The sequence below is a fragment of the Mya arenaria genome, chromosome 7, assembly GCF_026914265.1.
Source record: "Mya arenaria isolate MELC-2E11 chromosome 7, ASM2691426v1".
Classification (NCBI taxonomy): Eukaryota; Metazoa; Mollusca; class Bivalvia; order Myida; family Myidae; genus Mya; species Mya arenaria.
The window spans coordinates 45,249,044-45,312,021 of record NC_069128.1 but is presented as its reverse complement, the minus strand read 5'-3'; the positions used below and the strand labels follow the sequence as shown (position 1 = coordinate 45,312,021).

At 34.1% G+C, this 62,978-nt stretch overlaps 1 protein-coding gene across 1 annotated transcript; it reads right to left on the bottom strand.

Annotated features, from left to right (window-relative positions):
- Positions 1–16,624: 16,624 nt before the first annotated feature.
- LOC128241177 (uncharacterized) lies at positions 16,625–40,474 on the bottom strand. The gene is made up of 5 exons (XM_052958140.1): positions 39,587–40,474; positions 35,821–35,883; positions 28,591–28,653; positions 19,679–19,872; positions 16,625–16,763 (listed from the first exon to the last, which is right to left on the bottom strand). The coding sequence occupies exons 1-5, from the start codon at positions 40,472–40,474 to the stop codon at positions 16,625–16,627; spliced, it is 1,347 nt and encodes a 448-aa protein (XP_052814100.1).
- Between the last annotated feature and the right edge of the window lie 22,504 nt (positions 40,475–62,978).

Sequence of the window (62,978 nt, the reverse complement as noted above, 5' to 3'; positions counted from 1 at the left end):
CCTAGTTCCCCGACTCATGAAGAAATAGGAACAGATCTTGGTGTTAAAATCAACTCTTATAATTTGCTTTATCTTGAATTTTACGAGTGGAATATAATAGGTTTGGGTTTGACTAAGCATGTGCGACATTCCAGCGTCTTTGCGAGAAAACTATTGGAGAATTACACTATAGAGAATGTTTACCTTTCATAGCTGATATTCTGATTTTTTCCAGGAACTTTGATGAGCATGTGAAGCGTTAGAAGGCAGTATTATCAAGGTTATCAGACAATGGATTAAAGTTAAAACACTCCAAATGAGAAGTTTTCATGTCTATTTCTTATCTAGGACACACAATTTCTGCCGAAGGAGTTCATACTAATCCAGAGCTTTAATTGTTAATCCTTGAAATGCATTGCTTAAAGGTTACAGTCTTAACGGCAAGAGAAGTAAAAGGCGCAGAAATAGTCCTGTAGTTTGGAACTGGGGAAAGGAACAACAGTTAGCTTTTGATACGCATGTCAAGAAATTGATTACTGCTCCTGTACTGGCCTTTGCAGATTAGTCCAAGCAATTTATCCTGCATACCGACAGTTCAGGATATGGTTTAGGTGCTGTCTTATACCAGAAACAAGATGATGGTACAGAGCAGGTCATAGCCTATGCTTGTCGAAGTTTGAAGTCAACTGAGTTGCTATATCCTGCGCACAAACTTGAATTTCTTGCTTTGAAATGGACTGTAACAGAAAAGTTCAATGATTATCTGTGGGGCAATACTTTTGAAGTAGTGACTGATAAAAATCCCTTGACATATGTTATCTGTACAGCAAAGTTGGATGCAGCCAGTCACCGTTGGGTTGCGGCTTTATCAAATTTCACCTTTTCATTGCGTTACAGGCCAGGCAAGTTAAATGCTGATACTGATGGACTTTCAAGAATTCCAGAAGTATTGTCTGATGTTTTCCAAGCTGTCTGTGGAACTGCTATAAGAGATGTACCACTTGTTTCTTGTATTTCTACAGGTTCTGAATCTCCAGTGGACAGTGAAGAAGAAGATATTAACAGGCAAAAGATCCAATAATTTCTAGGGTGGTTGATCTGTTGCGCAGTGGTTCTCGCCCTAGGGAGGAGGTGTACCAGAAGCAGTCACTGCAAGTTCAGCGTTTCCTTAGGGAATGGAACCATCTCATTTTAAAAAAAAAATGGGTTATTGTATAGAACCACTTCACAAGACAGTCAGCTATGCAGACAGTTAGTTCTTCCAATTTGTTACAGGAACATAGCTCTCTGCAAGGTATACATGATGATGTAGGGCATCCCGGTAAAGAGAAAACCTTGAGGTAATCCAGGCACCGATTTCACTGGCCAGGACTTGAAAAAGGATGTTAATTTCTTGGTAGAAAATTGTGGACGCAATATTCGCAGGAAGTCGCCTATCCAAAGAGCTGAATTAGTAAACATAACAACCACTAGGCCTATGGAACTTTTTTGTACAGATTTTTTGACTTTATAAATGTCAAAGGGAGGTTATGAGCATGTCTTAGTAATAACAGATCATTTTATCAGGTATGCGCAAGCAGTGCCATGTCGCAATAAGACAGGACATACAACATCCAAAGCTCTTTATGACAATTATTTTCAAATTTTATTCATTTCCAGAGAAGCTCTATAGTGACCAGGGCCGCAATTTTGAGAGTAATGTTATAAAGGAATTAAGCAAACTCGTTGGTACAAAAAACCTCACACGACACCCTATCATGCGCAATCAAACCCTTCAGAACGGTTTAATCAGACCCTTATCAAAATAGTAGGTACCTTAGAAGCAGAACAAAAAAAAATGATTGGACGACATACTTGGCGCTTTTTGTTCAGGCATACAATGCTACAAAATGTGACTCAAATATTTCTTCTCCTCATTTTCTAATGTTTGGGTGGCACCCAAGATTAGCCATTGATATTTATTTATGTACTGGGTCCAAAGAAGGGTTAGCTGATCGTCAGACTGATGTTACAAAATTGAGCGAGAGACTGGAGTTTGCATACAAACTAGCTTCAAATGAGGCCGCCAAACAGGGCGCAAATGGTAAAGGCTGTTAAAATAGGAAAGCGAAGGCTTCCAAATTTGAAATAGGAGATATAATTCTTGTTTTGTCAGTAGGTCATCAGGGTAAACACAAGTAAGCTGACCGTTGGGAGGAACATCCTTACATTGTAGTGGGCATCCCTAATGCGGATATCCCAGTGTATGAAGTGAGGCGTGAAGATGGTCAGGGTAGGACACGTACTCTGCATCGTAATATGTTATTGCAATTTAATTGTCTACCAAGGGAGTCTGATGTCCAATGTCCGCGGAGAGCTTAAAGAACAACTAAGTCCAAGTATGTGGTACTTAAACAGCCTGAGTCTGAGTCTGACGCGAGTTATGAATCCTCTGAGCATTATGTCATACCCCAAAGGAGAAAGCCTATCCGGTATATTAATAGATTGAAATCTACTGTTAGCACAAATACCATATGCGGTTTTCAGGCCGAAGACACTACTCGACTCAATGGAACTCAATCTCGTGATCTAGCTGAACAACAGTCGCAGCAGACTAACATAGCGCTATACGATTACATGCCAGAATAATAGGAAGTTCTTTTTTCCATTTGTTTCAGAACAACCAGGAGAGATAGTCCCCAACATTTTAGTTGAAGTATTCCCCAATAGTCTAGCTGAGGTACCCCAAACAGGCCAACCAGAGTCCGTAAACCCCAGGAACGATATGGGAAGCGGGTGTATCAAGTAGCAGCTGAGACTCCTACAGTTTTTTTAAGTCTTAAACTTTAGAGGAATTTGTTTTGCAGATAATGCATTTGGTTTTTCTTTGACGTGTTTTTCTTGTCTTTCCTGTTTGCTCATTATGTACATTTTGTACCTCATTGTGTATAATGTCATGTTTAGGTTTTTTGAGCTCAGCTTTCAATGTTCTATGGAATTTGTACTTTTCCTAATTGTTTCTTTTTTTAGTTAGGTATTATGATAAAATATTTTAATGTATAAGTTCATATATTTTGTAATGCCAGGAGTCTTTTATTCCTTTGGGAGGGAGTATGTTACACAGGTTTCATAGTCATATTTTAATAAGTTAATCCCTTAAGGAATATAGCAGGTTTATTAAACATGTGAACTCAAGTGTGACTGAGTGGTCAGTTGTGTTGTACCTGTATTGTGCTGTCCACTGTCCTCATGGCTATATGTGTATGAGAACTAGTTTTTCAAGTAATTCATTTTTATTAATAGACACTAACATTTTTGCATATTTGCCGCTCATATTTTTACAAATCACTTTCGAGTCAGGTTTTGATGTGACAACATCTCAAAGATAACTTTTCATATTTCATTCCAATGCCCGGTAAGTTTTTGCTTTTCAGTGTTTTGTATTATTAGAAATGTATTGTTATTGCATTTTGGATTTATCTTGTGCTTGATGTATCAGATAATTATTTATTTTATTTGAATTGTGTAATTTATTACCTTTACATGTATTAATAACTTATTTGATTATTTTGTACATGTAGGATATATTCAAAGTCAAACCTTTGGAGTTTAAATCAAGTGTGAATCTGAAACCGTACCCTTTCTTCTAAATTCTAAGAGATGGAACACGGGTAACGTATGCATATATGTACTAGAAGCAAGGAGGAATGATTGAAAATTTAAATTTTACTAGTTAACAAAAAAGCTTCCAAAAACTGTATGTATTATTCGAACGGCATGCCAAGTAGGTTATTACACAATGAATTAATAAACATTTTTAATTATTTGATTTATTGCATTATTTTACGTGTGTGGTAGTCCATATCATTAGAAACATCATAAACCAGAAATATTTACGTGCTATTTATTTCACATACGACAATCTCACTCCTAGGTACTGCTACATTAAGTGAGTGACGATATTACAGTACTACGCAATAAAATAATGCGATAAACGAGCATTTGCAATAAATGCTTCAGTATCGTCGATTGACATTTTTGTATATTACTATATATATATTTTAAATCTATTGATGTGTGCTCATGGGCCTTTGGCATTTTCGCATTTGAATAAACTATGAAACTATATCGCAAAGCAGATCAGGGCGTTTTATGCACATGCTATTTCGGGTCGATGTCAAAAAAGAATACGATATCACGCGCGCTTTCGTGATATTTGTTTCTCAATGTCCGTATACTAATGTTATCCCTTGTAACAATAATAAATGTTTAGACTTTATATAAAAATGAAGCTCTTTTATATGCTAATTTTAAACGTATTTAGTAATCAACATTAAATGCCCGAAAAAGTTTAACTGAATAAGATTAAGACTGAGGTATTCAAGCACCTTCAGGAGTACTGACATCTTAAATACTCCCTTCCTTATGTGTCTTTTAATACTTGCGATCGCTAGAGTAACTAAGGCAGTAACCTGGCATCGGTTATCATTTCTGCCAACAACAACCTTACCTACACTAAACATGTATGGATAGTTTGTACAGTTTAAGTATAGATTAACATGTAAATCATATTTAGTTGAATAAATAAATTCACCAATGGTTGGAATAAAGAACACCTTATAAACAACTAATAACGCAATTTGCAAAAAACAATAATACAATTGAAGTAATTCCGTATGATACATTTGAACAAAAATAAGAAACCATTTGTTTGTAAAGTCTGCAACAAGTTCGATCCTAGTATTTACCCCATAGCACAAATACCTGATTGGGTGTTATTGGTTCAAAAGACTGAATATTATTAATAACACAAAATGTGTACAAAACGTGACGTCCCTTATTGACCCAAAAGTAATAAATAAATAAATATTAAAAAATAATAATAATAATACTGATAATAATATAAATCATTGGTCATAAGAGTTTTGCGTGCACGATTGATTGGGTCATTGTGCGTAGAATCATTGTACCTATGAGACGATAGTAGATCACAGTCAATCTTTTAGCATATTTGTTTCAGTAGAATGCATTTTTGTTATTTCTGTTTTATATCGCAATTACGTATTTAAATGTCACTCGTGTAAACACTAATCATGAAAAAATGTATAAATGACTAATTTGTCATCAAAGTTATTATCTGTTAAGATGAATGTATATCAAAATTGCTTATGAAAACTTCGATATCATAATATGGATATTTGAAAACGAGTGGCAAAACGGGGTATTTCAGCATTGTGTGTTCATGAATATTTGCATGGTGTATATAAAATTTAGTTTACAGTTTACTCGAATTTGTTAAGCATAATGACCACAGCTAAAAACTAAAACTGATTTGAAGGTGTAAGCTCCATTCCATGGGTACACTTTAGTAAAGAAGTACTGCCATCTGAAATATTATCTTCATCATGTGTCTTTTAATACTTGCGATCGCTGGGGCAGTAACCTGGCATTGGTTTGATCGTTAGGAGGAAGGGATTGTCCCACCTCTGCAACTGCATCGGTTATCATTTCTGCCAACAACAACCTTAGCTACACTAAACATGTATGGATAGTTTGTACAGATTAAGTATTGTATAACATGTAAATTATATTAATTAAATAAACAAATTCACCAATTGTTGGAATAAAGAAAACCTTGTAACCAATTTAGAACGCAAATTGCAAATAACATTAAGAAAGTTTAAGTTATTCCGTATGATACATGTGGACAATAGGAAGAAATCATGTGTTTGTAAAGTTTGCTACAGTTAGATCCTAGTATTTACCCTATATAACAAATACCTGATTGGGTATTATTGGTGCAAAAGACATCTTGATTAACACAAAATGTGTACAAAGTGTGACGTCATTTATGAAGGAAAAAGTAATAAATAAATACATAATAATAACAAATAATAATGATTATAGAAAAAATAATTAGTAATTAGAGTTTCGCGTGCACGATGAAGTGGGGCATTGTGTGTATTATCATTGTACCTAATGAGATGATAGTAGATCACAGTCAATTTTTTAGCGCTCCCCAATGATTTTTTCTTCGTGTTCAGCTATACAATAAACTGATACGCCATTTCCAAAATGACGCTACGTTCCAATGCAAAAAGGAAGGTTTCAAAAATACAATAATACGTCATTTTACAACATTTTAGGTACAAAATAAAATTGAATTTGTTTCAGCAGAATGCATTTTTTGTTTTTGTTTAATATCCCAATTTATTTCACTGTGTGAGCAATTAGTCTATGTATTACCTAATATGAACTAAGGCGCTGCCTCTACGGGCTTGAAGTGTTATTGCCGGAATCGTAGTTATTTTTATGAAACACATGTTGTACAATACATCGCGGCCGGCATTTTTGGCCTCTCGGGCCATCAAGAACAACTAGCTGTTTTATATAAACAAGTCGCAAACTTTTCAGTACATGTTCTTTCAAGTTAAGCACAGAGCCTTAATTTATGAATATTCATATGGCAAGGACGAAGAGGCTTTTTTGGATGTGCTTTTCAGCTGAATAATTATTTTGATATCGGGTCTACAGTCCAGTACAGGTCATACTTTCAGTGTGTGTATACCACGTGATAAAATGCGTCATAAATGCTACATCGGTTGGCAAAATTTTGATTTGAAAAAATACTTTAAACAAAGATAACTTTACTATTTCTTCACCATTGTAAATGAAACATAGCGCAGTCTACGCCGATAACGGAGCCCTACCTTCGTTCTTTAACAACATTTTGATTGCGAGTTTAGTTTCTTAAAACCCTTCGACAAACCTTTTACAAAATAGCCTCCTGACGGAGCACTGTCAAAACATTATTTTGGAAACAGGTTTGTCGAAGTGTTTGATAAAATTAATGACCTAATCAAATCTCGAAAATAAACCAAATGCGGGGCTCTTAAAGCGGCATAGACTGCCCTTTGTTTCATTTCAAATGGTGTTGTAAATGAAAAGTTATCTTTGATTTAAGTCTTCATTTTAAGCATTTTTGCCTTCCGAAGAAGCATATATAAGTTAATTTATAACGTGGTATATACACACTGTACTTTGCATGGTCTCTTAGTATTTTGATTAGTAATGCACCGGTCAATTGTAACCACGGCTCCCCCAGGTCCGGGGAAAAGCGGGGAGGTTGAATTTCGGTCCAGCCAAGCCCGGCTAAAATCCCCGCCCTGCGGTTACGAACAGATGGTAAAATCCCCGGCAAATGCCCCCGTACCCTAGGGACCCTAGGCAATGCCCATTTCCCGCTATATTAAAAGCGAAGACAAAACCACCGCATTCAGCCGCCACTCCGGGGCCACCCGAAAGGTAAAAACACGGCCCATTTCTCGGGCTATCCCCGGTATACACCCGGACCTGGGGGGCGTGGTTACAATTGACTGGTGCATTATTAAGACTAGTATCCATTTCATAAAATATGTCGATTTAACTGCAACATTAGTAAAACATTCCTTTGAACTAATACACCCGAAAGGTAAAAACACGGCCAATTTCCCCATTATACCCCGGACCTGGGGGGGGGGGGGGGCGTGGTTACAATTGACTGGTGCATAATTAAGACCATAGTGAAAGAAATTGGCTAAGTAGTGTGAAGAAAATGGTTCCTATTACCAGATTTAAATCCTTATTGGTATTTCACACCTTCCATAAAGCAAGCAAAAAGTATTTCACAGTTTATTTATGAGTCCTTAATTTACATAGATACACTATCTACACACATTTATAAACTAAAGCTATAACATATGAGATAAATATGCACATGGTCATTTTAAATGAGTAATGTGAAATGCATACAGTTATGTTGCAGTAGACAAATTATCAATTATTATAAACAAGAACTAGGTAGCATATAATTATAATAAGGATAAAACATAAGCATTCAGCTGATACTGAAGACATTTTAAAAAAAGTAAAAGATGAGTATATATTCTTGTAACAATTACATTCAATACTCATATTTGAAGATTTAACTTCAACGCTATCTATTTCATAAAATATGTTGATTGAACTGCAACATTAGTAAATCATTCCTTTGACCAAATGCATGAGTATAATCCCTGATTAACAGTGGATACAACAATTATTATTAATATCACATGTCAAAAGCATTATCACATTTGAAAACAAGAGCTGTCACAGAGACAGCGCGCTCGCTTTTCAGTGTTAGGATTGAAAAGTTTTGGCGAAACATGCATGGATCACTGTTAGATTAGATTTCAATGCAATACATGTTGTGCGGAGATATTAACATAAATGTGGTTACATGCAAAATTTTAACCAGAATTTTTAAGTGTAAAAATAAAGGGCCATTATTTGCAAAACACAGTTATCTAACTTGATTATTTAATTAGGTTGGGTGGTTGAGTACCATTGTATTAAGTCTCAATGCAATACATCAAGTAGTTGCTGAGACATTATCCTATGTTTGCTAACATGCAAAACCTTAACCAGAATTTCTAAGTCGAATTATAAAGGGGCAAACATTATATAATATGAAAGGTAGAGTTATCTTACTTGATTAAATAAGAAGGTTAAATGGTTGAGAGCCTGTGTGTAAAGTTTCAATGCAATACATGATGTTTTTGCTGAAGCATTGACTTAAAAGTGGTAACATACAAAACCTTAACCATAATTTCTATGTTGAATAAAAAAGGGGCCATTATTTGAATTTAATGGAAACTAGAGTTATCTTACTTGGTTATTTGAGTAGATTGGATGGTTAAGTACCATTTTATGAGGTCTCAATGCAATTCATCCAGTAGTTGCTGAGATATTAACCTATGTGTGCTAACATGCAAAACCTTAACCAGAATTTCTGAGTCGAATAATAAAGGGCAATTATTTGCAATAAATGCAAACTAGAGTTATCTAACTTGGTAAATTAAGTAGGTTGGATGGTTAAGTACCATTGTATCAAGTCTCGATGCAATATCTCAAGCAGTTGCTGAGATATTAACCTATGTGTGCTTGCACGCAAAACCTTAACCAGAATTTCTAAGTCAAATAATAAAGGCCAATTATTTGCATTAAATGCAAACTAGAGTTATCTTACTTGTTAATTAAGTAGGTTGGATGGTTGAGTACCATTGTATCAAGTCTCGATGTAATACCTCATGTAGTTGCTGAGATATAAACCTATGTGTGCTTGCACGCAAAACCTTAACCAGAATTTCTAAGTCAAATAATAAAGGCCTATTATTTGCATTAAATGCAAACTCGAGTTATCTAACTTGATTAATTGAGTAGGTTGGATGGTTGAGTACCATTGCATCAAGTTGCAATGCAATACCTCAAGTAGTTGCTGAGATATTAACCTATGTGTGCTTGCACGCAAAACCTTAACCAGAATTTCTAAGTCAAATAATAAAGGCCTATTATTGGCATTAAATGCAAAGAATAGTTATCTAACTTGGTTAATTAGGTAGGTTGGATGGTTGAGTACCATTGAATAAAGTCTCAATCCAGTACCTCAAGTAGTTGCTGAGATATTAACCTATGTGTGCTTGCACGCAACACCTTAACCAAGGGGTGACGCCGACGCCGACGCTTGGGTGAGTAGTATAGCTCTCCTTATTCTTTGAATAGTCGAGCTAAAAAATATATTGTTTACACAGAAAAAAATACAAATAAAATAAAAGTTAAGTAAGTTTTTTATAAAAAATATGAATGCAATAAATTGCCTGAGGGAAGGGTCAAACATAAGAACATTACTCAACTTTTATTAAAACTTCATTTTTTCAAACCAAAAGATTTAAGGGGTTTACTTCCATTTTCAAAAAACTAGTAACTAGTATATTTTTAAAGCACATTTCAATATCTGCAATATATTTCCATCACATAAGTGTTTCGTTTATAGTATAATTGTAGAATAAGTCTGTAATTAGAAAATGAATATATAAAAAAGTAACAGAAAAAATGCATGACTTTTTTTTAATTGAAAATGAAAACAAAAGTGAGCCTTACAAGTTTCAACTGTTTTATCATTTGAATGTGGAGGGCAACATAAGTGAATGAATAAGTTAATGCTAAAATATATTTAAGGCTTATACTAAGAATAACTGATAATCTATTGAAAAAGAATGGATTGAAAGTTACTACTACATGGTCTTAATTAAGCAGTGTAATGTACATGATTGTCAAGTTTAGAAGTTGTTAATAGCAAAGCAAGTACTTTTTGTTTTTGATTGTTTTCCTTTAAAGCATTGATATAAAATAAAGAAAAATCCACTTCTTTGAGGTTGTCATTTCTGCACACATTTGATTATGGAGGAAAATATCAAAATGCAGTAAAAGTTTTGCTGTTACTTAAAGCTGCACTCTCACAGATTTACTGTTTTGACAACTTTTATTTAAATTTTTGTCTTGGAATTAGATTTTTTTGTATAAATATACCTCATTACCAGTGATGGAAGACTGCTGAGAAAAGATCAGATCGCAGATTTTCATCTTTCAATTTCAAATTTAATGTTTTATGGCTTAAACCGTTACTAACGGTTTAATAAAAATGCATAAAACATTGTTTTTGGGACAGAAATATGAAAAGCTGTGATCTGATCTTTTGTCAGAAGTCTTTTATCATTGGTTTGCAGATATTTTCGCAAAAACTGGTTCGTTCGAAGACAAAAAATAAAAAAAAGTTGTCAAAACGTTCAATCTGTGAGAGTGCAGCTTTAACATCAGAAATCACAATAAATAAAAAAACAGGTATCACACATGTCAGAAAATAAATTACATAAAAAGCTGTTTAATTTCTGATAAAAATTGGATAGAAACTCTATCCCTAAACTATGACAAAAACAGTGCTATTACTTTGATATAAAGTCTTCTTAAGCATATATGTACAATGTTTTTGTCCTGAGTAATATCCCAAAATATGTCATTATATAAATATTGACCCAAATGTTGACAATATGTACTGTCACACTGGAAGCCATGCAATATTTAGTTTATTATATCGAACACAGTTACATTTATATACATATATAAGATTTTTACCATAACACAACTTTCAAATTTGATCAATTTACTCTGTAATTATTGTTTGTTCACATTTAATAGCTGTCATTTTGTTGCAAATGTCGTTTAGAAATAAGACAAACACAGATTGTAACCAGATTTTCCATACATTATAATAAGCGCTTACCACCTCGACTTGGGGAAACCAAAAAATGCCTTTTAGAAGCGCATGCTATGTGGCGTGAGACCACGGTTATTTTTAATATATGTTTCATTTAGACACTAACCTGGCTTCCCAATTGAAAAACAAGTAACTGGCTGCTGTAGAACAATCCAAAACACAAAATTTAATCACAAGAAAACATAGGGTGGACTATTGCGTTTTCTCACAACATTGAGTAGTAAGACATGACCCTGATGTCAAGATGGAATAAGGCTACAAACAACCAATTGACAAAGTTCCACAGGCAATGATTTTTCCAATTTATACACTGAAAACTATCAGTTTTTGCAATACAGTGTCAAATTATGTTAAGCTCTATGCAAAAAGGCCTCCTGTTTCTTCTCTTTCATTCAAGTTTAATAAAATATTGATACTTGAACACAAGCACTCTTTTTTCTATATTCACGTCCGGATCTTGGTCAACGGGGGGCAGATAACTGTGGTCTTGAGCCTATTTAAGCAACATTTTTTTCAGAAACAGACTTCAAAACTCCTATAGTTCAACTTAAGGCTATATGCAACACATACTGAAAGTTTGGAAATGATATATTAAACACTAAATGAATGAGACAAGTATTAGCACCTGTGTCAAAGTAAATCAATCCAAACCAATCAAAGTATGAATTACTAAATATTTGATTTCATTGTTTGTGCTGAAGTGGTTTTTCTGTAATTTCATTCATACATCTTTATCGCTTAAAATATTCGTGAGTTATCTGCCCAACTCCGCCATGACAAAAAAACAATAATTCAATAAACATTTTTAATTTTTCAACTGGGTATAATTACACTCAGGTTACCCACAATCGTGGCAGCAGTAAAAGAGCAGGAGTGTCTACATGTCGGCCTAAATGGTTAAAGGGACTGTGTCACAGATCGTAGTCTAAAAATATAGACGTGTTATAGGGATTCTTCCAATCCCTAACGTGAAGGATTTGCCATATATCAAAAAACGTAAAAAAAATCCGTAAACGTTCAATTATTTGGACTATCACAGATCGATGCCAAATTTATGATTTTTTTCGACAATTTTCTTTTTTTCCCGCTAATTTATTATCTGTGAGACAGCCCCTTTAATGGACGGACGAGTCTAGTCAGTGTGAGTTGGAACCAGCTGCCCGTTTAACTCAGTTGGCAAGAGCGCCGTGCAAGTGTTCCTGTGGCTGTGGTCGTGAGTCTGAGCCCCACACCAGGCTCACTTTTCTTCTCAGGTTTACCATAATCATGCACGTTAAATCCGTGTTATTGCATCATGATATTGATATATGCAAATCATTGTTTACATCAACTGTCGTAAAATGCGCATAAATACATTTATCTTAATCATTTAGATATCCGGTTTAGACGGTATTTTTTAAGATGTGGGGTAAAAAAAAACAATTGTTATCACAAACCCTGTTCGTTTTGTATTATTATTGCAGAGTTATGAAATATAATTTCCGGTCAAAAGAAGTACTCTTTAGACATGTATTTATTATATGTGTTCTCCACTTCTTTTATGGAAGTGCCGAAGGTGGATTGTACATGTACCTCGGGTATTTCCGTATTGATTTTCATTGGTTAACGGAGGTCAAACCCCGCCCTAAACATGTACAATTTGCTTGCCGGCATGCACGCGCTTTATATGAACAATGTATGACGAGCTTTTCTGGTTCTCATTTTCTCGGTTCAGTGGTGCCCAAATTTTTTAATGCCTATCACTCCGGCAAAAAAGAAGAAGTCCCTTGCATACACGTACAAACCGTAAGAGGGCTTGTACAGACAAACGCAAAGCGTTTGTCTTCAAGCCCGTATTAATATTAATTATGTATTTAAATGTCACTCGTTTAAACACTAACCATACAAATGTATAAATAGCTATTTTGTCTGAAGACATGAATGTATATGAAAATGCTAACGAAAACTACGATATAATAATATTGACATTTGAAAACGAGTAGAGGAAGACAGCTAAAACTTAAACTGATTTAAATGTGTAAGCTCCACCCCATGGGTGCAAATTAGTAAATTAGTCGTGTTCAAAAGGGAGGAAGTGGGTATCAAGCCCAACATATGTGAGAAGCTGTCAAGTTCATCCTCAATCTTTTCGTAAGATATCACTAAACACTCAAGCATCAATCAGATAAATTCCTTGTATATTTATAAAATAACTTCATTAAAAATATAAAGAAACAAAAGTTGTTAGGGCTTTCACCTACTTTTACGCATATGCAAGGTTCAAGCCCCCTATTGAGCCGGTTGTTGATTATCACTCTGGGTTGTGCCCCCAAGTGACATTCCCTTTAATATTAAGGCCTGGAATAATTCAGTTCCACACAACTAGAGTATAATACGACAAACTGTTGAAATGGTGGGGATAATCCAGCTTTTATATACTTCACATTCCTATTATAATGTACAAAAAAAGATGAAAGTTGTTCTAGTTATCAACAATACCGAGTTCGTCCAGTTTTAGTATGTTGCCACGACAGCAAAAAGGGTGTAGTTTTATATTGACACTAATACAACCTGTTTTTATAGGAAATAAAAACCTATACCGTTGGTATTGGACGCCTAACAGCGGAGGTATTCGGGTGATTGTAATTACATGTGCATGTGTATATTAGAAACAGGGGGAGGGACATGTCAAACAGATTGGATACAGATCTATCAATTGAAACATTGAACTAACATTTTAAAAACAAGTAGGTGTTTTAAAATTCAAGGTCAAGCTGGAACATCAACAAGTTAACTATATCCGTCTTTATTTTCCGATTAAAAGCTTAATTTTAAATGCAAAATATAATATCTAGTTATACAAAGCATTTTCACAATTCACATCCATTTTGCAAACAAAGTATCACAATGACTAGATTTACGGAACAAATTTTGACAGCTACAATACATTGAATACAATACCATTGATATCATACGACTGAAATTGATACTTGCAGCGCTTCCAAATCTGTTCAATGCAAGATAAGATAAAAAACGACATTATATTGATCCTCAGTACAATTGATTGTATCGTATTAAAAAGCAGTATGTTTGTATTGTTTAACATAGATTGTGACGTTTTATTCACATTTACCTCGCAAATGTTTACTAGTAGTACTTCCTAACTTAACTATTTATTACAGTACACTGATTGGACGTAATTAATATATCTTAAGTTAAACAATGTATGTTTGTGAATGTAAAAAATGTCGTTCCTAGAGTTTAACCTATGCAATCACAATTAAAAGTGATATACACGATAATACATGCATTGCATTAAGTGTGTAAGAAACCTTTTTATACATAAAAACACATTGTTCAACAAACATCTGCATTATGCATACTAATATCTCTGTAATCTCTTTTGTAACGTAACACATCTACAGCTTTGTAGAGTAATACTACTGCAGGTTGTTTTAAACACAAAATGCCTTTTCATCAAATTGAACTAATGAAATTTAAACAACAGGAACAAGGCTTTTAGTCAAATAATTGAGCATCAACCATCTGAAAGGGCAAACAACCACGGTCCAAAATACACCAAACGAGATACACAAATCGTACGAACATCACAGTTCGACTAATTAAAAACGTTATTGAAACATGTAAGAATTACCGCCTTTGATTGGTTAGTTAAATGCAACAACATCTATCATAATATAATCATATTAATTCCAAGCTCCAGGCAAGGGGGGTTATAGTTCCAAACACGTTTAATGAGTTTGTATGACTCGCTTCCGCACCTAAATGTCCGTTTATATTTTTTAAAACTAACACATTACGTTATGGATTGTTTTTGTCAAGCATTCCAAATTTGGCCCGAGGTCTAAAGTAAATTCCTTTTTACTCACATTTGAAAGAAATGTGGACCAATCATATATTGATATTAAAGTATTGATGTAAACAACTCATGTGCTGTTTTTGGACTATGTTTATTGATATTGTATCTCCGAAAACGGTCATAGGTGAGGTATTGACTGCTTCTCACGTGACTGTAGATACCATTGTAGCCCTGTTATGAAACAATATAGCGTTTTTAAATGTGAGCATTCTACGCAGGACAATCTAAACATGTACTATATATGTGTGTGTATTAACGTCTTCTATGTGGGAAGATTTATAAGTGTTGTTATATTTATCCATAATTGTTAACATTTAAACTTTTTAAAATGAAACAATGACACACGCAAGGACAATTATAACATTCTACAAATAAACATAATAATATAAAATTCTTTGTTAAAGACAAAATATAGTTTAACATAACCATTAAGAAAAACACAGATATAACAAGATATTATTAACTAGGAAGAGACGATTGAACGATGGCATATTCTATTGTCGTACCAAAATTACAATGAAAACTGCAGTGTAACTTAAGCTGACATGCAAATGACGGGTTATGCTTTAAGAGTCACAAAGATAAATCATAACCGATTCTGACAAAAAAGCCCATAACATCATATAACAACATAACAGAACTTTCACACGAATCAATACAATTATCTTGATAAATTTGCTGGACTAAATAATACACATTTTGGTTAAAAAGAACATTGACAGTACATAATATTGATACAACTATTGTACACAAATTGTAATCAAACTTGCTGGTATTATTAAAATTGTATGCAAAGTTTATTCTTGTTGTGTTTTCAAACGCAAATGACTTCGACATATGGCTTCCAATTTCTTTTCATTGGAACACTACTCGTCTTAACGCTTATTTACCAACAAAAGAATAATCATTAAATGTAGAAATTCTTACGAAAGTAAAAACATTTCAATTATGGCCTTAGATTATTTGAAACAACTACGTAAAACTCGCAAATTTCATTTTTTAACACGAGTTCATTGGAATATATGATATCCAAAACAATTGACCTAGGACAGTATATGGACAATCGACCGAAAACGACTGTTTTCAAGTTCCCGTCAGGTTCAACATTTCGCTTTCTTATGCCCTTGAATGGCAACCTACTTTCATATCATTACAGAACTCAGCGCAACTTCGAACCTGAAGTAATTAAACATTTTAAATGAACTTCAATCATAACAGTGAACAAAACATGAACATGGAAAATGCCTTGTCTGCTTACTGATTATCATATTGTATTATCTAAAAAAATCAATCGATATTAAAACAAAGGTACTACATTTATCATGAACTACTGTTTCGTGTTCAACACTTTGTGAACGACATATATCCGGATACATATATATAAATACAAATAGTTCATGATGTTGAAATCATCCTATGTAGTTTGTATAAAAACATTTAATCGTTCGTATTGAAACAAATTCATGCCGTTATGATAAGTTCCAGTAACCATTCCAACTCAAAAGTAAAAAAAGTAGTTAAAAACTAAACTTGATAAAGACATTATGGTGAAATAGATTGTAGAGAGAAAGACTCCATACTGGCATACCATGCTATAAACAGCACAATAATACAAATGGAAAAGTACATTATTAGTCGGAGTATGACCATCGGTATCATAAGACTGATGAATGTTACCGATCATCGACAGTGAAAGTCTCTTCCATCTTCCAATCCTGCTTTACGTCCGCCTCTGTGATGCCTTTGGCAGCAAGTTCCGGTTTCAAGGTATGTACGTATTTAACGTAATCCGGATGCGATCGATCGAAAAATCTTAAAACATAGATATTGTTTAAAACTACATATGTGTTCAACGTATACCAAACTTGATCCGCAACTTAAAAAGATAGAAGGTAAATAATAACTATACAGACACAGTTGATCATGAAAAGAAAGTTCTGAAGACACTTTATCGTGTCCGCCTAATTGAGAAAGGACACGCGGGCCATATAAATATATGGATATATTTGTCAATAATATACATGTCTACATAATAAACTGTAAACAATACCTACAAAATTTAATTATGTTTTAATCAAACAGTATGATTAGGTATTACGCTTCTCAAATTGGATACTGCAGTTGATTTAGCGGTGATGTATTTGGGGAAAGTTCTATAATACTAATTTCTTTGTATAAATTTCTTTGCATTAAAGCGCATCCATAATTCAAATGTTATTTGTGTTAATTTAAGCAATCTTTATTACTTAGCAGACATGATATAATACCAAATCGTTCGACGGTATACACGCATTTGATTTATTTTACAGGAGTACTGTGATCGGATGCTCAACGTTCGTCCGTTTGTGATAACTGTTTCAGAGAGTAGAACTTAAACAGTACGTGGTGATGAGACTTCTAACACAAGCCCATAATGTCTATGTAGGTATGTGTAGAGTATTCGTGGTAATAATTTCTGAGGTTTTGACCAACAATAAAATGTACCTTTCAAATAGTTCTCAATGGATTATGGTACAGGTATAAGGACATTTCGAGCAAACATTGAATAAAAAAGATAGTGTAAACACTGCATTGCACTCAATCTTAATATTAAGCATAATAACACAAACATGCTATATGTCTCATATATGTTAAAAAAATGAAACAACTAGATTGATATTGTTTTTAGTCAATTGTTCTTCTTTCTTTAAAAAGCACTTTCAATGTTTGCACATATTTTGTGTAATCAGTTCGTGCACCTGATCGTAGAAAGTGGCCCTTTGTGTTTTCAAAGTTTTGTATAGTTTAACAAATTCTGAGAGAGCTGATCAATGCAATTAAAACTAGAAGATACAAAACGCCTTTGAAAAAAATAATATATCAATGAACTTTAATAATAAATCATAGTTATCATAAATGTCCTAATACGAGTACCTACAATTTGTTGACCAATTTTGGATTCATAAGGATGTGGCATGTAAAGAAATCAGTATTTGTGTTATATAGTTGACTCCTCTGCTATGTATCGTACTGCTTTTCTGTTACACGTTCCTTAAATACACTGAAACCTGTACAATTGTATTAACGATTACGGAGTGTAGGACTGAAATATTCTCCTGTCATGCGGAACAACCAACTGCCCATACAAGGGAACGTTAAAGCGCTACCGTACAATTTGACCAACTGTATGTGCATTTTTAACAGGATATATGATCCCATGGAGCACGCTAAATACGTCATTAACCATGAAAATATATGTTAATTATTTCACTCTATCGCATTGTTTCTTACTAGAAATATAATGGAAAAGCATCGGCTATAAAGGCAACACTCTTTCGGTTTATTAATTTACAATGTCATTTCAAACCAATGCTTAAATATAAGGATTTGACTGCTAACACACTCAAGAATCTATGGCGTCAATCGTATGACGACATTACTCCCGAGCTTAACGTGTGCCTTTGGATATATATGATGCAACTGTAAGTTCACTGACTGAAACACTATATCAAATACGAAAAAGAACAGTTGATGGAATGGGTATGCTTTCCCCACTGATTCGTATCTCGTTAATACATACAAACGGGTTGAAAAGACGTCAAGATTAGTAGTGCAGGAAAAACTGTAAATAATTAGACTAAGGAAACACACTCAATGTTACGTTACGAATATGGACCTTATTTTATACGAGGACAACATAAATACGTAATCTCATGGACGGCGACGTTGTGTTCTGTGAGTCGTATATATTGTTGTCATTATACTATTAATTCCATTGATGATACGTTGCATTAATTTACTAGGTACTTTGCGCATTCTTTTGTATAAGTAATTATATTAAAAGTCCATTCATAACGTTAGTTTGTTATCATCCGCAAATTTACCTGCATACACCTTTCATGCTTAATTGTTAATAGTTGATGAGTAGTCATTCAGTACTACATTTATTAAAAGAGTCTAAGGTAGTATCAGTAAGTGTAAAACACATCTTAACTATTCCTGTAATGAGCAATATGATATCAATACTTTAGATCGCCGTATTTTAGTAGAACTACACTGCCTTCTTCACCACGCTTCTTTGGTGAAATAACGATTGGCGATGAGTGGGGTATTTTAATTGAACAGCCAAAAAGTTTTGAAACAAAAACGTTTAAGAATTGGGATTGCCATTTCCGTAAATAGCAATCAGTTTTGTTTATTTCTAAGAAAATATTTATTGGAACATCGTTATGATCAATTATTTTTTGTCATAATTTACAGGTTCAAAAGTACCGTTTTCATTTGGGTTAAAGGGACGTTCATACATTGCCTTCGAAGTAGTTCTTGAAGTTGATATTTTCACTCTTTAGTTTGAAGTTTTATTTCAAATTTATATTTTAGCTGCTGTGAGTTTACTGATTAAACTCCTTATCTTACCAAAAAACATAATAGAAACATTCATGCGCTGCATTAGTTATTCGTCATGTAAATCTAACTAATTTTACCTATATTGAACCCCACCACTGGCCTATGAAAACGGTTTAGGCTTTCAAAAATGGCGTACCCTGACTACCACTTATAACATGCTTTAAACATATGATGCATATAATAACTGTACATTAAAATGCAATACCTGCATAAAAACGTTCATACATGACCCTTAACGTAACGGCATTCAGAAAATATTTATTTACTTCACACCAAATAACTTTTATCCTCTTCTGAACATTCTAAGCTGACTCGTATTATACTTTTAAGATTATTCTTACCCAGAATGCACATAACCGTCATACAATGAGATGCCATCCAGGACAACTTTTCCTTCCTGATCAATGGTAAACATCAACCCTCTCCTGAACGCCGCCTTTACCATCCTACATAGCAGCTCGCCCTCAGAGTCGTATTCCAAACGTCCTGTGAATGTGTCGCCTTTTATCGGGTTTCCAGGGGCCGGATGGTGAGACTGTAAGTAGGAAAGACGTGATTTTATAATTTATCCAGACTAAAGTTAAAATATAACTTGATTTGATAAGTATGCTGATGTGTAGTTTAACTATAAAATAACATATATCGAGTTACATATATACAACAAAAGATTGCACTGTGCTAAACGAACATGAAACAGAAATAGTTTCTATGTGTATCTATACAACCGTACGTACATAAACATATACGTATAAACATGATTGCAACCTAATGTTTTGAAATGAGCATGATGTAATCGTGGATTCCAAATTGGTTCCTTTATATAGGAACAGAATGTAATGTAGGCTTTATATAAACTGTCATATAAACATCGTGAATATTATGCTTGTGCTGCTCAGAAATATAGCGAATATTTATTGTGAATTTAATCAAATATCTACTGCAACCAAGGATTATACACTGATGAGTTTGAATAATTACTACTTTCCCGTTGTTATACTTATCGGGTCATAGTTGAATCATTTTACCAAAATATAAAAATTGATATTCATGCCGTGTTAGGTTTAAGGAATGTAATGTATACTAACATGCATTATGTAGTATAATGACGAACGTTTTATACGTATATGCAAGAAAAACATGACGGTTTAAACTTAATAATCAGTATGATGTGTTTTATAAACATATTATGAGAAAAGCTAACAGATATCTGAATGGAATTTAATTAATTAATATAAGTGCGACAATATATCAATATTGCTTAAATTTATTATTGGCGCAAAAGTGAACAGCGTAAATTTCCATATTATTTTTATATTTTGTATTTTTGTCTTACTCGTATTAATGTGTTTTGATATAAATTAAATAGCAACGTTAAAGTGTTTTTTTTTATTAAGGAAATAAATAATAATGTAAACAAATTCAAGATTTGTTTTAAATTCAATAAACAGCTATTACCGACAAATATTTTCAACTAAAAACACATTATCACGCATGGAGCAAAGCTTCCCTTTTTATAAGCCTATAGCCAAATATTAAACTTAATCATTTCATTCATTTAGTTTGTGCATCGTAGTACATGCAAACCTAGCAATCACTTTTTACGAGCGACATTACAATTGGTTAATTATATTCTATGTAAAAATACATAATATTATCTACTTAATGCGGATTTCAACATGATATGTGCCTTTTTTTGCATGCTAAAAATTTCCCGTGGCAAAAATAGTCGTATTGCATGTCATAAGTAAATGTATATTTCTCCCCAAGAGCTTTAAATGCATAGCAATATAATATTGACACGCGTGATGACATCAGCGAACATGACGTGCACAATCGTATACTTGTGACATAGACCATTCTTGTTTTGTGTCTTCTAGTGTCTTCTTCGTTTAATCGTCAATATGTTTCTAAATATATAAATGTATTTCAACTGAATCAGAATTAGCTAATTGTAACAAATGTATTCCCTGCTTTCAATACAATCCATTTATTTCCATGATAATGTAATTTCTGCATACCAAAACAATACACTTACATAGAAATGCGTTTAAGGATCGTTATGATTGTTTTGATTCCTAATTCCCCTTACATATATTTGGAAGGTTTTAGAGCTATTCTCCTACACCTAACAGACAGCCATTTAAGCTTAATATAAACCATTTTAATAATACATAATTTACTATGTATTATGCGTTAGTGTCATCACATTAAGATAAAGACTTTACTAGCTTATTATTGAACACTTGCGTTCAGTGTATCGTATAATGTATATATTCATGTTTTAATGCACTGAATGATGGAAAAAAGCCATTTAATAACTGTATTGCCAACAAGTTATATAATTTTCTACGTTTGAGTAAAACGAATTAGAAGAAAATAATGTCCATTGTGTATAGTATTATAACCGCCAGGTTGGTAAATTTGAGGTCGTACTAGTCCACCTAAATGGCCGTCAATGAGTCTTTTGACGATTTTTAGACTATGCCAGACTCGTGACGTCCACCATCCCAGCAAAAAGTAGCAAGCGGTGCTTGCGTAGAGGATCCTCGCGGCCACAATTTTTAAATTATCTTCGTTATAAATTCAAATTACTACGAAAATATTGCTATTAAACTCATATTTGTTTATGTCATAATGCCCAAAAAACATGTTCAGGTACTATAATGCACTTACATGCATCGATTGTATCCATTAATCCGTAAATCTAGGACAAATCTGACAGGTTGTGTACATGTATGAAAAGGGGGAAAATGTTTTCGAATGTTTTGGTCGTTAATAGGTTCGGTTAAATAACACTATTTTAAATGCAACCATTTCAATGCGCTGAACGCTAACGTGTTTGATGTGTCGAGTTGGGAGAACATAGCTTATTCGCCTATGCATTACATTTTTATGAAATATGTATTTGAATGTATCAATAAAGGTTATAAAGGGAGAAGTAGTCACAATTCAGTGAGTAAGCACATAGTTCACGTTCAACCGTGATACCGCGCATTTAGGGCTTCAACATTGTTTTCTACATACTACGTATCAAGTCAATACATATATGTAGAAATTATTTAAAAATAACTTTTCTTTAATTTAAAGGTAGTTTTTGTGACGATATATGGATAAGTCTGGAGGTGACTTGCCGGGAGTCTAGAAAGTGATTCTGTGTGTCTATTTGTTTACTTCTACAAGCTAGTGAAATATTTCACACATACGCGGATTGCTTATAAATTTATGTACCGGTATGACTTATACAGGCACAAGATAATACATATAACTGTGCACATAAAACAACAACAACAATAACACAGTCATTTCTTGATTGATACATAGAGACAGTACAAAACATAAAACTGTATAGATACAATGACTTGACTACAAGAGAGGATTGTGCATTTCCGTCATTGACAACATCACCATTAGCAGCAGAACAGCAGAAGCAGCAGCATAGGTTACTACTTTACTATGTCTAGTATTATACAATATATTATAACTTAATATAAGAAATGGATAACACGTTATGTGAAACATATCGGATTATCAATATGATTATGTGCAAATACGCAGTAAAATCTAATGACTTCAAAGAGAATACGCATGTTCCTTTTAACATGGTGAGTAGTTTTGTCAATTTGTAATTAATTAATTAATTGATACTACTACTACTACTACTACTACTACTACTACTACTACTACTACTACTACTACTACTACTACTACTACTAATAATAATAATAATAATAATAATAATAATAATATAATAATGTACATATCTATTTGTAATGATAACCTGCTGGTCTTTGAGCAATGGCGGGATAATGTAGCACATGGATTTTCCATATCCAATTGGCAGCAAAGCAGTCACATCTCTGTTTTCCAACAATGCCGTAATAATATTTACTTGTTCGTTCTCAAGTTCAAAGTTAAACTTTTACCTAACGGAATTGTACAATATTTTAACAGTATCAGCAATCGCAATGATAATGAAATAACATAAGTTGTCCACGAAAGGATGGGATGATCAAAGCGGGAGCTGCGAATGGTTTACATGGCAAATGGTGTAATGTTGTCAGTGTAATGTATTTATCAGACCCAAAACGGGATGGTTTAATATAGCTTTATTACATTCATACTCATGATCTTGAATCCAATCTATAACTGAACTATCAACATGCATGCAACTGTTAGCCAGCGTCGGGCTTATCATACAAAAAGATTCTCCACTACAAATGGCCGAGTGGTACCGAGTGATTAAAGAAGCAGCCGCCAAAAGATGAACACTGGAGGGTTTTCGCTTCACATGCCAAAATTATTTGATGCTGATACCTGCACTGATTGTTTTCATCTTGGTGATCACATTGAACATTATTTATTTTTTCATTTTCCTTTAAGATTTCTTAGAATCGGAATAATGCAAGAAATATATTGAATGGATAATATTTAAAAAATGCAGTGTGCTACGTGTTCGAAGATAATTTCTACAAGAGCCAAAGGGTACAAAAGAACACCATTGGTGACGAAGAAACGATCTGGTGATGACATTGAAGATGTTTTTGATATTTTGACTACATCCACATCCGAACCGCTTTGATCAGTATTTCTGTGACATGAAATATCACGGCCTCTAAACGCCAGCTTTATCACTTTACGGTGGTGCAAAGAAAAAGAGCTGTCGACACTTCCGTGGTGGAGCTGTGCCCTATGTGTACATGAACAAACGTGAGTATGATTTATATTTTATTTGATGATTTCATTTTACGGACATTTTTCGAAAATCGGAGAATGTGGTGTAAGAACACTTCTACTGTAGGCTGGTTACTATTTCGTTTCAAAATTGTGCAAACAGTGGTGCCAGGAACTTTTCTCCCGAATCGGACTTGTGCATATTTTGAGATCTGATTGCGTAGCAAGTACATTTCGGTGCTTACACATCCCGTAAGAACATTCTCACGCATGCAAACATAACTGTTATGTAAAGAACCTATGCCGGAACACAACAAAACTAATAAGCACTTCTTAAAAAGGAAAAATGCACATATTTATAAAACTGGTGGCGCTGTTGCCCTAGTGGTTGCGCTGTCGAATAGTGGTGGCGCTATCGAGTATGTTTTGCTCTTGAAGTAATATAAAAGGTTAACGCTTTTGGAATGAATACAAAAGTTGCTATGTTTATCATTCATTGGACATTATGCTGGTTATGCATACTACTTGCGGAAAAAAAAACTTCTACGCGAACCACCTTAACCTTTTACTGAAAACTATTTCAAAAACAAACGGCTAGGTGCTGATTGAAAAAACGGGCAGTGATTTAGTTCTGTGTGAACCTAAGAAAAACTCCATCGCAAACACTTAAAGTGATGAATGAAGCATCGAGTGAAACTCCAGTGCAGCGAATGCTCGTGTACAAGTGGCACAAGCGGTTTAGTGAGCGGCGGGATAGCATTTGTGACGACGTGAGGTCTGGGCGACCGGATTCAAAAACTATGGAGAGTGACGTCTATGCCGTGAAAAACATCGTTCACGCTGATCGTCGAGTCACTCTTCATGAAATATGCAAGATGTTGGACATGAGTTTTGGGTACGGAGGATAATGAAAGACAGTTTGAAAATGATTCGAGTGGCTGCGCGTTGGGTTCCACGGCTGCTGACAATAGATGAGATGAGCAAAAGAGTACGGGAATCACGCCGATTCTTAGCTCGGTACGGAAAGGAAGGAAACCGTTTTCTTGAGAAGATGAAACATGGCTGTTTTATAACGACCTTGAGACAAAACAGCAAAGCAGTCAATAAAAGACTACCGGTTCCCCGCCTCCGAAGAAGGCACGATCATCCCGTTCGATAGGAAAGCATATGTTCATTGTCTTCTTTGATGTGCACAGTGTTATTCTACTCCATGCAGTTCCGCAGAGCAAATCCGTGCTTACTATACTTAGGTAAAGTGTTAAATAACAAAAATCATTTTAATCAATATTAAGTTCTTGATAAAATCTGTATAAAACAATGTTTAAAAACGTCTATGATAAAAATATATGATTTAATAAGTATTAGTTTTAATTATGATATTTTATGAAGTACGCAAAACGCGACAAATGCATTATGTGATAAGCCTCAATTATGTTCTCCATTTAAGGTTTTGAGGCGTGACTTGTACAGGGCGATGGCATTAAAAAGACCACAGGGTTGCATGATGGGTGGATTCTTCAACAGGATAATGCACCAGTGCATAAATCGGAGGAGGCCCAGACTACCGCGACAATCCAGCTTGAAGCGAAGATCCTTCTCCACCCCCCTTTTTCGACGAACCTAGCAACCTGCGATTTTTCCCTATTTCCGAAATATAAATGTGAACTGAAAGATAAACGCTTCAATGAACTACAGAGTGAAGCTCAGACACGTCCGTAATCTAAAAAGTCAGAGTGGTTCAGTGACAATTACCGGCAGTGGATAGCGAGACATCGACGTTGTATTGCCGCGAACGGCTCTTACTTTCAGAAGTTATGACGTTGAAGTCAGATACTGACGTTTGAACTATGGGGACTGTAATGATATTGATATGTATCACATGCTAAACCTTGTTTCCCATTTTCAATTTTTTTATAACCACCATGTTTGTTTTGTTGTAAACTATATTATTTAGGATTGGTTTTATTGCTGATGGTAAGAATAATGCATTTCCCTTCGCACGTTTTATAAACCATACAAGAGGACCTCTTTTGCATTATTTTCAGTATCTCAGAAACTTTTATATCTCATTTGCTTCTATGGTCAATATTCCATCAATATATATATTTTTTAACAAATCGTTGAAGACGTTCTGTTTTAATATGCTCAAAAAGGAAATGACTTCATGAACATGAAGGTTTGACGTCACACTCTAAATGAAAAGTGTTTACATTGAGATTCTGACTGGATATCATCTAGTATGCACTCTACTTATAAACCATTATCCGCGTACCAGGCGATTGTCTTTAAAGGGTTAAAATGTTCTGCAAAAATAAATATATGAAAGAAAAAAGAAAATTCTTAGCACATCGTAATGTCTAAGGATGTATTACTTTTACTTATCAAAATGTTAAAACGAAACATCTTTCATACAAATTTTACATTTACAAATCGTGAACGGGAATTTAAAAGATAATTTGAGGTAGATATTTTGTGCTGCACTTAGACAAAACGTTTGAACAGTCCGAGATTAGTTATTAAAGATAAAAAAACCCAGAAAGGTTAAAATGGTTCGTAGCACAAAAGCAAGAATTGAATTATACAAACTATTACATGACCCTGGTTTGTACAAGCATGAAACTTTGACTTGTATAGTTAAGCTTGGACTATGCCTCTTAGGATTTAACCTCAGTCGTGTTGTTTGAATTATTCCCCCTTTCCGCCCGTTTGCCTTGGTGCTAACCGTTGCCTGATATGGATTTTTTAATCAAAATAACGCTTTACTTAGTCTAGGATAACTATTTAAATATAAAAAAAAAATCATTTTTGCTTAGATAATAAGTCTGATAACGACAGTGTTTCGCAAAAACGTAGGTAAATGCTCACACGTATGCGATAATATATTTCAAAATGTATTAAACTGTTTTTTGCAAATACTTTGTAGCTTCAAACACGTGATTTGAAATAAATAATTAACAACATAAAACAATTACCGTCTGAATGCCATCCGGGAATCTAAAAACCAAGTTGATGACAGGCCATCTTCTTTCATTGCTGATATTGATTTCAACACTTCCAGTTGGTTGAGTCCCTAAGACATAAAATGAAATTTAAAAGAATGTCAGCTCCATAACGGATTTGATCACATCTAGCCATATGAAAGTTATTTTAGTAGTAACACAGCATTTGAGCAAATCATCTCGGCGAATGGTTAGTTGCACCGCATCTTTGATTGTTTTGAACATTGATTACTGTGAAATCATTAATGTTCGTGGGTCATTAATGTTCGTGGTTTTCGTGGGTAGGGTGATCCACGAATTTAAGATCCCACGAAATATTGACCCTTTATTCACTTTTTTAACTGCCATGTTATGTACATACTAGTTTATTCGTTACAGAAGTCGCAGTATACTTAGTTTATACCTGTCTCACTGTATATTTTACTATCATTGTTTTGTTAATATTTTATATCTGCCTTTAACAAATAATAAACCAAATCAATTAAATGTGTTTTTATTAACCAAATAACAGAAGCACGTGTTTAAACGTGTGCTGTTAATGAAAATCTCCAGGTTTACAAGATGTGCGTAATGAGCGTCGGTACTCGATTTTTTTATTTAATGAAATAATTAATCGATTACATTGGAGGTAACTGAGCAGCCAACGTGACAAAGTACAAAACAACGCGTTCAATATATTTATTAAACAAAAACGTGTGAATAGATATTGAAATGATCTTGTTTTCTCAAATATACGCACCTTTTCGGTGTTTTCACAGTTTGCAAAATTCTTAGGTATTCCATGGCTCCCCCTATCTGTATTTAGATCAGGATACATCTTCTTTTATGACCTTAATTCCCAATTTAATCGATAATTGACCTGGGTATATGCACTAATTGGCATCTCGTACCACTTTAGCGAGTGTCATAAACCGTGTGACGTAGAAGACGGAAATCACGTGCCAGCGCGTGGAGATTATGCAGACGATCTAGGACGATCGCATATTCGATTAGTTTTTTTTCAAAAATGAAAAACCACGAATTCAAGTACCCACGAAATTGTATGTTGTCGGCAAACCACGAACTTTCATGCCAACAAATATAAAAGATTTCACAGTACCTTAATCGCATAAAGAACGAAACATTCCTGTTAGCAGATTTCAAAATTCATCACCAAAAATTACACTAATCAAACCACGAATCGTACATAACAATTTTATTTATATCATTTTGCAATATTTACTATGATTATGTCATAATGCATTTTAAATGTAAGGCACCTGTACATTACGTACTTTATGAAAGATAACTTACAGTTTAAGCTGTCTTTGATCTGTGATAACTGTGCCTTGACTAGTGCCCCCTCCTTCAAAGGGAGAAAACATGGATGACTGTATCCGTGTGGTAATCGAAAGACAGACATTGCTTAAAATATTTGAGACAGCGTATTAACGTCGGATATGCATTGATATGATTAGAGCACTGTCTCGAAATATTTAGCTATGTGTTATGGTATCAGACTCGATAATTAATAGTACTGAATAAGAACGGATATGCATACTTTTTATCGTTCGCTGTGAATGTTTCGGAATAAGAGGTTTTACCTGTTCTGAATGATATAGGTCTTGTTTAACTCGTTTCAGTTCATCACGCAGTTCCGTCTGTGTCTGGAAAAGTGAATGAATTTGTAACAATACATATCAGTATGCATAACGGTTACTATTTCTATTGAATACACTTAAAGCATAATACTGGGACCAGTTTCACGACAAAAATAAGACGAGAACATATCTGACAGCCTGGAAACATCAACATAATAAGTATCCAAACAATTGGAAAAAAAGCTTCATTTCTCGCTGCATAAGTGTTCATATGTCGTGCCGAATATTGCTTGTTTCATATTTGTCAGCTGTTTTCCCAGTTAATCATATATGACAACTGATTTCCCAGTCAATCGTATTTGACAACTGGTTCCCTCGTCGATCATATTTTACAACTGGTTTTCCTGGTAATCAGATTGGACTAAACGATGGCCTTTATGAAAACAAAACCGTTTAATATGTTTTACTACGTTTTTCCGCATTTTAAGGTAAGTACATGCTTGTTTTGTTTTTGTTAGGTTGTATAATATATGAAAAACAACGCCAACAAATACAAAGTCTACAAAAACTGTGTCGAAAGGCTGTGGATCAACACACGTTAAGCAAGAGACACACAACGTGTATAATACAACAGACAGACCGTATATGCATGTAGAAACTGTTTTAAGATGATTCGATGCGGGTTGTTGTTGTTGTTGAGTTTATTTAGGTCTGCCCGCGCCCTATAATGGCTGCATTATGGCTTGACCCAGTCACATCTCCAAGTGTGACTTAAACCGAATTTTGAAGCCAAAAGGGAAGTTTTACCCCCATCGGTTGATGGGATATTCGTAAAAGGAGTAATTTTTTACCCAAAATGCCGCAAAACCTGCGATGAATGACATCTAGGGAGGTCACACAGCTCTGAAAATTGGATATGGTTTCATTTCTCCAGTCTTAAATTTGATATTGCATTGTATCTTAAAAAACATTTACGCGTAAGAATGGTATTGATTTAAAGAATGGGCAAGACTCACGGTCAGTTCATTGACAAGAAAGTGTTGTGAGAACAGGACTTTTTGCCCACTATATGTATTAATATTTCTACTATATATATATGAACTGACCACTTTGTTGTCGATGCACGGCTATTGCCTCACTATTTACTTATTGAAAATTCTTTAAGACCAGAGAGTGCGTTGACATTACTTGTTTTCCCTACATGTTTTTTTAAATGTTCATGTACATATATAGAGAGGGTTACTATGGTTGTTTTAAAAAACAAATAATAATAATAATTAATAATATAAAGGTTTTTTTTGTATTATATATATATATATTTTCAAAATTTAAATATCTTTAAGTGAATGAATGAATTAGGGCTAGGATCAAAAACTGTTTTTCCTAACAATAAACCTGGACCAGAAGCGTTATATTACAACACCATCACCTAGCATAGCATGTAAAATCATCATGGACCTCTAATAGTACTATGGATGTAACGGTTTAAATCGGTAGAATTGTTAACTCAAAATGTCTCTATACAGTTTATACCGATATTGGTTTTCTTTTTTGACAACTTCGCCCGAAAAATAATTTGGTTTCGTTTTAGGTTATGGTGACTTGCATTTAATAATTTATGGTTAAATCGATGTATATCATCATACTCCTTAATACCTCATCCTTTCATGTGAAAACGAAAGAAGAAAAGAAAAGAAATGTTTTGTCACCATAATGTAGATTGAAAATCATTGAAGTAATTTACAGCTACTAAAAGTAGTAGAGATCCAATTTATACGCGTATGTTTCGGTAATTCCAAAAGGTAAAATATGTAAAACAATAAATATTCTATATACATTTGGCTGTAAGCTTAGTATTTTGTTCATCGTGTGAATCACTATCGTGTGTGTCGCTTAAGGTGCCGGTTACCGTTTCGTTCCATCTATAGTCATTCTTGTTCAATATAATTTAATGTGTTTGTAGTTGTCAGGTAAACCTGCCATATTTGTTGTTCGTAATGAACGTATCTCTAAGCAAGGCGCCGGAGGGGATCGTGATACCCCTCACTAAGATAAAGTTTTACTTATAGGGAATTATTTTCTAAGCTTCATTAGGATGTTTGAGCAGTCATTGTATTACCACCCTTTTGAAAAGGGCCCCAACAACAGGTACACGGCGTATACAATGAACGTGCTTTATATTTTATTTAGAAAAAAAAAATGCTTTCTGTTTCTTTTGGATGTTAAAGCAGTCATTGTATTACAACCCTTTTAAAAAAGGCCCCAACAACAGGTACACGGCGTATACAATGAACGTGCTTTTTATTTTATTTTGTTTTATTTCTTAAGTTATTATTAATGTATGTTTTTTGCTTCCTTGGGATGTTAATGCAGTCATTGTATTACCACCCTTTTGATAAGGGCCCCAACAACAGGTACACGGCGTATACAATGAACGTGTTTTTTTATTTTTAGGTTTTTTTTAATTGTTTTTTTTATTATTATTATTTATGTTCTTTGCATTCTCGGGATGTTAAAGCAGTCATTGTATAACCACCCTTTTGGAAAGGGCCCCAACAACAGGTACACGGCGTATACAATGAACGTGCTTTTTATTTTATTTTGTTTGATTTCTTAAGTTATTATTTATGTGTTTGTTTTTTGTTTGTTTTTGTTGTTGTTTTTTTGTTTGCTTCCTTGGGATGTTAATGCAGTCATTGTATTACCACCCTTTTGGAAAGGGCCCCAACAACAGGTACACGGCGTATACAATGAACGTGCTTTTTTATTTATTGAAGATTATTATTTATGCTTTGTGCTTATTATTGATGTTAAGACAGTCATTGTATTACCATCCTTTTCAAAAAGGGTCCCAACAACAGGTACACGGCGTATTCAATGAACATGTTTTGCATATGTTGTTTGATAAGTGCTGTGCTATTTAAACCCTATTTCTTATAGAACCTTTTGTTTTGTGTGGTATTAAATTAAATCAGGTTCGGGAAACAGCAGATGATACCTGTCGATGACTGACATATTTAGTTTCAGAAGTTCTATTTTCAGGCTTTCTCGTTGTTCCATATAAGTTGGGCATTTAAAGAAAATGTGATGGAATGTTTCTTTGTCTCTGCATTGGATACAGCAGTCAGTATTTTTATAATTCTCAGCAGCTAGCATACTGGTTTCTACACGAATTCGTGTGTAGACTTTATCTTTTAGTGTATTAGTACTATATGTTTTGATTGTAGTGTTCATTTCCCCATACTCAAAGCTGTGCTCAAGTTTTTATACTTCAAAGTCTCTTACAAATTTGTTTTTTGTTTGTTTCTTTATCCAGCTGCATGCTTCAGGGACGCTTAATTTGATGTTTGTTCTTAAACCTTGCCTTGATGCTTGTTTTGCAATTTTATCAGCAATTTCATTTCCTAAGATGCCTATGTGACTAGGAATCCAGACAAATGTTATTGACACTCCTAGATCATGAGGCAGTGTAGTATTATTAAGTATTTGCTGTAAAATTTCTGGTCGTGACCTAGAATAGCTTGTTTTTATTGACATGAGTGCACTTAAAGAGTCTGATAGTATTGTTACTTTGTTGTGTATATTGTTTGCTTCTGTTTGTTGTTTGCTGTTTTTCTCATTTTTAGTGCAAGGTCTATTGCCGCCAGTTCACAAGAATAAATAGAAAGGCTGAAGTCAAATTTTAAACCACATTCAAAAAGGGATGTCATATTTTGAGATAAGCCTACTATCCCGGCCCTAGCCAAATGGAGGTTCGGGTCTTTGCTTCCATCCGTGAAGACCTGCCATGAGTTGTAATATTTGCTATTGATGTGTTCATTTACTATTTGGCGGTTAATGTTAGGGTCCTTTTTCTTGTCTATAACTTTTGTTAAGCATAAGTCCATATTGAGTTCTTGTTTATTGATTAGGTTTAAGATTCGATGCGGGATTAACTAGTTTATAATATATAGGCGTCACTTTTGTTTCGACCTTATCAACAAAGTGTTTAGATTTTCGATTAAATGGCCACAGTCGAAGATACCATACACACGTACGTAAGATAAATGTTCAACAATTTATGAAGTGACCAGCCATCGATACTCAGTTTGGTGTTTTAGCTATAGTGGCGAATATTTTGTTTACAATGTAAATATGAAATCTTTTCAGTAAAATTTAAACAAAATAGTCATAGGAATGTATTTCCAAAATTGTTTTCTCCCGTTGGCTACCAATTTGATCTCAGTGAGGTTATGGCAAACTGCAATCGGAGAATTTTCCATATGAGCCGATATTGGGGAAAAACATTTATTTGAAAAAAAAATCCATTAGGCCTACAAAAAATATGTTTGTTTTCTGTAACCCGACCTACCGTAATTTTTTACCGCCGACCTCATTTTTTTATACCCCAAAATTCGAAAAGTAAGATTTTTAGCGGTCTCTGGCCTGTGATGACAACGATAATGTAGTAGTGTCCGAATCGTCGCATAGTTACAAACGTTTCCGGTTTGACAAGTTGAAACAATGGCAGCAATTAACACCCGAAGTGACAAGTGATTATCGATCTGGAATGTGATCGGTAACCATGTCAATTAGCAGCACTCAAACCCAATGACTTAATATTAACTCCGCCCATTATGCAAATTAACGGATACCTTCCGCTTTTTCGTTAAGTGCGATGATTTTGAAAAACAACAATGCTAAGATATATTTTGTTCATTTATTATAAGTTGTTTATTATATCTCCGGTTAATTAAAAAAGATATTCCTATAAGTTTTTAGTTAACAGAAAAATAAACATTTTTCGTACCACATGGTCTAAAAAGCGCGGGAAACAGGTGCACGCTAACTTCCTGTCAATTTTAATGAAAGTGAAAGTAGAACTCCGTAGATAGTCGTCAGTGTTAAAGTTAAGTTCTATTACAAAGCAGAATTGAATAACAGTTATGGTTATGCCATTTATGAAAAATATGATGTTGCAATACTGGCAATAGGAACGTTGAATGTTTTTGTTTACTCCCGGAAAAAAATATAAACCTGAAAGTGAAACTGATACTTAAAGTAAGAAAGATGTCGTTGCAACTAAACAATCACTGGTGCATATTGGAAGTTGACAAAGATGCACCGGGTTACATAACGAAGATGCATTAACTAAATAATATGTTCGTCAGAGTCAAAACATATTTTTCCAAGTTTTGACTCTCGGAATTTTTTAACCACCGTAGTTCAGAAAAGGAAAAAAAGGCACGGTCTTCTATTGAAAGTTTTATTGATTATTTTTCATCGTGCTTGAGATTTTTACAGAATGAACAGTGGATCTAATGCAGCAGATCTTTTTAAAACACTGGAGATTGTTGAAAAAAATAAGTTGTGGAAACTATTAAAGGTACTGTACGTGTACTAGTTTTGCTATTTTACTGTTTAAGAAAGAAAATGGTATTGCTATTTTATTAGTCAGTCTAAGCTTTTTTGTTGATACTGATTCTGGTAAATTTAAACATTTTCCAGTCCAATCTATTATTTTACCTTGTTCGCTGCCGAGTCAGCAGGTAAGGTTTAAGTCACGGTCTAAGCAGTAAACAGCGTAGACCAGGATATTATTACACAGTCTATTCTTAAATATTTTGTGCAATAATATCATGTTTTATTATTACAAAATGTATGTATTTTGAAAGTTTTGTTTAAAACATTTGCCAAAAATAAATTGTCTAAATGCTATTTGTTTCACTCTTTCACTGGGTTATATTGCAAAGTGTAAAGATGAACTGCTTCCCTGGTGAACATACTAACAATGCTCAAAATTGCACATAATGTTGCTACCGCTGGGAGTCGAACCCATGGCTTGCCCATCAATAGGATGAATTATACAACTGAAATAAATGTACAATGGCTGTCATGATAGCAGTTTTAGCTTATTAGTGGCAGAAAGATTGAATCTATATATTATACTGAATTATTTTTAATATAATTCATCTGAAATAAACATGAATATTGGCTCATTCTGACATTTAAAAACAATCCCTTCATACCGACCCATCATTTTTTCAGCATGTTACAGGAAACAGACATATTTTTAGGCCTTATTTATGGACTGATTTGTGCTGTTGATATCAATCTCGGGTGATTAACTAGTTGGGCCGAAGGATTCCACGCCAAATTTTTCAGATTATGACAGTTACGACTAAAATACCTTATTGAAACAGCCCACAGAGGTTTAAAGAGGTCAAGAGGTTATAAATAGCGTGACCAAAACAAAACCGGTAAAACCTGTAAACTTAAAAATATATAATATTTCCTTCTTTTACTTACGCCACTAGAAGCATGTTCATATTGAGGGAATGGTATTCAAGGAAACCTGAGGATAAACCTGAGACAAACAACATTTTCAATCCATCTCGACAATTCGAAAATCAAAATTTGGAACATTATTATCATACACATGAGCAGATCGCCAAAAAACAAAGAAGACGGGTAACTCGAAAATCGATAGTAATAGCGCTTTACTCAATAACTTCAGTCATTTCTGCTTATAATTATTGTCAAAATCCTACGAACATTCAATTATGTCAAAATGGCCGCGTTGCGTCTTATGGAAATGACGATTTGTTCATGTCCGTAAATAAGTACCGTTTATGTTTTGTTTTGTGCTGAAACATTTCATAATTGTATCGGTATTAGCAATTTGTTTATTTTGTAAGATATATGAACGCAAATCTTATTTTGATCAATATAGTGAATTCTGTAACTTATGAATTAACTCGCTGGAAAAACCTCCCTTGACTTCGATACACAAAAGTACGCTACATCGTCATACGCACAAGCCATTCCATATTTGGACATTCGACAGAGGTAAATTTAAATCATTACAAATTGAAACCGAAAAAATAAAAGGAATTCATAGTAAGGTATATATTAAATGGAATATTATGATATGACGCATTACTGGTGACCGGCTACATGTCTCGTTTGGGAAAGCTGGAAAAGCGTCAAATTATAACTTGCCTTATGTTTTACGTCAGATTAGTTGCTGTACCTTAATATCGGAGTTTCATTCGATGAAATATGGCGTTTTATTAGCAAAATAAAGAACAGTTAAATTTCACTGCAAAATAAGAAGTGAACATATTAATTGTACCTTTTCTACTTGACATTTGAAAAGCATTGATTTAATTTAGTTTGCCCGTTTTACTCAGACTTCTATAGTGTCATACATTTATTCACCTACTTGTCAAATAACTTTTATAGAAAACTTACCTTTTCAGATTTCTCTATGTCCTGTTTCGCTTTCAGTAATTCTTGCTCGAACTGCTTTCTTGTCTGAAAATGGCAAAACGGCAGGATATTATTACGTTAGCAGTTTAAATTGGACTCTTAGAACAGAATTTTATATATATATATAAGATGACTATGTATAATGTACATCTAAACTGTTGTTTCGTAATAAGGGTTTACTTATGCAAGAGGTTCACTATTTTGGCTTTTCTGTAAATCTTTGCGAAAATATTCCAAACAAATGGTTGTAAGAGGTTTTAGCTTCTCTGAATGAGATAGGTCTTGCTTCACTCGTTTCAGCTCATCACGCAGTTCCTTCTGTGTCTGGATTAGTGTAACATAACATATAAGTATGTATAACGATTATATATTTGTATTGAACATATTTAAAGTTTAATACTATGGCCAAAAACTAGAACAAATGTTACTACCTTAATTCATAACGTCAATTTTTACAGTAACATTAATAGTCCAATCAGGAGGCTAAAAGGGATTCAGCTTTTTGTAGAGGAAGAATCTCCAGAACAGCTTCAACGATGTTTAATTCTAAGCATTTTATAAAGGTCTTATTAGTGTGTTATAGGTTTTGAAATAACGAATAATCAAATGAAATATTTCAAAGGATAACGACAAAAGTAACTGATAAGCATAAACAGTTTATATACACAGTCGTGAATAATTGATATAAAAGTGTTATATACAATGGCGGAGAGTACAACAACTCTTGTTTTTAGTAAGCTTGTGATTATTTAAAAAAAAATGTCACATAATAATTTATAATTGGTACAACGAATAAGAAAAACAAAAGAGATAATTAAATTTTAATTTGTATTGAAATGATAAAAAGAGCTGTCACAGAGACAGCCGCTTTTCAGTTTAAGGATTGAAAGGTTTTGGCAAAACATGCATGGATCACTGTTAGATTAGATTTCAGTGCAATATTAACATATATGTTGTTACATGAAAAACCTTAACCAGAATTTGAAGTTAAATAATAAAGGGCAATTATTTTGCATTAACTGCAAACTAGAGTTATCTATTTTAGTTAATTAAGTAGGTTGGATGGTTGAGTACCATTGTACAAAGTCTCAATGAAATACCTCAAGTAGTTGCTGAGATATTAACCCATGTGTGCTTGCACGCAAAACCTTAACCAGAAATTCTAAGTCGAATAATAAAGGGCAATTAATTGCATTAAATGCAAACTAGAGTTATCGAACTTGGTAAATTAAGTATTTTGGAGGGTTGAGTTCAATTGTATCAAGTCTCAATGCAATACATCAAGTAGTTGATGAGATATTTACCTATGTGTGCTTGCACGCAAAAGCTTAACCTGAATTTTTAAGTCAAATAATAAAGGACAATTATTTGCATTAAATGCAAACTAAAGTTATCTAACTTGGTTTATTAAGTAGGTTGGATGGTTGAATACCATTGTTTCAAGTCTCATTGTAATACCTCAAGTAGTTGATGAGATATTAAGCTATATGTGCTTGCAAGCAAAAGCTTAACCTGAGTTTCTAAGTCAAATAATAAAGGACAATTATTTGCATTACATGCAAACTAAAGTTATCTCACTAGGTTTATTAAGTAGGTTGAATCGTTGAATACCATTGTTTCAAGTCTCATTGCAATACCTCAAGTAATTGCCGAGATATTAACCTATGTATGCTTGCACGCACAAACTTAACCAGAATTTCTAAGTCAAATAATAAAGGCCTATTAGTTTGCATTAAATGTTATATAACTTTGTTTATTAAGTAGGTTGGATGGTTGAGTACCATTGTATCAAGTCTCAATGCAATACCTCAAGCAGTAGCTGAGATATTAACCTATGTTTCGTTGCACGCAAAACCTTAACCAAGGTGTGACGCCAACGCCGACGCCGACGCCTGGGTGAGTAGTATAGCTCTCCTTATTCTTCGAAAAGTCGAGCTAAAAACAAAATTGTTCAACAAGGATAACCGTTTGTATCTATTTACATATATTTACCACACAATTTCCCATTGCTTACTTACATAATCACCTATGCCATCTCGCATACTGTTTTAGAGTACCATTCTTTTCTGAGATATAAAGGATGAAATTTGAAGCATAGCTCTATGTCCAGGACGATTTAAAACAAACTCTAAATGATAATTTAACTGACAATTATTGGTTTTCGAATAATACAAGAAAAGCAACCCAAAAAAACAAAATCTACAAAGGATCTGCTGAAAAGCAAAGGACCATCAAACTTTCAACGAGTGACAAACACCGTGTATAACATCAAAGACATACCGTAAATGCATACATGAACTGTCTAAAGATGATTTCGCTGTGGGTTTAACAAATTTATAATGATAAAGCATCGCTTTTGTTTCGACTTTATCAACAAATTGTTTACATATTCGATTAAATGACCACAATCGAAGATACCACACTCATGTACGCAAGATAAATGCTAAACGTTTTATAAAGCTAGCAACCATTAATTTCAGTTAACATACTGTCTATTGAAATATATCAGGGTACCGCCTTTCAACAGCCAAGAAAATTTTACACGGCGCTTTTATTAGTCATGATTACTTAACATTTCACTTGTACAAAGATGCTTCGAACAATGCATTATAAAGAAAATAAAACCTTATCAAAGCCAGCATCAACAAGACACCGCAAATCATATAAACTCATACAATGAATTAAACACAAAAATACAAGTTCAACGATCATATAAAGATATAACCTTATTTTTTCATTAATATTGTAAAATCAGTTTGACGCAGTGTTGTTTGTACGTTGTGTAGATGTCTATTAGTGTATAGTAGGCCTGCGAATTAGGTCTTTAAACAGGGCCTTTGTTTAAGCCTTTAGCTTTTGGACTTTTTATGGTTGTTTTTCATGTTTTTACAAATTGCAAAGCGATTATTTTCGTTATTTCACATTACCGATATCTACACATGTGGTGATAAGGTGTGTAAGCGGTCCGGTAGCTCAGTCGGTAGAGCACTCGCACTGATAGCGGGGTCCCGGGTTCGAGCCCCGGTCTAGCTGCACACATTTCTCACTTTGTGACATTTGTCGCCCAACGAGGGACCGTGGCGGTACTGTTTGGCAGCATTACGCGCTTTCAGTGTTAATTATGTATGTTTCTCAGCACTTGTGTTCATCTAATTCGAGGACGAATTTCCAGCTTGCGTGGAAGTATGTCAAGGTACCGATACCAACACATGTGGTGAGGAGGTGTGTAAGCGGTCCGGTAGCTCAGTCGGTAGAGCATTCGCTCTTCGAGCGGGGGTTCCGGGATCGAGCCCCGGTCTGGATGCACACATGTTTCACTCTGTGACATTTACATGACATATAAACATCTTCCAAAAATGTGTTATCATTATTGTTGGACTCAGTTTGAAAATTAAGGTTGTTACAAACGGTTAACGTAGTAATGCGTACATTGTACAAACCTTTTCTGATTGATCCAAATTGCATTTAGCTTGATTCAACAGTGCGGTGAGCTCTTGCCGTGTCTAAAATCAATCATATAACCTAAAGCAGTGACAAGCCAAAATTAATCACAATTTAAATATTATGTTTGATATTATAATTCGCAAAGTAGATAATCATTGATGATTCAACAAGTAAACAACTTCGTTAATTGAACATTCGTCATATATGTTGATAGTGATCTTGCAATTCAGATTAAAAGCGACATATTGCTGGTAGACATTATTAGTGTATTTGGCACTTAAATAACTGACACCAAAATCGATACCTTGTTTATTTCTGTGGTGGATGTGGCATAATCGTCGGAATTTCCATCGTCGCTTCCAGTAACTTCTTCATGCAGTTCACAGACTTCCTCCAAGTCCTCGAACAAACAATTAAGTATAACTTTGTTTTGTTTAAAGTCAATCCCTTTAAAAATGTACTTGCTTTTGATTTCTTTGAGGTGGGATCTAGCTTTCGAAATATCTTTCTCAAAATGTCTTCCCATTAGGTACAAGTAACCAGCCATATTGTTGTCAACAAAATCATCAATATTTGTTTCTTCATTGGCACACCACTTGCTTTTCTCATCACACATTTTAGTAATAAGGGAATGGGCACTGACGTTTTTGGAATGTCTCATTGCTATTCCGTCTCTAATATTACTTGTCAATTCATCTACACGTTGTTTAATGCTATTGCCTAATTCCATACATTCTTGCACGCATTTATCAGCATTATTCTTGTAATTCTCCTTACTGTGTTCTGCACTAACTTTCAACAGCAAAATGTCATCTTTTAACTCATTGAACAGTGATTTCATCGTGTTGACTTTATCGCAGTCAATTTTAATATCTTCATCCAGCAGATCAACGACTTCCTGCACGCAAGATGGATGCTCAGAATGAAGGCAACTACCACAAATCATCGATTCATGAGTTTTACAAAGAAAGATAGCTCTTTCTGTCGGATGTTGCTTACATCGCTCTTCTGTAATGTCATTCCTAATTGCTGCATGGTTTTCCTTGTTCAACACGTTGATAATGTGAGTTCGAAATGACCTTCCTTTCTGATGAATACGTAAGCAGGCTTCACCGACATGCCCACATGTATCGCAACTTCCAACAGCATTTTCCTCTAAGCACATTTCACATTGAATCGGTAGTGATGCCATATTTTATATGAATAGAGGCTCAGTGGTGAATACGGATGAATTTAAACGTTCTTTAACATGCTATGCAAATATGACAATATGTTATCAGCATCGTCATATGAGTACATGTAGAACAGATAGTATCAGTATTTGAATAACAACGAAGATTATGAAGATAAATATACAATACGAAGTGAGTTCTAAAGCAGACACTGTTTAGAGAAGCTTGAAGGAAAATTATTAAATTGTTCACCTACCATGCACTCCATAAACAGCAAATAACAACAAACGCTCTTGCATCTCTTTTTTGTATATGACTGCTTTGATGCTATATGGATAACAACATTCAAGCTATCGGAATGCCACATACCATGCTAATTGAATTATAGAAAAATACACATATTATGTCCGGACTTCAGTTTCGAATTAAACTAAATCATCGAAATATTTTTTTCTAAACATGTACATTACCGGAAAAGTAATTTACTACTGTCTGAAGTAATTATGCGAAAACATTGTATGAATTGTCACGAATTCACTAACATTAGGAAGAACAGTATGTGTTTATGTACTGAAACTTTAAACACTATGCCGTAACTCTTGTGGACGTATTGTTCACTATGAGTGTTATGATTTAAGAATCTATGTTTGTTGCGCACGAGGTTATTTTTATGTGTAATATATAGAACTTGATCACTGTTAATCTATTTATACGACTAGAATCCCAGCAGAGCTATTGAAAAAGTGACTTCTTACATATATATATAACGTATATGCCCCATTGGAATATTCATCATATACGGGGAAACTAAGCATTCCCGAACACTCAGTGTGTACGGGAAACAAAACATGTCCGTATTTCCATTTTGTACGGGTACTGTTACTTGTATATTTCCGAACATCCATAATATACGGTACATAGTACACGCCAGTATATTCATCATGTACAGGAACTAAACATTCCCGGGCCCTAGCTGTAAATTTAACTACCCAACATTTTCGAATTCAATTATTTTATAACATATGTATATCATTGTAATTTCTTCATCGGCTGTTAAAACACATAAAATTGTTAATATTTCTACAAAACGAGCCCCTGTTACTCTGTGGTATGATCCCGTACTCTCATGTGTATGGAAAAGCATAAATTCCCGTACACTCAACATGTACGGAGATGTACGGTGCCGTACATTCATCAAAATATATTTAGTACTAGCCGTAAATCAGCCATACCAGCTTGCCGAATCTCATTTTTATATTGTAAACCTGTCGCTTTAATTTCAACAAAGGCTGTTAAAACCCGAAAAGCATTACATTTCCTACATAACGTGACCCTACTTTATTCAACACGAAAACAGTATGCAAGTTTAAATGTTGTTCGTATCATATATGCTCTCAAAAAACACACCAAATCACCTAACTTGATAACAAAATTCAAAAATATTTTATAACATTGGTGTACGGGAAAGAATAAATTTCCGTATATCCATAGTGTACGGGAATTGTACACGTCCGTATATTCATCATGTACGGGAATGGTATAATCCCGTACACAATGAATATACGGAGGAACATAACTTCCCGTATTTTCCACATGTACGGAGACCGTACACGCCCGTACACTCAACATATACGGAGATGTACGGTGCCGTACATCAATCAAAATAGTTTCAGTACTAGTCGTTAGTCAATGAACTCAGTTTTAACCAATTTATTTATTTGTTATCATTTATACCTTTTTTTATTTCATCAAAAGCTGTCGAAACCCTAATTAAAGCAATGAATTTTCTACAAAGGTGGTTTTATACTGATTTTCTGTTTTTCTACGTTACAGTGATTATTTTAAGTCAATGGTATAAATGTCGTTCATATCATATATGCTATCAAATTAAACACCCAAAGACCTTATTTGATTACAGAATTCTTTTTTTTATTATAACATGGATGTACCGGTTAATACACGCCCGTACATCGAATCCTGTATACTCGTATGTGCGAGTTTTATGAATATACGGGTCCGAACACACCCGTATATTCAACATCCCGTACACTTACCGTACACGTTGGATGTACGGGTTTCAGTACATTCCCGTATATTTGACCATTTTCCGCAGTGGTATTGACCTAATTATACGTGAACGTTTTAATTTTAGGGCATAAAATAACTTGTTATGCTGTGTTTTTTATACTATGTTATTATTTGTGTGCTGTGAATTGGTTTGCTATGTATTCTTTGATTATTATAATGACTTTCGTTCATGTTTAATTCTGTATAATCACATATGTATGCCACTCTGTATTTACCTCAATTTTAAGGATTAAAAATATTTTAGGAAATATTTTATTTTGGGAAGGGAGGAATGTAACACAATGACCCTTGTTAATATTAATTCATCTCTGTTAAGGTCATCATTCTTTTCTTCAGCTTCTAAGTGGCCAAAATACCATAGCGTTTATTTTCGTTGGAGCTTCATTACCTTTGCCGGCAGGTGTCGATAAGATATTCTGAGAAAAGATGAAAAAGGTAATCGCTTTAGCATATGCTAAGTATGTCCCTTAGACTTGAACAATAATTATCGATTAATCTGCCTTTTGCTTAACTCATACGTTACTTGGTACCTTCGAAGATTAATCGGCTACGGCTAAGGTCAACCGCTAATGGCTATTTTAAGAAATGTCCAGAAATAAGTTTAATTACCTTGTTTATTTAGATCCTATTAAAGAGTTTTGGTCTAGTTAATTTTGACGTCACTGAAACAATTGATTAACAAGCTCCTTTTTACGGCGATAGCCAGTAAAATTCTTTGGTTATTGTCACGTAAAATTAAATGTATCACGTGATATCATTAAACTATAAAGGGGAATTAGGAAAAACTTCTGAATGGTCAACTAACATTGTGGCAAATAAGACAATATAAAACCTTAGTTTGGGAGTTCGAGAAGAAGTTTGCTTCTGGTTAAAAATCTGAAAGTCGAGTTTAAATCTTGAGGTCTACGGACCGAGTTTAAGCAGTCTGCCAGGTTAGGATCTGAGAGCCAGCTTTGCTCCGAATAAGCCACAATAACCGAACTCCACAATAGAGTAAAACAATAATAGGCCCCAATAGCCATACTCCACAATTTAGTTATATTACAATAGGCCCCAATAGCCATACTCCACAAGAGAGTAGTCAACAATCGGCCCCAATAGCCGTACTCCGCAAGAGTAAAATAACAAAAGGCCCAAAATAGCCGTACTCCGCAATAGAGTAAAACAACAATAGGCCCCAATAGCCGAACTCTACAATATAGTTATATAACAATAGGCTCCAATAGCCGTACTCCACAATAGAGTAAAACAACGATAGGCACCAATAGCCGAAATCTACAATATAGTTATATAACAATAGGCTCCAATAGCCTCACTCCACAATAGAGTAAAACAACGATAGGCACCAATATTAGTACTCCACAATAGAGTAAAACAACAAAAGGCTTTAATAGCCGTACTCCATAATAGAGTAAAATACAAAAGGCTCTAATAGCCGTACTCTACAATTATTAAAACAACAATCGAACCATTAGCCGTTCTCCACAATAGAGGAATACAACAAAAATCTTCAATAGCCATACTCTATAACAGAGCAATACAACAATCGGGCCCCAACAGCAGCACTCCACATTAAAAAAAATACAACACTCGTCCCAAATAGCAGTACTCTACAATAGTGTAATGCATGTACAACAATTGACCACAATACCCGTACTCTACAATAAAATAATACAACAATTGGCCCCAATATCTGTACTCTACAAAATAGAAATACAACAATCGGCCCCAACAGCCAAACCCCACAAAGGAGTAATACAACAATTGGCCACAATAGCCGTACTCTACATAAGAGGTATACAAATATCGTCCCAAATAACTGAACTACACAAAATAGAGTAATACTACAAAAGGCTCAAATAGCCGTACATTACAAAAGAATGATACAACTTAGCACCAAAAGCCATTCGCTACAGTAGAGTTATACAACAATTTGCCCTTATAGCCATACACCACAAATATTATGAGTATTACAACAATAGGCTCTTATAGCCGTACTCTACAACAGAGGAAAATAATAATCGGTCCCAAAAGCCGAACTCCACATTAGAGAATTACAAGAATAGGTTGCAAAAGTTTCACTCCACAATAGAGTAATACAACAATCGGACCCCAAAACCTTACTCCTAAAAAGTAATATAACAATCGGTCAGAAAAGCCGAACTCCTCTTAGGGTAATAGGACATTCGGCCCAATAGCCGAATATGTACCATTACAAATGAAAATAATGCTATATATATATATATATATATATATATATATATATATATATATATATATATATATATATATATATATATATATACTCTACAAAAGTAGAGTATAATATATATACATATATATATCATTATTATATAATTAAGTTAAAACATAAGTGATATATGTAATGTACAAACAAGGCAAGTCATTCTAAACATTGTTGCATTTGAAGCGCTAAAAAAATAAAAAACGACATATGAACAAAAATATGAGTGGTTTCAGTGAAATCTTCATAATAAAAATGGTTAAGTAATTACAATTTAATTATTTCTCTTGCTTAATGTAGAGTTCACTAACCATATTGTCCTCATTATTACGATGTCTGAAAATTTGGCGAAATTAATCGCCATTTTGTCGGAACAATTTTCATAGATTATTTCTCAACCTTATAATATTATGTCCTGATAAATTTTTCATCAAGGAAACTGATTTTAAATGACATTTGGTTCTAAAATGTCAGCATATTGAAAATTATCTAACCAAAGACAAATTAATAACAGCAGAGTTATCCTGATCGTACCAAAATCAGATTGGCCCCTGCACCGAATGAGAAATATATATGGCAGGAAGTAAATTGAAAGTGATTGTGAAAGCAAGGAATAAAATTAATGATCAGAAACTAATAAGTTGACGGAAATCGGTTGTAAATGAATGTGCAGACTGTGCACTGAATAAGTAAATGTGGTATAAGTACTCATATCTAGCAAACTCGCGGAAACTTAATAAATTAACAACAACAAAAAAAAAAAAAAAAACAATATTGCCATGCTCAAACAAATTGAAATAAAATGTTTAAGTCTCTCTGTGTATGGAGAAATTCGGCAGGAGTTGAGCAATGGAAAAAGTTAATTTAGTCGCCAACACCGAATGACAGCTCCCCGGATACTGTGGAACAAAATATTGAGTCCTCTGGCATTGAGAAGTACATCGTCAAGATAGATAGCCTTGGAGAGGTCCGAGAGACGTAGCACTTTCCAAGACCAGTAATGAAAACGGTCATGTGGTCCACATTCCGTTTTCAGTGTTCGGTGGAATAAACCCGCTGCCTCGTTAAATCCCACACCACTAATGTTCATTGAGTGTCATTTAGGATTAGATGAGGACTAAAAATTCTTGGAGATGGAAGCGGGTTGCCCATAGCGATATCAAGGCAAACATGTACAACACAATTGGGGATCCACTATTCCATCCGCACTGACCACGCCGTTTACTCCAATCATCATGATAATAAATATGGGCGAACATAGATAATTTCCTTTCAAAGGAGCAGATAACACGGCAGTCTGTGAATCGCCCACCACTGAGTCCAAACAGTCCAATGGCTGACCATGAGTCAAACGAAAAGCATCTTCCACCGAATTGGCATCCTCGAGGATGGAATGATAAAGTCTATTAATGTAGGAATCGCCCAAAATAAGTTCATCCAATTTCTTTGTTTACATCCGAAAATTTTGTTACGTAAACACACAAATAACTGAAAAAAACATGTTCGTAGCGGGACGATACTGCCCAGGTGCTTATATCCGTAAAAGATAAACAACGCATCAAATGAAATCGATCAAAAAATAAACACTGAAGACCATTTTTTGGAAATTAACTTAAAAATTAAAAACTTATAAAAATACCGCTTAAATCGGGTAAGCATAAATTATCTGTGAAATCATTGCGTTGTTATATCAGCAAGATGAGACGGTTAAATAATACTATCAAAATTGTATACTCGGTACTAATAATTTACCTCGTAAAGAGTTATACCCAATGAAAGTATCATAAATAATTTTATTTCTTAGGCAATAAATTAAATTTTAACTTTTATTAAATGAAATAATGAACTATTGATATTAATATAAGTAATGCATTGAAAGTTTAAATTGCGGGTAATGAATTACGGGGATATGAACGCAATTGGGCAATTTAATAATAATAAAGATAATAATAATAATAATAATAATAATAATAATAATATATACCATAATAATAGTATAATTGGCATGTAAAAACTAAAACTCTATAATCGAACTTTAGCACGTAAAGTATTCCGACATATATTTATTGCGAAAATAGAAAGCACGCAATGTTTGTGAGATTAACTTACAGGTGTAATGTCGCCCTCGGTAAAACTGCTTCTCAGAGTAGCAGTTTCAAAGCTGACAAATGGTTCGCTCGAATGGGGGTTGATGGTACTGTAGGGAACAACGATATGTTTCAAGGTTCGTGTTTTTACACGGAGAAAGAGTACCAGCCGTGGTGGAGGTTGGACCTGCAACAAGACTACGACATCACTGAAGTCGTTATATATAACCGACTGGACTGCTGTGGTAAGTATCCCAAGTGTTTAAATTCTTCAATAACAAACGTTTTTCAATCTGCTCATTTAAAGCAGTGTCCCTACATTAACGATAAAAATGCAAAATGAAATCATCATCAAATGCACGGTAATAAATTGTTTAAAGGCAGAACATACTCCTACTGAGATACATATGGAGTCAAGAGAAAAAAAGATACATTATCAGTTAGTATTGATGTTGTTTAAAACATATGACATACTTTTATTTACTGAAACCTGGTCAAATGATTTATTTAATTATGATGTAGCTAATTGTTCTACCTATATTTTAAATAGAAAAGATAAGGTTAAACATTCAAAGAGAAGTAGTGGAGGTGTCATGATTTATGTACATAATAAATTATCAAAATATGTTCAGTTTTTCAAAAATACTAGTGACTGTATTCAGTGGATTAAATTAGATAGACAGTTACTAAATACAGAAAATGACGTATTATTGTGTCTGACTTATAATATTCCTAAGGGTAGTTGCAGAGAATATTTAACTGATAATTCAGTGTTTGAGTTGATTTTGGATGATATTTTAGATTTTAATATTATATATGAAAATACTTGTGAATATTTTGTTTGTGGAGACTTTAATGCTAGAGTTGGAGAAAGGCCAGATTTTGTCTTAAATGATAATAGTCATACTTGTTTGGAAGATATTTTCCCAGATTACTATGTACAAGATGAATATATGCATAGAAGCAATTTAGATAGAATTGTAAATGAATATGGGAATATGATGTTAGATTTCTGTAAAATGTCAGGTTTGAGAATTTTAAATGGTAGGATTGGATTAGATGCCAATATAGGAAAATATACTTTTGTTAATGCAGCAGGATGCAGTACTATTGACTTAGTTTTATGCTCAAAAAAGATGTTCTGTTGTGTAAACAGTTTTAATGTGTTAGATCCAAACATTCTGTCTGATCATTGTGTTGTTAGTTTTAGCTTGGGATGTTCACAAATTTGGGGTAATAATAGTCTTTGTAATGAAGATGTGAAAATTGATGATACAGTTGATAATATACCATATAAATACATGTGGAGTGATGACAAAAAGAATGATTATGTTAACACATTAAATAATGAAGAGACTACACATATGCTTGAAACACTGTGTGATGACATTGAAAATTCACATAGTAATGATGATATTGATTCCAATTTGAAATCATTCTGTAATATTATAGAAGATATATGTTCACCTTTGTTTAAAAAATATTGTTATAATAATGTTGCACATGTATGTAGAGCAAATGATGGCTTATATTTTGATGATGGTTGTAAAAATTTAAAACACTGTTATTATAAAAATATAAACATGTATAGAAATTATCCATGTGATGTAAATAGAAAGAATATGGTAGAATCCAGAAGCTTGTATAAGAGTACTGTGAGAAAAAAGAAATGTATGTATGATAAAATGCAGACTAAGAAATTAGAAAGTTTTAGATTATCAAATGCTAAGATGTATTGGAAAATGTTAAAAGGGTCAGTTGTTAAGGAAGAATGTGGTAATTTGTCAAATGCAGATTTTCTACAATATTTTAAGGCTATTAATGACCCAGATTCAACATTTTATCAACCTGATGAAGATATTTTGTATTTTCATGATAGATATATGAATGAAGAATTGAATATTATGTTTGAAGAATTGAATGTACCATTTTCACATGAGGATATTGTTAAGGCATGTAACCAGTTAAATAATGGTAAAGCTGCTGGGCCTGATTATTTGTTAAATGAGTTTTTTAAACATGGTATTAATAGTAATAATTTCTTTATTGTTGTATGTACTTTGTTTAATAAGTTTTTGAGTTGTGGATATTATCCAGAGGCTTGGTCTGAAGGGTTAATCGTACCTTTGCATAAGAAGGGTGATAAGAATGATACAAATAATTATAGAGGTATAACATTATTAAGTACATTTGGTAAACTGTTTACTAAAGTAATAAATAATAGACTAAAATTGTTGGGCTGAAAAATATCATGTATATATTGAGGCACAGGCTGGTTTCAGAAAAAATATGGGCACAGTTGACAATATTTTTGTACTACATGGTGTTATAAATTATTTGTTAGAAAATAATAAGAGACTTTATGCAGTTTTTGTAAACTTTACTAAGGCCTTTGATTTTTTAGTGAGAGATGTCATTTGGTATAAACTGAAGTAAGGAATTAGAGGAAATATGTTTAATGTTATTCAATCTATGTATGCCACTGTTAAGTCTAGAATTAAAATGCATAATACTATTAGTAAAGATGACTTTACATTTATGCTTGGTGTTAGACAAGGAGAAAGCTTATCTCCCTTCTTATTTTCTATGTATTTAAATGATATTGAAGAGTATTACATGTTAAATGGTTTTGATGGTATTGATATAGGTATGCTGAAACTGTTTCTGTTATTATATGCAGATGATATTGTTATTATGGCTGACTCTGAAGATCAGTTAAAAAAGGGTTTGTTGTTACTAGAGCAGTATTGTGATAGATGGAAATTAAGTGTTAATTCTACCAAGACAAAAGTTATGATTTTTAAAAAGGGAGGCAGGTTAAGGAAAAATATTGTTTTTTTCTTACAAGGGGGTCAATTTAGAAATAGTGAAACATTTTACATATTTAGGTATTATTTTTACCTGTGATAGTTCCTTCACCACCACCTTTGATACTTTAGCAGGACAGGCATCCAAGGCTATTTTCAAGTTAAACTCATATTTAGCTAAGTTTCCATATATGTCTATTAGTAATAAGTTAGATTTGTTTGATAAATTAATCTTACCATTTTTAAATTATGGATCAGAAGTATGGGGATTAAAGGATTCTATTGTTTTAGAAAGAGTACATTTAAATTTTTGCAAAAGATTATTAGGTGTTAAAATTCAAACTCAGAATAACTTCATATATGGCGAACTTGGTAGAACTACATTGTACACTAGGAGAGTTGTTAATGTTATAAGATATTGGTTGAAAGTTATAAAATTAGATGCTCATAAATATGTTAAAGGTATGTATTCTCATATGTGTAGTTATATTGAAACAAGACCTAATTGTAAATCTTGGGCAAATGGTGTGTGTTCTTTATTGCAATCTCTAGGCTTCCATTATGTATGGTTAAACCAAGGAGTTGGTGATGAAAATATGTTTATATCATTGTTAAAAACAAGACTAAATGATATGTTTATTCAGAATTGGATGTCAGAATTAAATAACTCATCTCGCGCAAGATCGTATACAATGTTTAGTAATTTTATGTTACAACCTTATCTGACAAAAGTTAATATGTACAAATTTAGAAAAGACATGTGTAGATTGAGAGTTTCTTCACATAGACTGTCAACAGAGTCAGGCAGATGGCACAAACCTGACCCAATACCATATATTAATAGAAAATGTTTGTGTTGTTATGTATTAGAAGATGAATTTCATTTTATTTTAGAATGCTCATTGTATAGTGATTTAAGAAAAACTTATATTAGTAAATATTATTGGACTAGACCAAATGTACCAAAGTTTATTGAGTTAATGCAATCGGACAATGTTAAAGTGAATAGAAATTTAGCTATGTATATACATAAGGCATTTAATGTTAGAAACCAATACCATTATTACTATGAATAATATGTGTTTTTCATGTACACAATGATCTCTCGCTGTCATATACATGTGCATAATGCTATATTGTGTCTCTATTATGACATGAAACATGAATATTTATTAATATGATCATTGGTGATTTATTTGACCATTTGATTACTTACATGCATATAATTCTCTATTTGTAAATGTATACTCATGGACATATTGTCTATTGTATTTGTTAATAAAACTAAAAACTAAACTATGTTAACAAAAGTGAAATTTTGACTGAAAAATACCCCTTTTGGTATTGGTTTACATTCGTTACAGATTTTCTGACATTTGTCATTGTGTTAACAGTATTCGCAGTGATATACTGGATGCTTTTCAAAAAACAGAAGGTCATGAATGAAATGACCATGCATTCCTTCCCTACTCGAAGAACATAAGTTTCCCATGAGAAAGCTACAAGTTCAGAGCTTAGGATGTACAAAACGATACCACAAAGCGATGGCAAGATATTGAAATTAGATACGCAATTAGATACGTCCACACTGAACATGTACAAACAGACCACAGATGAGCTACCATCTCAAAATAGTGACCATTAAGTGGAAGGAAAAACGACAGAAACAAACAAGAACAGGAAGTTTCAACAGTTGATTATAAAAAATGTGCTGGATAACTGTCGCCTCAGTTGTATCGTAAGTGTGTGAAATTAAATATGAGTATCGTTGTAACTCTATTGATTACAACAAATGTGGGGGAATCGGATGAGGTACCAGTTTGGCAGAGAGTGCTTTTTAGGTCGTATATGGTTAATACAAGTTTCAACCCTTACAAAATTGGATATTTTAATACGGACTTCAGGCGTTTTCTGAAACGCAAGATATTTCATTGCTCTCTAAGGTGAAAACACTCGTTGAATGACTTTTTATGTTTATCGTTAAGTAGATTTTCGTCTTTCTTTTTTCGTGTATATATACGCTCTATGGGCCCTGAAATTTATTTACATTTGATGATGTCATTATAATATGTACAACGTTTTAAAGTACTTGTTTTTGCAATGTGCTAATTTGTATGATCACATCTTATTAACTTGGAACCAGTTTAAATATTGGCCTGATGATTTGTTTAACGTTTAATATAAACACCACGACAATATTAAACCGGTTTCGAATTTAAATATTCCGTTGCTCTACAGGGTGAAAGAATTCTTTCAATTGACTATTTTGGATATCTGTTTATAATTTTACCATTTTTATAAGTATGCGTTAGATGCTCTGAAATCAACTTGCATTTCGTTTTAGTCATTATATACTAGTATATCCTTGTATAGTTAGTGTTATCGTTATGTTTTGGAGTTATATACGCACTAGTGGAAAGTAGGTGGAATGCTTAAGGTTACTTATATGGAAAAAAAAATCGACACCAAATCCGTTTTCGACTGGGTCTGATACATACTAGAATGAAGCTGTCTGAGTACATAAACTGATTAATTCATCTTAACTTAAATGCTTACACATTTCATGAGTTTAGAATTATATAGCCAAAATAACACCTAGCAATATATAAAATATTCTGCAGGCCGTGATAGACCCTTATCAAACCGGATGCTTTGCTTTCACCCTTAACATTCAATTTAACATTTATACACTGTGAGGGAGTAAGAGTTGTGACGTCATTGCAAATGTGAACGACCAAGGTGATTATGACACAGTAAAAGTTATGGGTTTATTTATACGGGCTTTAAACCGAGCGAAGCTCGGCAGAGCCCTATTACGGTCACACATAGCACTACTTTCGTTCAAAAGTTGCATACTTTCAGCCTGAATAAAAGACGTAAAGGTGATGGAACCAGTATTTTTTCTGTTCATAAACTATATTGAGCGCGTGCATGCCGGACACCAACGTCATCAGAGCGTGACGATAGGTAAAAATGAAATTTAAACTATGAGATGCGGCGAAATAGCGCCCTACTAGTTATTAAATAAATTCAAAATATGCTTATAATCAATTACTATGAATACTTTTGGTAAACTCAAAAACACAAATAAAACATATTTCTATAAATTGTCTGAGATATATACTTTGTTTTCACTTGTTTATGTAAGATATTCATACGCATTGTTTACCATTCTATACGAAGGTCACACTTGACAGTTAGTAGTTGTCATTTTAGGCTTTACAATACCAATACTATTTAGATGTTTGACAGTTGTTGATCGGATATAATTTGCGAAGAATTAATTCCTGTTAGATTACCGATTTAATTACGACCATGGATTATACCGGTACACATAGCAGAGCTTGTCACGTCAGCCAGGTACAGTATGATTATTTTGTAAAAATGTAAAACCACTTTTCAGTAAATCATACAATGAAGATATCAATTTCATAAACTTATGACATGCGGTTGACCAGTTCAGAAATCGCTATGGCTGAGCGAGATATAGTCCCTGAAAAGATGGATGGGGTGTACCGTCTGTGAACCTCAACAATGGATGAGTGAGATGTTTTGACTGAGATCAAAGGATGGGAACACCTTTTAATTACCAACACGCTGGTTGAGAGATTGAGACTAAAAATATATACAGGAATTGTGTGACAGGTAAAATATTGTGCCATGCAACACCACTTTTTTGTAAATTAAGAAGTTGGGCGGGGAGGGTGCGGGAGGGGTATCCCCTCCTGCCAAGTGAAACCATGGCGGAGCGCAAGATTATGACTGAAAAGATCAATGGACTGTTGCGGTCCAACACAATGTGAATGATAAAGATTGTATGTAACATTAAAATATTTAATATGTAAAAATATACGACCAAAACAGGATTACGTATTTGTTATATGTATAATAGAGTACTCAGTGACAAACACATTTTTTATAATTCTCAGACCAAGAGTCCACCCAAGGGGGACCGAATCGCCCCAATCAGATAGCTGGACTGGCCACAACTGCAGTCCAAATACCAAGTAACTGAAATGCAACACCACTTTTTTGTGACAGATGTTATTAAATTAAGTTGGAAGGGGAGGGTGCGGGAGGGGTTTCCCCTCCTGCCAAAAAAAACCATGGCGGAGCGCAAGATTATGACTGAAAAGATAAATGGACGGTTGCGGTCCAACACCATGGCTTTGTGAGCTATTGTGACTGTAAAGATGAATGGTTTTGCTTTGATCCACAGATTGTGTGAAAGATTGCAAATAAATAGTGCCGAGTGACCCCTCGTGCCAGGCAAAACTATGGGAGATTAGAGATTGTGACTGAATATGTTGAGGAAGGCTGACACCATAAGAGTGCAAGATTGTGATTGAAAGACAAATAGGCAAATGCGGGTTGATGGTTTTGCTGTGGGCCACAGATCGTGTGAAATATTGTAACTAAATAGTCAGTCCAGGGTGTGGAGAAGGCGAACCATCCTGCCAAACAACCTTCATGACTGAGTGAGAGTTGCCATACCCTTACAATGAAACAACATGGCTTTGTGAGAGAATCATAAATGTTACTAAAATACACTTACTTTAAAGGTGCCCGTGTATGTTATCAAGCTGTGCAATTCTTTATTCATACGTGCTGTTCTATATATATTTTAAAACTTTAAAATGGAGGTGCACCTCTTACATAAATACAACTGCACCTCTATATTAAAGATGGAGATGCACATCTTTAATATACAACTGCACCTCTATATTCAGACCGTCATGCCTTTTCTTAGACCTGCACCTTAAAAAATTAGGTGCAACTCCATTTTTTCAATTTTTAATCTAATATTCTTATTTGTTACGCGGCTAAAAAATTAATTCGAAGTTACATGTTATCCATTCAATTGGTATATGATTTCGAAACAAAATGTAAAGTACACATAACTTAGTTCACATGAGGTCTCGTCCCTAGTCTTTATCTAAAACATCGATAATTAGTTTGTTGAGGTAACTATGTGTTAAACTCATGACTAGTATGGTCCCAGTTATGTGCCTAGTAGTATTAGGTCGACAACAAGCAGGCGGTGATCTTCAAAGGTTCACCTCGAGCTTCATACGTTCATAACATGTGGCTATTGGGTGGACTACCAGCTGGCGGAGGTTACTATATTTCCAGCCTTCTGCCCAGGTCATTTGTGTCCCTAATATGTGCCAACAAGGGCCTCGGGTTATGGCCTAAGTACATGCAGTTCATGTCTAGTATTTCCCTTATATGTGTAAACTAGGACAACAGCCAGTAGGCGGCGGTCACCATTTGTTCAGATTAGGCTTAAAATAAGCTCATTCGGAACTCCTCGGCCATTTTTATCGAAAACAACCTCGGATGTTTGTCGGTACATCAGTTAAAGTAGTTCGTATTTTTTAATTAAATCATTTTAGAAATGTAGTGTTTTAGAATTGTGTTTACTGATCTAAGTTTAAACTGACTGTCATTGAAGTATATTATTGCAAACATAATTAAGATTTCCAAGAGTAAAGTCATAAAGTTTAACTACTAAATAAAATTACTACGCGATCTACTTGCAGCGGACGTAAACGTACCTCTTTTTTAGTATGTAAACCGTCCAAATACATCCGAGGTTTTTTTTGAAAAAAATGGCCGAGGAGCTCCGAATGAGTATAAGCTATGGTCCAAGGTCATGCCGGAAGTCACTATACATTCAGTTTAGGACTAGTAAGTCTCTTTTATGCATATGCAAGGGCGTCAGGCATAACCAGGATTACACTATATGATCAGTTCAACCTAGTATGTTCCAACTATATTTCTTCTCAACAATTTGTTTAGTTCAAGCCAAGTATATCCATATACATTGTCTTCTAGAACGGTAAAATTAGGCGGATATCATTCTTTGTTCAGTTCAGGACTCATAATATGTCCTTATTGAATCCCTACCTGGGCGACAACCAGTAGGCGGCGGTCAATAATTATGCGATCAAATCAGGTCTGGTATGTCTTTATTTGTGCCGAACAGAGAGACTACCAGTAGGCTGATTCACTAAATGTGCACATGAGGGCGACAATCGGTACGTGCAGGCCATAATACGTTTACTCAGGCCCAGTATGTTCCAATAATAAAGATAGCCTGCGACATTTGAGCCTAGTTGATGACCTTATTAATGCCCGCTAGGGCACTAGGTCATGCGGAGGTCACTGCATAATCACTTTAGGTCGTCTCAATTATGTTTCTACTAGTATAGTCTGAGTTCACTTTATGCCCAGTTCACGTCTAGTTACTCCCTATAATGAGTAAACTATGGCAATACTCAGAAGTATGAGGTCATTATATACTCTGCTCAGACTCAGGGTGTTTTAATACGGCGCCATGACATGGTGAAGACCACTGTTTATTAAGTTTTTTTAAGGTAAAGACTCGTACAAGTTTTGTTCAAGACTGAAAATGTCTTTTTATGATTCCAAAATTTCGACAACCAGTTGGCTGAGGTCTCCCTGTCTTCTATTCAGGCAGATAATGTCGCTATTATGTTCCTACTCTGGCGACAACCAATATGCTATGGTTTAAGATACTTGCCTTCTTGGCGCGTGCTAACGCATGTGAATATAAAAATTCTAGAGGCATAGCGTTAAACAATATATTAAGTAAGGTGTAAAAATTGCGACCCAAACTTAAGTGCAATCGGAAGTGACAAAATGATAAATATGATAGGTTTTCATCTCGGCAGATCGGCCACTGATGCCAATGAATTCATATTCGATTACAGTCGAAACTCGGTGTCTCGGTATCGCAAGGTTCGATATCCTCGTTGGCTCGAACAAGGTTTAAAGTGTTTGTTTTTTCAATATGTTAATATAAAATTCGATTGGTTAGCTTGGTATTTTGAGGTTAAATATTTCTCAACGCTCGATGTCATTTTGCGGTCTCTAGTAAACAGTAAACATTTTTTTTGTATTACTCGATGTCAGTTTTCACACCTTACTTTGTTTGCTTGGCTAAGCCGAGGCGCTGATCGATTAATTGTGCTTGATTGGTATTATGATCATTACCATATTTAAATGGTTTAACAGTTTGAGCAAACATGCTTTCACTTTAATTTCTGTCTTTAGCTGGTACAAATACAGACGTTTAAAGTATGTCAGAGTCAAGTTTATGTTTTATTAGCATAAACATAAAAATGTCATTGCTGTTATACGTAATACAATTTAAAGACGGTGAACAAGTAATGTATATACAATCACAAATGTAAATATTAATCATAAGAAAATTATGTTGTTAAATATCTAAAAAATGAACTAGATATATCTAAGTTATCATTAACTTTTCCATTTACACAATTATCTAAGTTTGTAAATAACATGCCTGATGAAAATAAAGGGGTTGAATATTGTTGAATACATGTATAAGACCAAATTTGACATAAATATCTCATTGATAAGAACGTGCACGCGGATTTCGTGTTTTCTATGTTTGATTATATTAATATAGTTAAGATTGGGCTCACATACAACACTTATTTTTATAAGTGCATACGTTTCTAGCTTTTTACTATTATTAACATCTTGAAACCAACCAAGTATGCATTGATCATAGACACGTTGGATTAACATCTCCAATTCAACTTTCGTAATATTTGCATTATGTCACATGTATGTATGTCCAAACTCATCTATTGTGCGTTTTAATGGTAATGCGAGTACAGGTATTAATCTGATTGTGTTTTGATCAGGCGTCTTCAGATAAAATTATTGCGCTAAAGGTTTCTCCAAATGGAAGAATTAATACAACTGCAAATGTTGAGCAATCTTGAGAGGACTCGGTACAACCTAAGCTATTCACACGTATTCCTACTAACTTAGTATCAAGATTAGTTGTTTATGTTTTCTATGGATGGGTTTATATAATTTTATTGCGTAAATAAATTTAAAAAAAATAAAATTATTTCATATTATCAAATTTGTCATATTGTGAACTGTACGAGATGCACACGGTAATAATTAGTCTTTAGGAGATAACGTAGCAAACAACAAACAAGGTTAAGAAGTCTTTTTTAACGTATAAATATACACATACAATACGCAATACCGCTTGGCTCAATATTCGCGAGGCTCGAAGTATTATGGCCAGTCCCTGATATATCGAGACAACGGGTTTCGATTGTATATATATAAACGTCTTATTTGGTACGCGTCAAAGAAATTTAATTTGAAGTACCATGTTATTCATATTTGTTTGTTACAATAAACGATGCCTTATATAAAAGTCCTAAGTAAGGAATTAATAACGTGTGATATCTTGCAAATTTAAAAAGCAAAAATCAATTCTCCGTCCGAATCAAAACGCGTGTAGCCTCTTCATCAGAACGTTGGTTCAAAGACAAAACAAAACTCAGATATATTTATCGAATAACAACTGGGATAATAAAACATGTTACATAAAAATACGTTAGCAATAATATATTATTATTAAACGCGCATTGACTATTAGCGAGAAGAAGAAATGAACTTCTGGTGAAAATGTTCAATGTCTCCCAAAGCTCGCAACGATGTTACCCAAAGGTTGTATTTGTCAAAATACGTTTGACATTATTAACAAGCATTTTTTGAGTATTTCCTTAATGTTGCTCTACATCTGTTAATGAAAATGTCATGCCAACGAGGTTCGACTGTTACAATAAACGATGCCTTATTTAAAAGTCCTAAGTAAAGAATTAATAAGGTGTTATATCTAGCAAATTATAAAAGCAAAACTCAATTCTCCGCCGAATCAAAACGCGTGTAGCCACTTCATCAGAACGTTGGTTCAAAAACAAAACAAAACTCAAATATATTTGTCAAATAACAACTGGGAAAATAAAACATGTTACATAAAAATATGTTAGCAGTAATATATTATTATTAAACGCGCATTGACTATTAGCGAGAATAAATGAACTTCTGGTGAAAATTTTCAATGTCTCCCAAAGGTCGCAACGATGTAACCCAAAGGTTGTATTTGTCAAAATACGTTTGACATTATTAACAAGCATTTTTTGAGTATTTCCTTAATGTTGCTCTACACCTGTTAATGAAAATGTCATGCCAACGGGGTTCGACAGTATAAAAAAAATAATTCGAAGTTACATGTTATCCATTCAATTGGTATATAATTTCGAAAGAAAATGTAAAGAACACATAACTTAGTTCACATGAGGTCTCGTCCCTAGTCTTTATCTAAAACATCGATAATTAGTTTCTTGAGGTAACTATGTGTTAAACTCATGACTAGTATGGTCCCTGTTATGTGCCTAGTAGTATTAGGTCGACAACAAGCAGGCGGTGATCTTCAAAGGTTCACCTCAAGCTTCATACGTTCATAACATGTGGCTATTGGGTGGACTACCAGCTGGCGGAGGTTACTATATGTGTAAACTAGGACGACAACCAGTAGGCGGCGGTCATATTTATGCGATCAAATCAGGTCTGGTATGTCTTTATTTGTGCCGAACAGAGAGACTACCAGTAGGCTGATTCTCTAAATGTGCACATGAGGGCGACAATCGGTACGTGCAAGCTATTATACGTTTACTCAGGCCCAGTATGTTCCAATGATAAAGATACTTGCGCATTAAGCAGTATGGCCTGCTAATGTTTGAGCTTATTTATGCCCACTAGGGCACTAGGACATGCGGAGGTCACTGCATATTCACTTTAGGTCAAGTACGTCACAATTATGTCTCTATTAGTGGGATAACCAGTAGTTTGATGTCACTTTATGCCCAGTTCACGTCTAGTAACTCCCTATAATGAGTAAACTATGGCAACAATCAGAAGTATGAGGTCATTATATACTCTCCTCAGGCTCAGGGAATGTTTTTTCAGGTAAAGACTCGTACATGTTTTGTCCCAAGACTGAAATGTCCCTTTTATGATCCCAAAATTTCGACAACTAGTTGGCTGAGGTCTTCTGGTCTTCTATTCAGGGATAGAATGCCGCTATTATGTTCCTACTCGGGCGACAAGTAGTATGCTGCGGTTTAAGATAGTTGCCATCTCGGGTATCAACCAGTTGGGAGATCGTTTTGTGTTCAGCATAGGCTGGTTATTTATATGATTTTTGTATAATGTCTAAAATATATTATAAACAAATCCGATCTTTTGGTAATATTGTTGCAACCTTTGAAAGACATGATATGATGTTACCAGATGGTCAAATCTTCTGTTTTCCGAAAGTAAGATTTGTGTTCAAAAAGAATATAGTTTTGCATATGAGTTTTTACATGTAATGTTATCGCATTTCTTATTTTTATTGTGTTTCATATTTTTGTCGTTGTAAATCCATGGTTCTAATGCTGTGTAAATGCATTTTTATATAACTGGACATAAAGGTATATCTGATATTTAACTTCCTAGACATGACATGAATATTTAACCTCTGCCTAAAAGTATTGTTAAGGTCTTAGAAAATCTGTGGTGGGTAACAGTAGTACGTGTCATGCTATACTAAACCAAAGAAGTTATGTTGAAATGTTTTATGCAGAAGTATGTGTGCAGCTCGTATATCGTTTTTAGTGCTTACTAGTGCAATGAAATGTAGGCAAAAGTAACTATGTCCAGTTCGGTTCAGGGCGTATATGTCGCTCTTTCGTGCCTTCAAGTGTGGCAGCCAATAGACAGAGATCGCTTTATGTTAAGTTCAGCTCCGATATGTCCCTGTTTTGTTCGTCCTAGGGAAATAACAAGTTGGCAAATGTCACTGTGTGTTTAGTTCAAACCAATAATGTCCCTAAAATATCCCTTCTATGGCAAGAGCGATAACCAGTAGCAGGAGGTCATTCTTGTTCCGCTTAGCCCTTTTGGGTGCTTATTAGTGCAAGAACCACAAGCAGGTCATAATGAACATTTCACGTCTATGATGTTTCTATAATTTGCCTTATAGTCTCGAAATAGTCCGTCCCTATTATTTGCGTTCTATTGAAAAAACAGTAGGGGCGATCACTATCATGTCTATTCGGTCGCTTTTTTTGCGTCTACGAAGATGAAAACCGGTTGGCGAAAGTCTCAGCTTTTTGTTTTCTTTAATCGAAGTATTTTCCTATTTTGTGCCAGTTAGTTCAACAACCAGTAGGCGGAGGTCACTTATTTTAGACAGGACTAGTATGTCGTTTTCTTTCGCCTACTATGGCGACATGCAATAGGCGCAGTTCACTATATGATTACAGTATGTCTAGTTTGTCCCTACAATGCAGCTGGTAGGATTACAACCAGTTGTCGGAGGTCACCATGTGTTCCGATATGGCCCAGTAAGTCCCTATTATTTGCCGACAAGGCAGATAAATAGTAGGCGATGTCAGTAGGCTGATATCACTCTGTTTTTGGCTCATACTTAGTATGTCGCTATCATGAGCCTACCAGGGCCAAAACCAATAGCAAATGGATATCATTTGTTTAATAGGACAAAAACCAGTACGAGGAGGTCATAACTTGTTCACTTCATGACTTTTATATCCTTATATGTGTTAACTTGGACAACAGCCGGAGGTCAATAAAATTAAGTTCATGTACGGTAGGTTCTTATTATGTGCTTACTTTCATGACAACCAGTTGACAGATGTCAATATATGCTACCGTTTGACTCAGTTATGTGCATAATAGTGCGACGAGGAATGGCGAACGTCACAATAAACCCATTTTTGAAACAAATTTGTCTCTATCAGGTGTCTGCCCATCAACCAGTACCTGGATGTCAATGTATGTCCGGCCTTAGACCAGTTGGTTCATATTAATTCGTATTGCATTTAACGCTAGCATATGCGTAACAGGGTGATGCCCAGTAGGCGGTGGTCAATAAACAATCAGTTCACGAATATCATGTTCATATTTTGTGCGTACTAGGGTGACAATTTGTATGCGGATGGCACTATATGAACAGCTGAATTTGCACTGTTTGTTCCTTTTATGAACCCACTAGGGCATAAAATCATCGTGGATGTCACATTATGTTCAATTCAGGACAGGTACGTCTCATGCGTCTACTAGGGCATCGGCCAGTGGGTGCTAGTACTATTTTGTGGATACGCGGACCACAATTAGTCGGTGGAGGTCACTATTTTATAAGTTCAGGCAACTGTAAAAGGAAAACTAGAGTGTCGACCCCCCATCAACTTTCAACATGGTATATGTGAAATTGTCGTGTGTAGAGCAGTAGAGCAACCGTTACCTTTCTAGAAAAAGATTGTAAATCGTCTACGGAATATTTAAACAAATCCGACCTTTGGGTTACATGGGTGCAACCTTTGGGAAACTTGCACTTGTTATCAGGTGGTTAAATAGCATGTTGCCCAAAAGGTATTGTGTTTGATAAAACATAATTTGGCATATGGTTCATTACATTTTGTGTAATCCCATATATATAAATTATAATATAATATATTTTATGTAGATGCAATGTTCTGATGAAATGTGGACACACTAATGGTATTAAAGGATGGAGATGATAATCATTTTTTTTACTGCCTAAAAATTAAATGAATATTAACCTCAGCCTAATAGGTTAGTAAAAGTAGTATTTGCCATGCTAGAATATATATCAAATAAGTAATGGTAATTAGAATTTTATCATAAGTTATGGTGCTACAAGAAATACATATTTATTTGGATAATTTGGAACGATTCCAAACGTATCACTTTTTTGAGGCGTATTGTAATAATTATTAAGATTACTTTTTTGCTCATATAGGCATACTTTACAAGTCGGTGGATATCACTGTTTTTGCAGAATTTGGTATCAACTTGCTGAGATCTTCAGACATATATTGCTAGTTTCCAACTGACGCGTTTCTTTTGACCAAAATCGCATAGCAGTTAGATTTCTACACTTTTTCATAATCATTGACTTGTTTCCTCCTCGCCAGTATACTCGATAGTTTTTAATAACTTTATGACAATATATTTCCAATATTTTTATTTTCCACATGTACTATATATCCCCATTATCCTCATATTCTTGTATTTTTTCCAAACATAGTTCTTAAAACTCGAATGATATAGATCGCCTACAACACTTAATATTTGATGGATGTTTACTAAGTCCGTTTTATGAGAATTCTTTGCTGCCAGTCATGGCGTATATCCATTTATGTTCAGTTCAGTTCAGGGGTGGTATTCAATATTCAACTTAAGTAAATCTTATGGTCATACATGATTGACTTCATTCACTCTATTGGTCAGTTATAAATAACAAGTAATCGGATTAGCTACATCGTTCTTAGATCCATTTAAGATCAATATAGAATACCACCCCAGATTTGTACTAGCATGTCTCGGGTTTGTTTCTACTAGGGCAATA

What these genes read in the sequence shown, in the direction of transcription:
- LOC128241177 (XM_052958140.1), bottom strand. Translation starts at nt 40,474, where the DNA reads ATGGCATCACTACCGATTCAATGTGAAATGTGCTTAGAGGAAAATGCT. An exon ending in ACCTATATCATTCAGAACAG is followed by an intron (nt 19,873 to 28,590) that starts GTAAAACCTCTT and finishes TCCTACTTACAG; the next exon opens with TCTCACCATCCGGCCCCTGG. An exon ending in GACGGTTATGTGCATTCTGG is followed by an intron (nt 16,764 to 19,678) that starts GTAAGAATAATC and finishes CTATGTTTTAAG; the next exon opens with ATTTTTCGATCGATCGCATC.